Genomic DNA, 72,089 nt, shown 5'->3' with positions numbered 1-72,089 from the left:
TCAGTGCACAGACCAAGATGTTATCTCTGTGATCAGATGAGATGTGCCTCGCCTGCGGGGGGCGTGCGAACCACATGCATGCCATGTGTTGTGGGAGAGTGGGGGGGGGGGGCTGCGAAACACATCCACACGTGTTGTGGGAGTTAGCCGAGGCTCTGGCACACCACATGTGTACTTGGCAACTTCATAGTCATGGGGGCACTTAGACAAATTTCACCGCCAGCTTGAAAGTGATTGTCTGCTGACTGTTTCTGCGCGAATGGCCACACATTTTCTAAGTGCCAAATGAGCGGTGTTAGATGTTCGTGTGTGTCACCTGGAATTTGGCTGACACCTACCGCGAGAGAGATGGAATGGGCTCTTATGGTGCACATTCTGTCTTTCAGCCAATGGTGTGCGCAAATAGTTGTAGCAACAGGTGTACGAGGCATTGGAGGCAGCTCCGATTTGTAGAGACAGCTGTACGTGGGTTAAAGGCAGCTCCGATTTTACACGAATTGCATACATTTCCTGCTTCGTGGCACAGTTGTGTGAAGTTGTGTGAAGGGGCCCTAAAAGTAGTTTTGGAAATGCATTCTTAAGGGAGATAGCTGCCTTCCATTGCAAACATTATTCCATATGTGGGTGCTTAAATACAGCATATTTTTTAAACTTTCAACAAAAATGTAAATTAAAAAAACACTCTTTTCATATCTGAAAAACATGATGTAATTGGCAAAAACTAACACCAGATTCAGATTCAGTGCCCCTAAATTACCCAAATCCATTGAAAAACTGGTCAACAAGAAAAATGTTGACCAGTGTTGCCAAAGTAGATGAAGAAAGAGCCTGAAAGAGCTTTTTCTCATCATGCATCCACCCTGTGGAACAGTCTTCCTGCGACCGTGAGGCAGTCAGAGTCCGTGGACATTTTTAAGTCAAGACTGAAAACCCATTTTTATTCTCTTTCTTGTGAATAGTTTTTTATTTTTTTTATCTGTTTTATTATTTTACTTCTGCTTTTAATTATTATTTGAAATTTTTTATTCATTTTTAATTACTTATTTAAACTTTATGTTGTATTGTTTCATGTAAGGCACCTTGAGACGGCTTTTGCTGTGATTTGGCACATTATAAGCTAATTAAATAAAAAAAAAAAAAAAGAACTGACTGGTGTGTTGGCTCTGTCCTCTCAGGTGCTGGGTCCCAGTTGACATAAAAAGAATAAAATATTTATTGATGCTGAGTTCAGTTAGTTCATAACACTGAATTCCTGTGTTTTAAGCTGAAACTGAAACTTTATTTCTGATTGAAAACCCATTGTTATGGAAGAATGGAACAAACTGCTTACGTGTTCATAGAATCAAAGGAAGCTTGTCAGCTGGTGAGAAAAAAAAATGAATTACTGGTGTGACTCCACTTCCTGTTATTTAGTTTCAACTGGTGTGTGAGCGTGTGTGCATGTGTGAAGGTAGGGGGAGGACCAGGTACCGCACTCCTATATGTGTGCATTTTTTCGCTTTTGTCATGTTCCACATTTTATGTGGTTAAAGTGGGAAAAAGCATCTTCTTTCTACATTGTTTCCAATGGTTTGTACTTTTTTGAAATTTTGAGGCTTTTATGTAAATTGCTCTAAACTGCAAAATGTGAAAATTATCCAAATGAAATGATATACGAGGTCTCTTAGATAATAAACCGACCCTTTTATTATTTTTTTAACTATATGTATTTGAATGACATGCGATTACACCAATCATGCTTGAACCCTCGTGCGCATGCGTGAGTTTTTTCACGCGTGTCGGTGATGTCATTTCCCTGTGGGCAGGCCTTGAGTGAGATGTGGTCCCGCCCTCTCGGCTGAATTCCTTTGTTTCACACGCTGCTCGAGACGGCGCGCGTTGCTTTATCAAAAATTTTTCTGGACCTGTGAGGAATATCCGAGTGGACACTATTCGAGAAATTTAGCTGGTTTTCTGTGAAAAGTTTAACGGCTGATGAGAGATTATGGGGTGTTTCTGTCGGTGTAAGGACTTCCCACGGAGCGGGACGTCCTGCAGCTCTTCCAGGCGCTGTCGTCGGCCTGTTTCGAGCTTAAAACATCCTAATTTAAGGCTTAATTCACCCAGGACATCGTGAGAGAACAGAGAAGATTCAGAAGAGGCCGGCATGAGGAATTTATGCGGACATTCCACTGTTTAAGGACATTTTTTTAATGAAAGACGTACGCGCAAATTCGCCGAGTCGTTTCCGTGACGACTCGGCAAATCTGTGTGCGCCGCGACAGGAAAAACACCTCCGTGTTGAAAACCATTTGTAGAATTCAGGCGGCTTTTGATGGCTTTCAACAAGTGAGTAACTGAGAAATTGTTTAACAGCTTGGGCATGTTCCAACTTGCCCGTTAAGGTTTCCAACGGAGGTGTTTTTCCTGTCGCGACCCCCCGCGGTCGGGTCCGGCCCGACATGCAACTCTGCCCGCACGTTCTTTCATTACAAAATGACCGTTAACAATGGAATGTCCGAATAAACTCCTCATGCCGACTTCTTCTGAAAGTTCTCTGTTCTCTGACGACTTACTGCGTCAACAGAGCCTGAAATGTGGACGTTTTCAACTTGAAACGGCGAGACGCTGCCGCCTTGAAGCGCAGATCGCCGTCAGGCGCCGTGGACCGTCCTTAAAGCGACACTACCAGACCAAAATCTCTCATCAGCCGTTAAAATTTTTACCGAAAACCAGCTGAATTTATTGAATGGTGTCCACTCAGTTGTGCCTTACAGTTTTGAAAAAATTTTTATCAAACAAAGCAACAGTCTCTGAGCCATTCCTAAACAATGAAAAAAATCGACGAGCGGGTGGACGACTCCTCACTCAAAGACTGCCCACAGGCGAATGACGTAACCGACAGGCGTGAAAAAACTCTCGCATGCCCACGAGAGTTCAAGCATGTCTGATGTAATCACACGTGATTCAAATCCATATGGTTTTTGAAAAAATAATAAGGTCGGATACTTTTCTAATAGACCTCGTATTTTTGCAAGTGGTTTTCTTCTGTTTCTTTTGCTTTCCAATGGTTTGCCTTTGCTAAAGGCTCCGTCACACTACAGCATGACTGCTGTACGAATCACACGAAGAGGGGAAAAAAATTGCTGCAGTCATACGGGACAGACATTTGTACAGCCGTGTACCCAGAATGTGGTATGGAGCCAGCACGAATGATTTGCGCAATTAGTAGCATCACCTGAGCCGGTGGACCACCCAGAGTGTACAGTGAGGCAAATAAGTATTTGATCAACTGCTGATTTTGCAAGTTTTCCCATCTGCAAAGAATGTCGAGGTCTGTAATTTTTATTGTAGGTACACTTCAACTGTGAAAGACAAAATCTAAAAAAAAGTCAGAAAATCACATTGTATGATTTTTAAATACTTAATTTTAATTTTATTGCATGAAATAAGTATTTGATCCAATAGAAAAACAGACCTTAGTACGAGGTCTGTTAGAAAAGTAACGGACCTTTTTATTTTTTTCAAAAACTATATGGATTTGATTCATATGTTTTTACGTCAGCCAAGCTTGAACCTTCGTGCGCATGCGCGAGTTTTTCCACGCCTGTCGGTTGCGTCATTCGCCTGTGGGCAGGCTTTGAGTGAGCACTGCTCCACCCCTCTCGTCGTTGTTTCATTGGGCCTCATGTATCAACGTTGCGTACGGCGATATTTGAGCGTATATGGGGTGTACGCCAAAACGGCTGCGCTACTTGGCATTTATCAATGTGGTCGTTGGCGTACGCTGCACTGAAAATATACACCAGGTTGAGAGGTGGTGTAAATTATACACCAAAATTAACCAGCGCTGGAATCCACATAAAAATGAAACTGATCAACATGATAAACAGTACCATTATACAAATCAATGCATATGTTACATAAATAACACTTTCCTGATTATACTACATAATAATCAATACAAATCGCGCCTTTGCGGGATTGTTATGGAGCACGATCCGTGGCCACAGCGCTGACTGCAAAGAAAGCGCTGCTCGCCTTTTTCTCCAGACTTCGAGCCTGGAGCCAGAGCAGCGATGAGCTTAACTTCATGTGGTGTGATCGTTTTAGACAATGAAATTGATAATAACAACTGTAGTTTCGTCATTCCCTTAATTCGCCCGTGCTGCAACCAGGTTTTGTCGTCTCCATTCGGTTGTCACAATAAAATAAATACAGAAATACATTTAAAAAAATAAAGAAATCTGACAGATTAGGCGTGTCTTATTAATTGAGCGAGCAAATATCCACATGTCAAGAATTATTGACATGTGAAAAGAGAATACAGTGGTCCCTCGCTATAACGCCGTTCACCTGTCGTGGCCTCAGAGTCTCGCGGAGTATTTAGTCCAATTTTGCATGCCTTTTTTTTTTTTTTTTACAGTGTTCTGTGTTCTGCGTATCTGTTTATAAGAATCTTGTTGCCCAGAAGAGAAAAGGGCGCCAAACAACTACTCATACAACCCCTGGCAAAAATTATGGAATCACCGGCCTCGGAGGATGTTCATTCAGTTGTTTAATTTTGTAGAAAAAAAGCAGATCACAGACATGACACAAAACTAAAGTCATTTCAAATGGCAACTTTCTGGCTTTAAGAAACACTATAAGAAATCAAGAAAAAAAGATTGTGGCAGTCAGTAACGGTTACTCTTTTAGACCAAGCAGAGGAAAAAAATATGGATTCACTCAATTCTGAGGAATAAATTATGGAATCACCCTGTAAATTTTCATCCCCAAAACTAACACCTGCTCTTTTTTTCTTGATTTCTTATAGTGTTTCTTAAAGCCAGAAAGTTGCCATTTGAAATGACTTTAGTTTTGTGTCATGTCTGTGATCTGCTTTTTTTCTACAAAATTAAACAACAGAATGAACATCCTCCGAGGCCGGTGATTCCATAATTTTTGCCAGGGGTTGTAACTGTGTTTGTCACACGGAAACAAACACCTGCTGCAGCGAGATGTGAGTGGAAAAAGGCGCGGCGTCAGGACGCAGAGGCCCGATCTGTGAAATACTGGTGAGTCACTATTAATAATTTCTTATGTGTCCGACCTCATTCGTTGATCGTTAAAATTAATTTGTTAGTTCTAAATGCCATCATAATTATTTATAGGAAAATGTTCTATTTTTATTTCTCAAACAAATGTTTGGGCCTGAAACAGTTTGGTATTATTTCCCTACTAAGGTTTGAACTTTGAGAGTGTTTACACACGAGAGAAAAGTGAGAAAATGTTCATGCCTGATTGAGAAAGTGTAGAAACTGTGTAGTGAGGGGTTTTACAGCTTTGAAACGTCTATAATAATTGTAAAAAATAACACTGACTACATCGCGGTTTCGCGTATTATGGGCTATTTTTTAGAATGGAACTCCAGCGATTAATGAGGGCCCACTGTAACACTTTATTGATTATATACTACACAACAATTGATACGACAGCCGCTTTTGACGCTCTATTGGCACGCGTCGTGATTGGTGGAGTTCTTTTTCATTGCCGTCTTCCCGGCTTCCATGTCGTAAAATGAGGGTGTGTTTGAAGCGGAGTCTGAATATTTATGGGCGTGTTTATTATAATTATGATCGTTTCCACCCGCCGCATTTATCAAGATCACGTCAGGCGTACGCCAGAAATGGGCAGGTGCGCACTGCTTGATACATGTCACGCCGACTTTGGTGTATTTCAAGTTTACGCCGTAAATTTACGCCACAAGTGTGCAACATTGATACATGAGGCCCATTGTGAGGAAATGGCGGAATGATTTGGGCTTTTTTTCCATCAGAATTTTTTCAGAAACTGTTAGAGACAGGCAGCTGGAAACCATTCGAAAAATTTATCTGGCTTTCGGTGAAAATTTTATGGGCTTCACAGAGAATAAGGAGTGTTACTACAGCTTTAAGGATGGCCCACAATGGCGCACGGCGCGCCGCGCTACAAGCCGCCATCGAGAGGCAGAAACCACCACATCATTTCTAAACGGATGGCTGTGTGGAGCTGGGACCGTCGTGAGCAATTTCTCTGGTTATCACAAGAGCTGGACATCAGCCACTTTCTGGCAGATTTCACTTTTAACAAGAGATTTTGTCATGTAAAGCCGCGCGGAGGCTTCGCGCATCACGACCGATTCGCTGATGAAGCGAGACAAAGGAACACCTCCGTTTCGGAGTGTCAGAGGACAAGTTGGGACATGCCCAGCTCTCCACAATTTCTCTTATACTCACTCGACTGGTAAGCACTGAAGAGCCGAGATAGGCATGTCCTAACTTGTCCTCTGGCACTCTGAAACAGAGGTGTTCCTTTGTCTCGCTTCATCAGCGAATTGGACGTGACGCGCGAAGCCTCCGCGCGGCTTTCCATGACAAAATCTCTTGTTAAAAGTGAAATCTGCCAGAAAATGGCTGATGTCCAGCTCTTGTGATAACCAGAGAAATTGCACACGATGGTCCCAGCTCCACACAGCCATCCGTTTAGAAATGATATGGTGGTTTCTGCCTCTCGATGGTGGCTCAGAGCGTGGAGCGCCATGTGCCATTGTGGGCCGTCCTTAAAGCTGTAGTAACACTCCTTATTCTCTGCGAAGCCAGTAAAATTTTCACCGAAAGCCAGATAAATTTTTCGAATGGTTTCCAGCTGCCTGTCTCTAACAGTTACTGAAAAAATTCTGATGGAAAAAAAAAGCCCAAATCATTCCGCCATTTCCTCGCAATGAAACAACGATGAGAGGGGTGGAGCAGTGCTCACTCAAAGCCTGCCCACAGGTGAATGACGCAACCGACAGTCGTGGAAAAACTCACGCATGCGCACAAAGGTTCAAGCTTGGCTGACGTAAAAACATATGAATCAAATCCATATTTTCTAACAGACCTCGTATTTGGTACAGAAACCTTTGTTTGCAGTTACAGAGCTCAGATGTTTCCTATAGCTCTTGACCACGTTTGCACACTGCAGCAGGGATTTTGGTCCACTCCTCCATGTAGATCTTCTTCAGATCTTTCAGGTTTCGAGTTTCAGCTCCCTCCAAAGATTTTCTATTGAGTTCAGGTCTGGAGACTAGCCAGGCCACTCCAGGACCTTGAAATGCTTCTTACGGAGCCACTCCTATGTTAACCTGGCTGTGTATTTGGGGTCATTGTCATGCTGGAAGACCCAGCCATGACCCATCTTCAATGCTCTTACTGAGGGAAGGTGGGTGTTTGCCAAAATCTTGCGATATATGACCCCATCCATCCTCCCTTAAATACGGTGCAGTCGTCCTGTCCCCTTTGCAGAAAAGCACCCCCAGAAAATTATGTTTCCACCCCCATGATTCATGGTTAGGACCGTGTTCTTGGGGTTGTTCTCATCCTCCAGACACAGTGAGTGGGGTTGTTTTTGATATCTAATACATATCTGTCAAATGGGGGATTAAATATAGGTATTAAGATAATTGAGTGTTTCCCCACCTGCAGCACACCTGGACCTTCCAGTCCAGCCTTGCTGCAGGCTGGCTGGCGTGAGCCGAGCAGTTCCATCTGGTGCTGTTGCAAAGGAGATTATTTATCATGTTCATACTGTGATGGCTCCATAATACAATTCTGATGTCAGTCCTCCATATGGGTCCGATGTTGTTACAGTTGTAAGATGTGTAATCCAGCATGCTTGTTGTGGTGCTCTGAGACGCACTGACACTGATGCAGCGCCTGTGGGGTAGAACGTCCAGATTGTGCATGTAATCACACATCCGTTGACAGTCCACCTCATGTCAGAGGATTCATCTGAATTATCATGTCACCATGGCTGCTAGACCCTGTCTACACAGTCATAGTGCGCGTCAACCCATCATGGAGACTCGCTGGCTTTCTGTGACACATGGAAAAAAAGGAAAAAAGAAAATCTGTGACACAAGGTGTATTTGGTGTGATTGCACAATGACATCTAGCGCACATGATGCACCCTGACATCGGGGTGAATGTGAGGCATAATTGTAAAGCGCTTTGAGCGTCTGATGCAAATGGAAAAGCGCTATATAAATGCAGTCCATTTACCATTTACCATTTACATGATGTTTACACTTTGCACATTACAATATTTCCTTTGTGCACCAGATAGGATGTGGGGGAAAGGGTCATCATGGGCATAATTGGGACATGCCAGCGAGATCAGACTCCTCAAATGGTGGTGGGTTGCCATTTCAGATGCCACTCCATATGACATTTTGACTGCCATTCAGACTAGCAGTCACACAGCAGTACGACTGCCATACAAATATTCCCCAGTTTGAATGCAGCACAACAGTCATGTGCCTGTTCTCTACATTTGTGCTGGCCTGCCAATTTGGCATATGTCCCGAAGTGCCACATGAATGCTGTCAGAGGAAATCAAATGTAGCTTGTATGCAGGAAGAATTGCACAAATGTTGTTCGAATGTCACTTTGTACAACATTCATGAAATTTGTCCTGCAGGTTGAGTGCAGTTTGACTGCATGTTGACTTGCACGAATGACATTCAACTGTCAATCAATCAATCAATTTTATTTATATAGCGCCAAATCACAACAAACAGTTTCCCCAAGGCACTTTATATTGTAAGGCAATGCCATACAATAATTACGTAAAAACCCCAAAGGTCAAAACGACCCCCTGTGAGCAAGCACTTGGCGACAGTTGGAAGGAAAAACTCCCTTTTAACAGGAAGAAACCTCCAGCAGAACCAGGCTCAGGGAGGGGCAGTCTTCTGCTGGGACTGGTTGGGGCTGAGGGAGAGAACCAGGAAAAAGACATGCTGTGGAGGGGAGCAGAGATCAATCACTAATGATTAAATGCAGAGTGGTGCATACAGAGCAAAAAGAGAAAGAAACACAGTGCATTATGGGAACCCCCCAGCAGTCTAACTCTATAGCAGCATAACTAAGGGATGATTCAGGGTCACCTGATCCAGCCCTAACTATAAGCTTTAGCAAAAAGGAAAGTTTTAAGCCTAATCTTAAAAGTAGAGAGGGTGTCTGTCTCCCTGATCCGAATTGGGAGCTGGTTCCACAGGAGAGGAGCCTGAAAGCTGAAGGCTCTGCCTCCCATTCTACTCTTACAAACCCTAGGAACTACAAGTAAGCCTGCAGTCTGAGAGTGAAGTGCTCTATTGGGGTGATATGGTACTATGAGGTCCCTAAGATAAGAAGGGACCTGATTATTCAAAACCTTATAAGTAAGAAGAAGAATTTTAAATTCTATTCCAGAATTAACAGGAAGCCAAATGAAGAGAGGCCAATATGGGTGAGATATGCTCTCTCCTTCTAGTCCCCGTCAGTACTCTAGCTGCAGCATTTTGAATTAACTGAAGGCTTTTCAGGGAACTTTTAGGACAACCTGATAATAATGAATTACAATAGTCCAGCCTAGAGGAAATAAATGCATGAGTTAGTTTTTCAGCATCACTCTGAGACAAGACCTTTCTAATTTTAGAGATACTGCGTAAATGCAAAAAAGCAGTCTTACATATTTGTTTAATATGCGCTTTGAATGACATATGCTGATCAAAAATGACTCCAAGATTTCTCACAGTATTACTAGAGGTCAGGGTAATGCCATCCAGAGTAAGGATCTGGTTAGACACCATGTTTCTAAGATTTGTGGGGCCAAGTACAATAACTTCAGTTTTATCTGAGTTTAAAAGCAGGAAATTAGAGGTCATCCATGTCTTTATGTCTGTAAGACAATCCTGCAGTTTAGCTAATTGGTGTGTGTCCTCTGGCTTCATGGATAGATAAAGCTGGGTATCATTTGCGTAACAATGAAAATTTAAGCAATGCCGTCTAATAATACTGCCTAAGGGAAGCATGTATAAAGTAATACTGTGAGAAATCTTGGAGTCATTTTTGATCAGGATATGTCATTCAATGCGCATATTAAACAAATATGTAGGACAGCTTTTTTGCATTTACGCAATATCTCTAAAATTAGAAAGGTCTTGTCTCAGAGTGATGCTGAAAAACTAATTCATGCATTTATTTCCTCTAGGCTGGACTATTGTAATTCATTATTATCAGGTTGTCCTAAAAGTTCCCTGAAAAGCCTTCAGTTAATTCAAAATGCTACCAGCTAGAGTACTGACGGGGACTAGAAGGAGAGAGCATATCTCACCCATATTGGCCTCTCTTCATTGGCTTCCTGTTAATTCTAGAATAGAATTTAAAATTCTTCTTACTTATAAGGTTTTGAATAATCAGGTCCCATCTTATCTTAGGGACCTCATAGTACCATATCACCCCAATAGAGTGCTTCGCTCTCAGACTGCAGGCTTACTTGTAGTTCCTAGGGTTTGCAAGAGTAGAATGGGAGGCAGAGCCTTCAGCTTTCAGGCTCCTCTCCTGTGGAACCAGCTCCCAATTCAGATCAGGGAGACAGACACCCTCTCTACTTTTAAGATTAGGCTTAAAACTTTCCTTTTTGCTAAAGCTTATAGTTAGGGCTGGATCAGGTGACCCTGAACCATCCCTTAGTTATGCTGCTATAGACTTAGACTGCTGGGGGGGGTTCCCATGATGCACTGAGTGTTTCTTTCTCTTTTTGCTCTGTATGCACCACTCTGCATTTAATCATTAGTGATTGATCTCTGCTCCCCTCCACAACATGTCTTTTTCCTGGTTCTTTCCCTCAGCCCCAACCAGTCCCAGCAGAAGACTGCCCCTCCCTGAGCCTGGTTCTGCTGGAGGTTTCTTCCTGTTAAAAGGGAGTTTTTCCTTACCACTGTCGCCAAATGCTTGCTCACAGGGGGTTGTTTTGACCGTTGGGGTTTTTCCGTAATTAATGTATGGCTTTGCCTTGCAATATAAAGTGCCTTGGGGCAACTGTTTGTTGTGATTTGGCGCTATATAAATGCAATTGATTTGATTTGATTTGATGGTGTCATCACAGACGTGTAAGTTGCCCATGCCATAGGCACTAACACACCCCCCTACCATCACAGATGCTGGGTTTTGAACTTTGCGCTGGTAACAATGTGGATGGTCTTTTTCCTCTTATTCTGGAGGACATGATGTCCATGACTTCCAAAAACAATTTGAAATGTGGACTCATCAGACCACAGCACACTTTTCCACCTGTCCATTTCAAATGAGCTTGAGCTTGTGCAGAGAAGGCAATGGCATTTCTGGATGTTGTTGATGTATGGCTTTCGTTTTGCATTGTAGAGTTTTAACTTATACTTGTAGATATAGCGACAAACTGTGTTAACGGACAGTGGTTTTCTGAAGTGTTCCTGAGCCCACATGGTAAGATCCTTTACACAATGATGTCGGTTTTTAATTCAGTGCCGCCTGAGGGATCGAAGGTCACTGTCAGTGTTGGTTTTTGGCCTTGCCGCTTACATGTAGAAAGTTCTCCAGATTTTCTGAATCTTCTGATTATATTATGGACTGTAGATGATGGAATCCCCAAATTCCTTGCAACAGGATGATGAGAAACACTGTTCTTAAACTATTGGACTATTTTTTCATGCAGTTGTTCACAAAGTGGTGATCCTCGCCCCGTCTTTGCTTTAACATTTGCAGGTTACAGATCCTATAAATCTCTGCACTGCCTTGACATCCATGGGGCGGGGCATATCCTGAGCTACCCTGATCTTCTCAGGGTCAGGGTGCAGCCCCTCTGCTGACAGAATGTGTCTGTTAAATTTTACTTCCTTAACTTTAAACTGGAGTTTTTCATGCTCAGTCTTAGCTTAATCTTGTTGTGAAAGTGTTGTGACACAGACCCACAACAGGGGGCGTTAATGAACGGACAATGGATAAGCCAAAAGTAACAATTTAATGTTGTGAATCGCACAACGACGTACAGACAATAACAATATGGTGGACTGTCAATCATACACCAGGTGACGTGTGGGCAGGCTCGACGATAGAAGACGCCTGGTGAGAGAAGAGCCGGATCCCCACACAGCTTTCACCACCAACGGAGCTGAAGAACACCGGAGCCGCCAAGCCCTGCGCCCCAGGTGGCCGCTGTCTTCAGCAGTCAGACCCGGTACTGCTGGCAGAAAACAGAGACAGTCCTGATGAGTGTGAGTTCGCACACTCAGTAATCCCACAGTCACTGTTTAGTTAGGAGGGAGCACCTCCACCTCCAATCACACACTCGTGCAGCTCCTGTTTAACCACTTATCTGGTTTGGGGTGTGAGGCGAAGCCGTCGCTGATCACACCAAACACCAATCCCACAGATAAGGACACACCACAGGAAAACGGCTGCAAAGAAGTTCAGATTATTACTTTGTAAGTCAGCAGAGAAGTTACCTGAATGGTAGCTGATTTCTCGGCGAGGAGGTGGAGTTGCAGTCCGGTCTTTGTAGTGGTGATGATGGGTGACAGCTGGTGTTGATAGATGACAGCTGTCACCTCCAGCGGCTCCAACGCCCTCTCGTGCTTGGAGCCTGCACTCCAAGCAGGGCGCCATCTGGTGGTGGTGGGCCAGCAGTACCTCCTCTTCAGCGGCCCACACAACAAATCTCACCACATCTGTCCATCAGTGCTGTCAGTTTAGTGCCATGATCTGCTTCAGACTCTGCATCAGTGTCTCTGCACCCAACAATCTATATGTCATCAATTATTGGCTTGACGCCACTGAGTCCTGACAAAAGTTCATGCTGTTTCTGCTGATAGACCTCTGGGGCAACAGATAGTCCAAAAGGAAGCTTCGGCCACACCAATACCTGTCCCATGGGGTCCAAAAATTTGTCATATAGCTGCTTTCTCTGTCCAATTTGCATTGTAGAAAGGCATTATGTCATTGAGTGTGGGCATGATATAATGGGACCACCTCCGAGCTTTATTGAGGGACTTGGGATCAATACAAATCCTCAATTTCTCTGACTGACAATTATCATATTGCTGATCCACTCAGTTGGTTCAGACACTGGTGTTATGTGACCATCCTTCTCATGTTTGTCCAACTGAGCCTTGACAGCGCTTCTGACTGCTACCGAGACATTCCATGGAGATGCGTGTTCAGTTGCCACCGTATTGTCCGATTCAAAGTGACCTTTCCTTGGGAGTGAGAGAACTGGGCCATTAAATTCATCTGCATATGAGTCCATAAGCTGCTGCTTAGTGAGAGCATCATGCTACTTTGAGCTACTTTATTCCGTACATCAGGTATGGTAAAGTGCATAAGACCCAGCTGCATGCATGTTGAGCCCGATAAGAGGGGCCTTTGATTGCTCCTGTCTATCTCAAAGTCCAATGTTTGTCTTGTGCCCTGCACCTTGCATTCAGTTCTAAAGATGCCTACTGAGTGCATCATTTCCCCTGAATACAATGCGAGTTTGGCTCTGCTGGGCAAAAGTGGTACATCTGGTGCAACCTGTAATGTCATGAGCATCAAAGATAAGAGAAATCTTATCTTCAATGCTCATGACATTACAGGTTGCACCAGAGTCCAGCTGGCACCTTTGTTATCCCTCCTGCATCTTCAGTGTGGTGAACCACTTTTTACCTTGTCCATTCACTGAGCCAATCCTGTCCACCCGTGTGAACTCTTGATCTCAAACACAAAATGGAGACCATCTCAGAGCATATGGCATTGCAAAAGAATGTGATGCTGAGGACCGGAGAATATTTTTCATAAATATGGACTCTGGGCGGTCAGATTGCAGTAAATGGATTTCTGTATCTCTCCGTCTAACATCAACATGGCAGCCTTATCAGCTCCTGAAGGCCAAGTTCCCTGCCCTTCCCCCAGAAGGATCTATGGCCTTGGTGAAGGAATTCGGCTCCCCCTTCTTATCTATCTACCCATACCCCCCCCCCCCCCCCCCCCCCCCCCCCCCCCCGACCCCAGCCTGCAACGTCAGACTTTACACACACACGGACAGAAAGTGACAGAAACTTAACTCATCTGCACATGACGCATGTCTCCCTCCCTCCATCCCTATTACCCCCCCCCCCCCCCCATGTCTCTCCACTCCCCTCACCCTGGCTTCCTCCCTGCCACCTCGAAGGCAGCACGGTTTTTACTGCTGCAGCCTTCAACTCCCCAAGCTGGGCGGCGCGGGCCCCTCCTGTTGCAGCCTTCACCCACTTTACCTCAATTCGGATGACAGACTACTTCAAGTTTAGGGCACATAAACAATGTCAAATGTATATGTGTTGTCTTTAATTCTGATGTGTGCCATTATTACGGTAAACAAGTAATAATTGTGGATAAATTGCTGTATCTTGTCTGAGGTAATTGGAGTGTAAACGTAATTTCATTGTTGTTGCACTCGTGTAATGACAATGACAATAAATCTCATCTCATCACCACGTAGATGCTACCTCCCCCGTTCTCATCCTCAGTGCTCATCTTATCTGCTGCATTCATTGATCCACTTGCGCACTTTTCATGCATACTTTTGCAAAGTCATTGAGGGTCCCACAACGTCGCAGACCTTACCATATGCAGGGCATGCGTCTCGCCCGCATTTTATTGACCGCCTGTTGACTCTCGTTATCACGGGCCCTGCCTGAACGGTCAAACCTAAGCAGACCTCGCTGCTGTCGCCTGTTTGTGGCATGCACATTTTCCACTGGTCTGTCTTGAGCCATCATTCTTAGCTTACATCAGTTGCTTCTACAGCTCTGCACATATCAATAGTGGAAACCAAGATGAGTTTATTTTCTCTGAGTAAGTGGCGCCGTACACTTTCATCGTTAATACCAAGAACCAGCCTGTCCCGTATTAACTGATCTCGCAGCTCTCCGTAATCACAAGTGGCAGCCTTCTCTCTGAGTCTTGTAACAAATGAATCAATTGGTTCACCTTCTTCCTGCTTAGAATTTCCAAAGATATATCTTTCAAATATGACCTCTTCGGCTTAAAATAGCCCTCCAGCGCATCTAGTATAACTTTTACTTCTCCCTGGACTTGTCGCTCCTCTGACAAGTCCAGATTATGTTTGTAAATGTGACCACATTCACTGCCCATCACTCATCTCAGTGTTGCTGCCTGCCTGATGCACTGCCTCCACTTTCTCATTCAACCCAGATGCCAGCAAGTAATCTTCAAATTCACTTCTAAAATTGTCCCAATTACTTGCCACATCTCCGGTCAGTTTAATTTCTTCAGCAGGCGGAATGGTTGCTGCCATGTTGTCACCTCTTAGCCGGTGTCAGCACTGGCTTAAACTTGAAAAAAGTCTTGTCTTATCTTGGTCTGCTCTTGGCAACAGAAACGTCCTTGTAGCAATAAAAATGCTGCTCAGGTGTTGTTTGCAGTTAAAACTTGTCACCATGCTTGCATTTGCATAAAGAAGATGTTGAGAACAGAGCTGTTCACAAGAGCGTATTGATTACAAGCTCTCTGGCATACAGACCGCACACAGGTATGTCCGCTCATGCGCTCTTCTACTCTTGGAACGTACCATTAATAAAACATAGAGGGGTGTCCCGTAACATCATTTTCCGTTACTAAAATCTCAGTATTGGAGACGACTAGAACGATTACGGTATGTCACTTGTGGACACAACATCAGCACCAGTCGTTATGACTTCGTCCATTCGCTGCCCTCGCAACTCCCGATTCTCGGCATGGAAGTCGGACTCTCTAACCAGAAGGCTAAAACACAGGGCTCTGGCCTTGTGACCACAGAATCCTTTTGAGTGAGGTTTACTAACTACATATGTACAGCGACAACAAAGTAATTTTCTCATCCGCAAAATGCACACCTTGTCAGCTGATGTCCACCAGTCCGCCTGAAAATTTTGGTGTGCTCAAAACTTTAAGTGGATATCAGGTGGAGAACTTTGCCACTGCTTGTGCTTTTTTGCCATTTGATTGGCAAAAGTCCAGCAAGCAGAGAAAAGACTGACACAATATCTTTCTCTCTATCCCGCTCTGTCTCTCTCTCTCTCTCTCTCTCTGTCTCTCGCTCTGTCTATCACTGTCTTTCTTTGTAAGTGAGGAGACACAGCAGAGCTGATCGAGTGAGGGAACATAACTTCATGCTTCCAGATCTCCAAACTCTGCTCAAACGCAGCATATTTTGTCTGTAAACTGGGAAAATCCTTCTGCTCAGTGCAGCACCCCAACTCGACACACTGACGTATTTGCCAACAGACAAAATATGTCAATATGTAAATGATCCTTTTCTCTGTCCATCATTGGTGTGACTGTGGCTTAAATAAGCACATTAACAATCTGTCACAGTGCTCATGAAGTCATAACCCACAGACAGGAAGCACACGCAGACTTGATATCAACAAACTTTACTGCTGAACTGTTACACAAATATGCTGTTCATAGAACCCAAAGATACCTGAGCCATCCTTGACATTATGTATTTATAACATTGCAGCACTCCGTCTCTGTATGTACATTATTTCATAACATCACAAGAGTTGAACAAAAAAATAAATAAAACAGACGTCTGAGCCTGACATTCTGTGTGTAGACATGTTATGCTTGAAACAAGAAACTATAAAACAACATTAAAATAAAATTACATCAAGGAAATGTGACCATTTTCTGACTACTGCAATGAGTCAATAAAATACACACAAGTATGTTTTTACAGTACACGAGTTGTAATGCACCTCAGAAGAACTGCTTTTATTATGTAAAAAACAAATTCATGTCAAAGCTATTTAAAATTTACAGAAAATTCTGAAGAAATAAACAAATAGACATTAAGCTTCTTCTTCTATTTTTTTTTTTTTTTTTTTTTTTTTTTTTTACAAATGAACCACCATTATATCAGACCATTGGCTCGAAAGATGACTGATGATGTCAAACTAGAAGATGCACTTTAGGAGTCCACACTTCCACCAACATAGGAGAGAATTTTGACTATTTCCTTATTTCCAACATTCTTCTTCCACCCAAGGACCATCAATGCACAAATTTTCACTCTAATCAATCAATCAATTCAATTTTTTTTATATAGCGCCAAATCACAACAAACAGTTGCCCCAAGGCGCTTTATATTGTAAGGCAAGGCCATACAATAATTATGTAAAACCCCAACGGTCAAAACGACCCCCTGTGAGCAAGCACTTGGCTACAGTGGGAAGGAAAAACTCCCTTTTAACAGGAAGAAACCTCCAGCAGAACCAGGCTCAGGGAGGGGCAGTCTTCTGCTGGGACTGGTTGGGGCTGAGGGAGAGAACCAGGAAAAAGACATGCTGTGGAGGGGAGTAGAGATCGATCACTAATGATTAAATGCAGAGTGGTGCATACAGAGCAAAAAGAGAAAGAAACAGTGCATCATGGGAACCCCCCAGCAGTCTACGTCTATAGCAGCATAACTAAGGGATGGTTCAGGGTCACCTGATCCAGCCCTAACTATAAGCTTTAGCAAAAAGGAAAGTTTTAAGCCTAATCTTAAAAGTAGAGAGGGTGTCTGTCTCCCTGATCTGAATTGGGAGCTGGTTCCACAGGAGAGGAGCCTGAAAGCTGAAGGCTCTGCCTCCCATTCTACTCTTACAAACCCTAGGAACTACAAGTAAGCCTGCAGTCTGAGAGCGAAGCGCTCTATTGGGGTGATATGGTACTATGAGGTCCCTAAGATAAGATGGGACCTGATTATTCAAAACCTTATAAGTAAGAAGAAGAATTTTAAATTCTATTCTAGAATTAACAGGAAGCCAATGAAGAGAGGCCAATATGGGTGAGATATGCTCTCTCCTTCTAGTCCCCATTAGTACTCTAGCTGCAGCATTTTGAATTAACTGAAGGCTTTTTAGGGAACTTTTAGGACAACCTGATAATAATGAATTACAATAGTCCAGCCTAGAGGAAATAAATGCATGAATTAGTTTTTCAGCATCACTCTGAGACAAGACCTTTCTGATTTTAGAGATATTGCGTAAATGCAAAAAAGCAGTCCTACATATTTGTTTAATATGCGCTTTGAATGACATATCCTGATCAAAAATGACTCCAAGATTTCTCACAGTATTACTAGAGGTCAGGGTAATGCCATCCAGAGTAAGGATCTGGTTAGACACCATGTTTCTAAGATTTGTGGGGCCAAGTACAATAACTTCAGTTTTATCTGAGTTTAAAAGCAGGAAATTAGAGGTCATCCATGTCTTTATGTCTGTAAGACAATCCTGCAGTTTAGCTAATTGGTGTGTGTCCTCTGGCTTCATGGATAGATAAAGCTGGGTATCATTTGCGTAACAATGAAAATTTAAGCAATACTGTCTAATAATACTGCCTAAGGGAAGCATGTATAAAGTGAATAAAATTGGTCCTAGCACAGAACCTTGTGGAACTCCATAATTAACTTTAGTCTGTGAAGAAGATTTACATGAACAAATTGTAATCTATTAGACAAATATGATTCAAACCACCGCAGCGCAGTGCCTTTAATACCTATGGCATGCTCTAATCTCTGTAATAAAATTTTATGGTCAACAGTATCAAAAGCAGCACTGAGGCTAATCTGTAAACTACTTTTAGTTTTAGCTTCTGCTAACAGATAGATGTGTGAATATTGTTCTTCCTTCTCAGGTTGCTCCAGTAGGAGGCAGCGAACACTGAAGTCATGGGAAATGTGAAGAAAGTGTTAGGAATTCTTTTAAAGGAACAGATGCAGTCATGTTAATTCATGCTACAAGTGGAAAATAACCAGCATTATTATCACTTTACCGGGGTGTTGCTGGGCTGGTGTGGTAGATTTACGTTGACGGTATCTGGCTATACCCGCCCGCTGTGCGTAAACAAATGACGTCATAGTGCGCAGCCCAAAAACTGTCCGCAGAGGGGAAAAAAAACAAACTGCCCGCAGAGGAAAAGATGAAAAGGCGAGAAGTGTGTTTTGGTCCCAATGTGGATATTCTGGATGATTTTCTCATGGATAGTACGACAATGAACAGCAGCTAAAGCAGCCAGCTTGATGAGGGCGCACTGCTGAATTTGAACAGCAGCGCGCTCCAGGCGACAAGGCAGAAGTTAAGTGAGCCAACTTTTTATGTACGCATTACGTGTTGTGTATCTCAGTAAAAAGTGATAATAATGCAAATAACATGCTGTTGTCGTGCGGTATGCATTTTTCTGAGTCCCTCCATTCATCCCGTCGCCTAAAATGACAGATATTCACCTGAGTTAGACGAGGGCGAATATCTGTCATTTTGGGCGACTGGACATGGACGTCGGGGCTCTTGAAAATGCATACTGCCCTCCAAAAGCATGTTATTGTATTATTATTATATGGCTGTTATGCTACGCACGCTCTAATTGGCTGATTACTAGTCTGATATTTTCCCATATCAGACCATTACCATGACAACCATGACAACACATATTTTCTTTCGGTCCGAATGCGTATCTTCTTTACAAACCAGGAAGCTAAAAACGTGTTTAGAAAAACCAATTGGGACATGAACGTACTCCATAAATATCTAAATAGCATCTGACTCTGCTCCGGTGTTCTGTCGGGACACCGGCTGTCAACTCGGAGGTGAGCCGAGGTGAGCTCTGAAGTAAGCAGCGGAAATAAAGCCGTTCTTTTTTTTTTTTTTGGAGGTGAACTTGGCTGCTCACCTCAGAGCTGATGGCTCGGATGTGAAGCAAATGGCTTTGCTTCCTCTCTGTCTACGAGCCATCAGCAGCTTTCATGTTCGGGCATTCACGTGTTTATATATATATGAAATAGCCATATAATAAACAAATTATTAATCTTGCTTGCTTGGTCTGTATGGGGATATCAGACCTCTGTGTTTTTCGTACTTTGCTTCACTCGGTCTGTACTGACAACACGTCGGTCTGATATTTCCCCGTTCAGACCTCGCGCTTGGTTAATAATCCTTTAATCCATTCACAGCATGGGGTGGAGCTTAATTGAGCTCCAGATGCAACAGTATATGGGTGCGACCTTCCACCCAGCACAAACAGGCTCACCATGAGTGTCATTGCTGGTTTCTAACAGACACATATGTAACTGTCATGCCTGCATCCTTCACACAGCAAGTGAACATGTGGTCAGGCGCAGTGCTTGTGGATTACTGTCGTGAAGCAGATGGGAGTAAATGCATTATAGACCAACAACAATCACTTCAAACACGTTAGGGTCCTGTCACACCTGACGATTTAGCTAGCGTATGCCGACATATGAAAAATGCGCCGAATACACTGGATACATCAAATATGTTATGCAGCTGTCACACCTTGACTATATAGCCTATATGCTGACAGCCCCGTTTCCACCAAGCAGTCCAGGTCGGTACTACACTGTATGGTGCGGGTCGGAACGGATAAGTCTGCCTTGGTTTGCATTTCCACTGCCGACCAGAATACTTTTGTCTGACAGGCAGAATATGAAAATATTGACGAGCATGTCAACGAGCACATGTACGCTGTGGCATGGCCTCTCTTCTCCTCATGGAGGCCAAACAGAGTAATTTAACATATTTTAAAATTTGATTTGATTTTTGTCTTGGTGGATCATAGGATTTATTTTCATCACGTGCAGAATGCTGAAGAACTGACTGATGTCTGTGATAAACGGTGACATGAATGAATGAGGCACTGTGACTCTTTCACCTTCTAAAATAGGTTAATTCTCTTGTTGTGGCACAAAGCGCCAGAGTCCTGGTTTAGGCCGAGAGACAAACTACAGAGGGACTTCTTTTAAAATGCTACATTTCCAGCCATGACAACGAATTTCAGATGTTGTTTTCCAAAATCAAGTTGTTTATGTTTTCATCAGGTTGTGATGGTGACTCCAACTGAAATGAACAGGTAAGATTAACACTTCATATTTACTCCGTGTGTGAATGGGTTTAATATTTGAAACAGTCTGAACTGTTCACAAGACTGCAGCTTTCAGCCAGTCAATGGACATTTAGACTTACGAGTATCTTACAAGAAAAGTTTGTCACCAATCTCATAACTTACCTACAACTTTTGGCCCGTGTATGGAGGATGTATGAGTCATACGCTGGCATACATCAAAAATATTGTGCATGCCCAAAATTCTTTGATGTACTTGCCGTATTTTGATGCATGCTAGCGTGCTTCAATGTGCTCTTAACATATACAAAACTTACCATAACTTATTAGACACAAGCAAGTGTATGCCAGCATTTTTAACATGCTTGCCATATGCTGGCTAAATCGTCAAGGTGTGACAGTGGTGTAAAACAGAGCTGTTTCTGTTATGTATGCAGCACAGAATGCAGATACATGTTACATAGATGGGTTCATGACTTGTACATTCTGTGCACACGTGCAATGAAAATGGACTGAAAACAACCACTGAAGAAAAGAAAAGAAAAAAAAAACAATAAAAAAAACTTCATCTTTACTGCATTACCTCAGAGAGGATTGATGGCTACTTGCATGCTTTGCTACATGGTCCACAGCTCCATTACCGTACAGGCATGGACACCCATTGGTGCCGGTGCTTATCCCAGGAAACTACAGCATGAAGCGGATGAGACTCGACAACTCCCCCTAGAACTGATGCCAGTTCACTTCCGAAAACAAAGGTGGTACCTATCCAGTTATAACTGGGCAGATCAGGAATCAAAACCATGTCTACATATTGGTAGCCCACCTCCTATCCCACTGATCTACCCAGTCTGCACACACATGCCATTAACAGAAATCTTCTCACTTGAGTCTGCCTTCTGAATAACAAGGTGTGTAACAGAATGGCCATTTTACAGCAACAAGAGGCAAGTGGACACTATTCCACATGCTAGATGAAGCCAAAATAGATGTCTGTTTCATGTAAATTTTCAGCAATGTGACAATGAGACTGCCTATCTGAGACAGCTGTATTCTATAAATCTGCTTGGTATTTTATATTCCTCGTATATTTTGTAGAAGATAGAAGTAAGCATGCCTAAAAAGGTTTTGTAACCAGATAATACCTCTGAAGTGATTTACAAGACATAAAACAGATGTTAGCATGCTAACTAGCAATACAGGAGAGTCATTGTCAAAGATGTTTTACTGAAACAATTCAAGCAACATTTAGTTCTGTTAAACAGTCAAGCATGGAGGAGAATCTCATAGTGACAGTGGTGGGTTTCCTCTTCCTTTATCAATCAACATTGTGCACAATAATAGAATAGGATAGAACAAAGAATAAAGCATATTTGTCATTTGTGCAAGTGCATTTAAGTACAAGCACATTGGAATTCTTGTGCATTTCACCGAGTTGCAAAGATTCTTAAAAATAACAAGGCAAAATATATAAAATAACTGCAAGCTCTGGGAACACCACTGCTTGTCAATGTCATTTGTAGCTAATCTGACGTTTGGGTAAATCCGACATCTTTGCCTTACTTTGCACTCAGATTATGCACCGTGCAAATAGCAAACTGGAGTTCTGCGATTCACAGACTTGTGTTAAGCATTTTGGACAGCGTGCATCAGGTCATCAAGAAAAGATTCATGCTTGAGTCTCAGCACAAACTAACAGAGGAGGGCAGAACATATGCCCTCTGATGACACCTGTGTCTCTTCAGAGACACAAACCCTCAAAAATTGGTTGAATGATTACAGCAAGGCTTTGTGCAGATATGATCCCTAAGTAAATTTCAGTGGTGATCTCAGCTTCAATATTTTTCATTCTTATGAATTTCTTTAGTTTCTTTAACAATGTGAAATTTCCCTTTGTCTAATATGACATATGAGATCTAATAACAGAATAATGAGTTAACCCTCAGAATGCAGCTTCTAGATCAGGGGTGGCAATCGTGCCATGAAGGGCCAAGACACTGTAGGTTTACCTTTCTACAGATCACAAAAGCAGATGATTTCATTGATGTTCAGATATTTATGTTCAGGGGAGAAGCTCATCAGCAAACCCACCTGCTAAAGTGATTGATTGCAAGGAAAACCTGCACTGTTTTGGCCCTCGTTGCCCACCCCTTTTCTAGATGGACTTGGTTGGTTCAACCTTCCACACTGACGCATCACAAACTGTGCCACTGTGGATGTGACGACCTGTCACACATTTGCATTTTTTTTCAAACTGTTTTCCCACATGACAGCCTCACTGCATCCACTTTGTGCCACATGTCAGGAGTTACTGTGACAGAGGATCTGCTGCGGTGTCCACACTGTCAGAGAGAAACACAGAATAATGACAAGACCGATTAAATATGGTCATCATCCCAATTCATCACATATTTGGGGGGTGGGGGTTAATAAAAATCATGCTCATATCATCTTCAACAATAATGCTTTTTTGTTTGTGTGTTTCAGTCTGTTCCAATGTCTGTTTTTCACAAACATACCACATTTTCTTGAGTACAAGTCACACCCGGAGTATACGGTGCACCTTTTATTTTTATTATCAGCTCCTTTAATTTGACATTTTTGTGTACTGCACTATATGTTTGATTATTGTCATTTATTATTTTATTATTAGAGTTTATTTTGTTTAATGCAATGAATCCTAGGAAAGCCCAATATAAATACTTGTTAGTATTATTATTACTATTATTAATAATAATAATAATGAACATGATTTTTACACACACAATGGAGTATAAGTCACAGGATTCCCAAATGAGTTTAAAAAAGAACAGGAAAAAACGTATTCTCCAAAACATACTTTTGAGTCTTTTGAGATCCCTCCAGTTAAAAAAGTGCAAAAGATTGGTGATCATACAGTCTTGATAGTGTTTTAACCACAGTGTTGTCAAACAGTCTTGATCGTGTCATCACACTAGTCTTCAGAGTGTTTTGGTCATCGGATCATCATACAGTCTTCATTGTGTTTTGACTATCGGATCATCCTACAGTCTTAATGGTGTTTTGACCAATGGATCATCATACAGTAGTCATAATGTCATAAAGTATCTGAAATTTACTGTACTTAAATAATAAAAAAGTAAATTTCTCATATAAAATGTACTTTAAGTAAAAGTACTGAGTAAAAGTAAAATCCAAAACGAGTGAGAGTGAAACTGCGACACAAAAAAAGAAAGTCAATTTGGTGTCTGGAGAAACCCGGGAGGGGGGGTCTCAGCCCCTATAAAATGCTGGATCCGCCTCTGGCGGAGCAGATGGTGTTGGTGACGGGATGAGTGAGCAAAGTATTTAGCTGTAAATAAAGTTGCCGTTCTTTTTCTGTAAACCCACACACACTTTTCTTTTAAACACAACAGCCAGGCTCTTGTGAAACAGAACAGTCATTTATAGCTACACAGTTGTGCCAAATTTAAGGAAAAAAAAAATGCAAGCATCATCACCAACAACCACTGCAAAGCAACCAAACATGGCGCTCTTTGCGCTCTCGAATCCAAAACGTGACGCTGCTTTTACGCACCGCATCTCTGTGGAAATTTCTAATAAAATAAATGAAATGAAACAGCCATGTTGGCCAGTTTTGTCGATACTTGTATATTAAGAATGTGTTTTAATTCCAGCGGGAGCCGATCCGTGTATGTGTGCGCGCATCGGCATGTGTGAGTCTAAACTGCAGATGGCCCCCTTTTCACCCTCCAGACACCTCTTTCTCAGTGGGGGGTGCAGATTCAACTTTTTTTTCCCTGTCTTTTAAACTTGGTTTATGTCAAATACGGCACTTGCTGTAGGGGTTGTAGCCGCAGTGGAGGGGCTGTAGAGGACTGCATCACTTCCCGGTACGGTGGACCGCTGCTTCACCTCTGCAAACAGGCATTGCCCAATCAAATTTCTTCAGCTTTTATATTGTAGTAACGAGTAACGAAGATGTTTAAAGGAAATGTATCAGGCTAAAAGTAATACATTTTATATACTTTCACATTTTAAGTGAAAGTCGCCAGAAATGTAAATAATGAAGTAAAGTACAGATACGTCAAAATTCTACTTAAGTACAGTAACGAAGTATTTCTACTTTGTTATATTACAACACTGGTTTTGACCATCATGTTGTCACACAGTCTTCATCGTGTTTTGACCATTGGATCATCATACAGTTGTCATAGTGTTTTGACCATTGGATCATCATACAGTTGTCATAGTGTTTTGACCATTGGATCATCATACAGTTGTCATAGTGTTTTGATTATTGGATCATCATACAGTCATCATAGTGTTTTGATTATTGTGTCGTCATACTGTCTTTATCGTGTTTTGACCATCGGATCATCATAGTCTTCATAGTGTTTTGACTGTTGGATCATCATACAGTCTTCATTGTGTTTTGACCTTCGTGTCATCATACTGTCTTCGTAGTGTTTTGACCATCGGCTCATCCTACAATCTTCATGGTGTTTTGACCATCGGATCATCATACAGTCTTCATTCTGTTTTTTTACCATTGGATCATCATACAGTCTTCATTCTGTTTTTTTACCATTGGATCATCATACCAGTCTTCATCGTGTTTTGAACATCGGATCATCATACCAGTCATCATAGTGTTTTGACCATTGCGTCATCATACAGTCTTCATGATGTCTTGAGCTTCGTGTCATCATAGTGTCTTCATAGTGTTTTGACCATCGGATCATCATGCAATCTTCATAGTGTTTTGAACATCATACCAGTCATCATCGTGTTTTGACCATCGTCTCATCATACAGTCTTGATAGTGTTTTGACCATTGGCTCATCATACAGTCGTCATAGTGTTTTGAGCTTCGTGTCATCATACTGTGTTCGTAGTGTTTTCAACCACTGGATCATCATACAGTCTTCATCATGTTTTGACCATTGGATCATCATACAGTCTTCATAGTGTTTTGACCATCATGTCTTCATACAGTCTTCATAGTGTTTTGACCGTGTCATCATACTGTCTTCATAGTGTTTTGACCATTGGATCATCATACAATCTTCTTGGTGTTTTGACCATCAGATCATCATACAGTCTTCATCGTGTTTTAACCATTGCGTCATCATACAGTCTTCATGGTGTTTTGACCTTCATGTCATCATACTGTCTTCATAGTGTTTTGACCATCGGATCATCATGCAATCTTCATAGTGTTTTGACCATTGGATCATCATACCAGTCTTCATCGTGTTTTGACCATCATGTCATCATACAATCTTCAGAGTGTTTTCAATCAATCAATCAATCAATCAATTTTTTTATATAGCGCCAAATCACAACAAACAGTTGCCCCAAGGCGCTTTATATTGCAAGGCAAGGCCATACAATAATTATGTAAAACCCCAACGGTCAAAACGACCCCCTGTGAGCAAGCACTTGGCTACAGTGGGAAGGAAAAATTCCCTTTTAACAGGAAGAAACCTCCAGCAGAACCAGGCTCAGGGAGGGGCAGTCTTCTGCTGGGACTGGTTGGGGCTGAGGGAGAGAACCAGGAAAAAGACATGCTGTGGAGGGGAGCAGAGATCGATCACTAATGATTAAATGCAGAGTGGTGCATACAGAGCAAAAAGAGAAAGAAACAGTGCATCATGGGAACCCCCCAGCAGTCTACGTCTATAGCAGCATAACTAAGGGATGGTTCAGGGTCACCTGATCCAGCCCTAACTATAAGCTTTAGCAAAAAGGAAAGTTTTAAGCCTAATCTTAAAAGTAGAGAGGGTGTCTGTCTCCCTGATCTGAATTGGGAGCTGGTTCTACAGGAGAGGAGCCTGAAAGCTGAAGGCTCTGCCTCCCATTCTACTCTTACAAACCCTAGGAACTACAAGTAAGCCTGCAGTCTGAGAGCGAAGCGCTCTATTGGGGTGATATGGTACTACGAGGTCCCTAAGATAAGATGGGACCTGATTATTCAAAACCTTATAAGTAAGAAGAAGAATTTTAAATTCTATTCTAGTTTTGACCATTGGATCATCTTACCAGTCTTCATCATGTTTTGACCATCGTGTTGTCATACAATCTTCATAGTGTTTTGACCATCGCATCATCTTACAATCTTCATCGTGTCTTGAGCATCGGATCATCATACAGTCATCATAGTGTTTTGACGATTGTGTTGTCATACAGTCTTAATAGTGATTTATAATGAGCAGTACTGTGCAGAAACAGACCCCATGTTTCCCATGATGCACCCAGTGTTTCTTTTTATTCACCTCTTTTTGCTCTGTATGTACCACTCTGCTTTTAATCATTGGTGATTGATCTCTGCTCTTTTCCACAGTATGTCTTTTTCTTGATTCTCATCCCCTCAGCCCCAACCAGTCCCAGCAGAAGACTGCCCCTCCCTGAGCCTGGTTCTGCTGGAGGTGTCTTCCTGTTAAAAGGGAGTTTTCCTTCCCACTGTCATCAAGTGCTTGCTCATAGGGGGTCGTTTTGACCGTTGGGGTTTTTCTGTAATTATTGTATGGCTTTTGCCTTACAATATAAAGCGCCTTGGGGCAATTGATTTGATTTGATTTGATACTGTCTTCATTGTGTTTTGACCATCGTGTCGTCATACAATCGTCATCGTGTTTTGACCATCGTGTCGTCATACAATCGTCATAGTGTTTTGACCATCGTGTCGTCATACTGTCTTCATAGTGTTTTGACTGTTGGCTCATCATACCAGTTTTCATCATGTTTTGACCATTGGATCATCATACCAGTCTTCATTGTGTTTTGACCATCATGTCGTCAAACAATCTTCATAGTGTTTCACCATTGGATCATAATACAGTCATCATAGTGTTTGACCACTGGATCATCTTACCTGTCTTCATCGTGTTTTGATCATCGTGTCATCATACAATCTTCATAATGTTTTGACCATCAGATCATCACACAGTCGTCATAGTGTTTTGACCATTGTGTTGTCATACAGTCTTAATAGTGATTTATAATGAGCAGTACTGTGCAGAAACAGACCCTTGCAGGTATCGCGCAAGGAGGCCATTGCAGCGATACAGCACTGCTTTGACATCACGGAGTGGTAGTTTTTCTCTGAGGGATCTGATCTGGAGGCAGTACTACCCACTAAAACCATTAGGGTGTTTCCATATCAGAAGCCCTGGTTTAATGGAAATATGCGGTCACTGCTCAAAGCCAGAGATGGCGACTCAGATGGGACTCGCTTGAATACAAAGCTGCCCAGAAAAACCTAGAGGAGGGCATCAATGAAGCCAAGGGTAGGTACAGGCAGCAACGAGAGGGCCACTTTGAGAATCATGACCCCCACAGCATGTGGAGAGGAATTAAAACCCTGACTGACTTCAGTCAGGACAGAGATCTCCCCAACACCTTAAACCTCCTCTTTGCTCACTTCGATAAGCAGCAGGGAAAAGCACAGCCTGCTGAAAGAATCCAGCCTGAGGGGGAGCCGACGCTCGTCCTCCAGCAGCACCAGGTGAGATCCACCGAGAAATGGATCGACACCACCAAAGCAGCTGGATCAGATGGGGTGTCAGGCCGCCTACTGGAGACCTGTACTGACCAGCTGGCTCGGGTGTTCATGGACATCTTTAACCTCTCCTTACAACATGCTGCTGTCCTCACCTGCCTCAAATGGACAACTGTTGTACCTGTGCCCTCACCCCGGTCATTATGAAGTGGTTTGAGAGGATGGTGTTAGCACACATCAAAAACAGCATCCCTGCAGACTTGGACAGTCATCAGTTTGCATTCTGGGCGAACTGATCTACAGAGGATGCTGTCTCCATTGCACTTCACACAGCTCTGGCCTACCTGGAGCAGTCAAATACATATGTCAGGCTGCTCTTTGCAGATTTTAGCAGTGCATTTAATACTGTAATCCTTCAAACTGGTCCATAAATTTACCAACCTCAGACTCCGTCTGACTCTGTTCATGGGGTATGGATTTCCTGACCAACAGACCACAGAATGTCAGGATGGGGAACTTGACATCTAGTACCATAGTCATGAACACAGGCACACTGCAGAGGTGTGTGCTCTGTCTTGCACTGTTCACTCAGGACTGTGTCCCCACTCACGTCTCCAACACAAATAAATAAAGTTTCCAATAAAGTTTGCCAATGACACTACAGTGGAAGGCTTTATCAGGGACAACAACGAGACCTTGTACAGGGAGGAGGTCAAACACCTGACAGAGTGGTATGCAGACAGTGACTTAGTCCTCAATACCACCAAAACCAAGGAGGTCATCATAGACTTCAGTAGAACCAGGAGAGTCTCATAGCCCCTACTACACATCAACGGAGAAGTGGTGGAGAGGGTGGACTCAATCAGGTTCCTTGGCATCCACATCACCAAGGATCTGACTTGGACATTACATACCCACAACCTGGTGAAAAAAGCACAGCAGAGGATGTTCTTCCTGAGAAAGCTCAAGCAGGCTGCTCTGGGACCACAGCTGCTCAGGAATTTCTACAGAAGCACCATCGAGACCATTCTCTGCCAGGGCTGCACAGTCTGGTACAGCAGCTGCATGGCAGAGGACAGAAAAGATCTTTCACGGGTGGTGAAGACAGCACAGAGGATTGTAGGAGCTTGGCTCCTGGACTTAGACTCTGTATATGTTGTGTGCTTGCAGAGGAAAGCACAGGCCATCTGCAAGGATAACAGCCACCCAGGACTTTCCCTGTTTGCTCTTCTGCCGTCGGGGAAGAGGTACCTCACTATAAGGACACAGACCAATAGGCTAAGGCTCATTAAAAGCCTGCTAACGAGTCTTTCATTGGATTCAGGTGTGTTGGAACAGGGAGATAACTAAGAGTGTCAGGAAGGTAGATCTCGAGGACCGAACTTGGGCACCCCTGCTTTATAGTATTTTCCCCATCGTGTCATCATACAGTCTTTATAGTATTTTCACCATCGTGTCGTCATACAGTCTTTGTTGTATTTTCACCATTCTCTCGTCATGCAGAATTTGTAGTGGTTTTGCCAGCCTGTAAAGGGAATTTTGACAAGTGAGAAGTTCAAACTCTGACCTGGATGTAAAGAATGACAGCTAGGGCAAATATCACCAGTACAACCAGAATGACCACAGGAACACTGGATGGTTCCACTATCACATCATTATCATCCCCATCATCAGCTTCATCACTCTGGTGTATGTGAAGTGTCTGAGGTTCTGGCTCAGGACAGTCTAATTAAAAAAAAAAGAGAGACATCTGTAAGGTCAGAGTATGAGTTATGACAGATTACCTTGAGTTGTGAGTGGTGTCTTACCCAACACATGAATTACTGTGCCGTTGCCTGTAATGTGCAGGTATGGAGGTGGGTAGTACACCTCAAGCTTACAGCGGTATATATCTGTGTCTGTAGACCTTAGTCCATGCACTACCACCTCCACAGTTCCCCCTTTCCCTTGAGCATAGCACTGCACCTGAAACACAGGTTTGGACAGAAGCACTAAAACACTCTGTTTGGCCTGTTTGGATCGCTCCAGAATGTGGCCCTGACAGTTGTGATGGCTTAAAATATCACAAGTAATGGTAGCACTGTTGCGCTGCCTTGGATCTGCTATTTGTCCTGCTCCCCCTCCCTTCCTGTTTCTCCAGGCTCCCTGTCACAGAATTGATGTTGCACACCTGTCACTAATCATCTCTCAGCTGTATTTAAACCCTGGTTCTTCCACTTCACTGGTTCTTCCACTTCACTGACGTCAGTTCTACCTGCGTGGTATCCTGGCTTCAGGGTCCTTGTTTTTCATCCCTTGTGTACTCTCTAATGTGTTTTTTCCTGTATTCCAGTTATGCCTCCACTCAGCTCCATCTCGGCCGCCTGGTCCTTGCTCCAGACACTATCTGGCGTGGGAACTCTGCAGTGCTTTTTGGACCAGTCGGTGTCTCTCCCTTCCAGCTTTACACTCCATGGATTTGTACAATTACTGTTTACTTATTGTTGCACAATAAATTGTTATTTGCTTATCTCTCATTTCTTGCGCCCTGCATTTTGGGTCCTAAACTGTGTTTTCCAGTTTGCACCACAACAAGTTCCCTCCAACCCACCCCCCAACCATAATACCCACTGTTTGGCCCATCAGAAATGATGTTAACAACATAAATACATAAAACATCTGCCATTAAGTTTATATATATATATATATATATATATATATATATATATATATATATATATATATATATATATAGTGCATCCAGAAAGTATTCACAGCGCTTCACTTTTTTCCACCTTTGTTTTGGGGTGTGTTACAGCCTTATTCCAAAATGGATGAAATTCAATTTTTCCTCAACATTCTACACACTAGGAGGTGGGTACCAGAGCCCAAGCTGTGCGTGGAGGTGAGCCCGACTCTCTCTCTCTCTCTCTCTCTCTCTCTCTCTCTCTCGCTCTCTTTCTCTCTCTCTCTCTCTCTCTATATATATATATATACACAAGGTCTGTTAGAAAAGTATCGTACCTAGAAGATGACTTACTCCGCTGGCATAACTTACCACTTACCATAATTGGCAGAATAGCAGTTGTAAAAATGAATATATTACCTAAATTAAACTATTTATTTTCAATGATTCCAATCCATCCCAAACCCACCTGGTTCAAAAAATTAGATTAAATCATTTCCCATTTCTATTGGAAAAACAAACCACCAAGAATAAAACTAACTACTCTGCAAAAAATAAATTTCAAGGAGGTCTAGAAGTACCAAACTTTCAATTATACTCCCTGGCAAACCAGCTACAATACATATATAAATGGACACACCCTACCCAATCTGATATCATCTGGCTAGACTTGGAACAAACTCTGTGCAAAGACATAAACATATCAGACATTCCTTTTATTACAAAGTCCATTAAACACCATACATGTTTCAACGCAGTCACAGTAGCCTCCACCCTGACAGCCTGGTGGAAATTCCACCAAATCACTAATTCCACTCTTGCCCCATCTAACTTCACTCCACTGTGGAATAACCCGGACTTTGTAAATAATACAAAATCACTTAACTTTAACACGTGGGCTGAAAAGGGTATCACTCACATTAACCATATCTTCAATTCCAATGAACTTTTACAATTTGCACTCCTGATCCAGAGGTTTGGTATTGGGAGCAATCAGTTCCTGAAATACCTGCAATTAAAATCAATTCTACAAACAAAAATACATTTCAGATCATCAAATCTACAACTATCACCTGTAATATCACAATTAATTAATCTATCTTCATCCAAAAAATTACTCTCCAAAATATACAAAATTATTTTAAAACCTCTTCAAGAAATATCTCTGCCGACATGCAAATGGGAAAATGACTTGTCAATTTCTCCCGATGCCAACTTTTGGAATCAAATCTGTAAAAATATTTATTTTATGACTAATAACGCAAATTTACAATTGATACAATACAAAACACTGTATAGAACACATTACACGGGGGAAAGGTTATCAAAAATGGGACTCACATCAGAAATTTGCATGCACTGCACAGAGAACTGCACAGACACATACATTCATGCGACATGGCACTGCACCCCCATCAGACACTTCTGGGAACAGGTTACACAGGCACTTTCATCCTTGCTGGACTGCCACATCCCATTATCTCCCGCACTCTGCTTGCTAGGGGACACTTCAGTGATTACCAAAAAACTATAGATTTCAAACTGGTTCTCATAGCTCTAACCATCGCCAAGAAAACTATCCTCATGAACTGGAAAACACGAAACCGTATAAACATCAATTATTGGAGAAATCTTCTCACAGATTTCATCACAATGCAATATTCTTCACCTCCCTACAATGACTCAGCAGAATCGCAACCCTTCCACTCAACATTAACTGACCTGGTATTGTTGTAGTTTCCTTTCGGAGAGGAGGGAAGAAGAAAGAAAAGGAAGGAGGGAGAAGAAGAAAGGAAAGGGAGAAGAAGGAGGAAAGGGAAGGAAATGAGAGGGGAAGGGAAAGGAAAAGAAAAAGGAAAAAAAAGGGAGGGAAAGGAAGAGAGAGAGAGAGGGGAAAAAAAATCAAAACATGTCACTCTTGACAGCACACTCGCTTCTACCCCCCTCACAGAGCCCACTGGCATCTGGTCAATATTAATAACTTTTCTCTCATAACCTCACACCAGTTGTATGTGTGTGTGTGTATGTGTGTGTGTATATGTATCGATGTGTGTGTATGTATATACATATGTATATAATTTTTTTTATTTTAGGCTATTTATATATTCATTATTGATAATAATATAATAATTATTGATATTATTATAATAATTATTTTTATATGATATATGACATGATATATGTGTGTATGTGTATATGTATATATGTTTGGGTGTATGTGTATGTATGTGTATGTGTATATATATATATATATATATATATATATATATATATATATATATATATATATATATATATATATATATATATATATATATATATATATATATATATATATATATATATATATGTGTGTGTGTGTGTATGTATGTGTGTGTGTGTGTGTGTGTGTGGGTATGTATGTATGCATATGTACCTCCTTGTGTATCATGTCTGTATTGTTTTATGTTATATGGTTATTATCCTCATGCATTTATTTCTTTATATTACCGTTGTTGCCAGTGCTCGTTAATGCCTGTTTTGTTTTATGTTGTCATGTTGTCTTTGTCTTCTAATAAAGAAGAAAAAAAAAGAAAAAGAAAAGTATTGTACCTTTTTATTTTTTTCAAAAACTATATGGATTTGATTCATGTTTTTACGTCAGCCAAGCTTGAACCTTCGTGCGCATGCGTGAGTTTTTCCACGCCTGTCAGTTGCGTCATTCGCCTGTGGGCAGGCTTTGAGTGAGCACTGGTCCACCCCTCTCGTCGTTGTTTCATTGCGAGGAAATGGCAGAATGATTTAGGCTTTTTTTCCATCAGAATTGTTTTCAGAAACTGTTAGAGACAGGCAGCTGGAAACCATTCGAAAAATTTATCTGGCTTTCGGTGAAAATTTTACGGGCTTCACACAGAATAAGGAGTTTTACTACAGCTTTAAAGACGGCCCACAATGGCTCACGGTGCGCTGCGCTCCGAGCCGCCATCAAGAGGCAGAAACCACCACATCATTTCTAAACGGATCGCTGTGTGGAGCCGGGACAGTCGTGTGCAATTTCTCTGGTTATCACAAGAGCTGGACATCAGCCATTTTCCGGCCGATTTCACTTTTAACAAGAGATTTTATATCTATATATCTATCTATCTATATATATATATATCTATATATATATATATATATATAGATATAGATATATATATATAGATATATATGCTGTTCCTGTTAGGGGTCACCACAGCAGATCAATCGTTTCCATCTCACCCTGTCCTCTATATCTTCCTCTGTCACACCTGCATGCCCTCCTTCAGCACATCTATAAACCTCCTCTTTGGTCTCCCTCTTCTCCTCCTGCCTGGTGGCTCCATCCTCAGCATCCTCTTCCCTATATAACCTGGGTCCCTCCTCTGCACATGTCCAGACCATCTCAATCTCGCCTCTCTGACTTTGTCTCCAAACCGTCCCACCTGAGCTGTCTCTCTGATATGTTCATTCCTTATCTTGTCCATTCTCGTCACTCCCAAAGAGAATCTCAACATCTTCAGCTCTGCCAGCTCCAGCTCTGCCTCCTGTCTTTTTGTTAGTGCCACCGTCTCTAAGCCGTACAACATAGCTGGTCTCACAACTGTCTTGTAAACTTCCCCTTCACTTTTGCTGATATTCTTTGGTCAGAAATCAGTTCTGCCACCTTTCTCCACCCACTCCACCCTGCCTGCACTCTCTTCTTCACCTCTCTACCACACTCTCCATTACTTTGAACAGTTGACCCCAAATATTTAAACTCATCTACTTTCACCACTTCTACTCCTTGTAACTGCACTATTCCACTGGGCTCCCTCCCATTCACACACATGTACTCAGTCTTGCTTCTACTGACTTTCATTCCCCTTATCTCCAAAGCATATCTCCACTTCTCCAGACTAGTCTCAACTTGCTCTCTACTCTCACTACGGATCACGTCATCTGCAAACATCATAGTCCATGGAGGCTCCTGTCTGATCTCATCCATCAACCTGTCCATCACCACTGCAAACAAGAAAGGACTCAGATCTGATCCTTGGTGTAATCCCACCTCCACCTTGAATGAGTCTGTCATTCCGACTGCACATCTCACCGCAGTCACACTATTCATGTACATGTCCTGCACTACCCTAACATACTTCTCTGCCACTCCAAACTTCCTCATGCAATACCACAGCTCTTCTCTTGGCACCCTATCATAAGCTTTTTCTAAGTCCACAAACACACAATGTAACTCTTTCTGGCCTTCTCTGTACTTCTCCAACAGTATTCTCAGAGCAAACATTGCATCTGTAGTCCTCTTTCTCGGCATGAAACCACATTGCTGCTCTTCACCTTCAGATCATCTTCAGATCTTCACCTGTTTTCTAAGCCTAGCTTCTACTACTCTTTCTCATAACTTCATGCTGTGGCTGATCAACTTTATGCCTCTGTAGTTACTGCAGCTCTGCACATCACCCTTGTTCTTGAAAATAGGAACCAGCACACTTCGTCTCCACTCCTCAGGCATCCTCTCACTTTCCAAGATTTTATTAAACAATCTGGTTAGAAACTCTACTGCCATCGCTCCTAGACATTTCCATGCCTCCACTGTCATCTGTGAACATGTCATCTGGACCAACTGCCTTTCCACTCTTCATACTCTTCCTTTAAAATGACCCCAACACCATTTCTCTTCCTGTCCTCACCATGGTACAACAACTTGTTCCCACTGAAGATGCTCCTGCTCTTACTTCCCTTCCACTTGGTCTCTTGCACACACAATATGTCTACCTTTCTCCTCTCCATCATATCAGCCAGCTCTCCCTTTACCAGTCATACTACCAACATTCAAAGTCCCCAATCTCATTTCCACCCTTAAAGTTTTCTTCTTTTCCCACTGTTTGTGGAAACGTTCTCCTCCTCTTCTTCATCATCTTTGCCCAGCAGTAGCCCAATTTCCACCGGCACCCTGTTGGGCAACAGCACCGGTGGCGGATGTTGTTAACCCGGGCCTCGACCAATCCAGCATGGAAATTCGATTCTTAGTCTGCATAGTTGGGTTGGCTTGTTTTATGCCGGATGCCCTTCCTGAGGCAACCCTCCTCATTTATCCTGGCTATATATATATATATATATATATATATATATATATATATATATATATATATATATATATATATATATATATATATATACACACACACACGCACGCACACACACACACACACACACACACACACACACACACACACACACACACACACACACACAGTAGTGGGTACAGCTAACCAAAAAGTTAGCTTCAATAACTAGTAATCAGCTAACTGAAAAGTTATCTTTTTTAACACTAAACCAATAAACTGTCTAAAAACTCAGATAACTGATAACTTTCAATTTTTGTCTCCCATACACTCTCAGCTACTAAGAAGCCAATTTTGAATTTAAACACAGTTTCTAATAGAAACAACGGCAATCATAAACCCAAACAAACAATGAGCCAGCGCTTCTGTCTTTGTGCGCTCTGCTCTCTGCTGTAGGAAAGCATCATCTACCCTGACAAGATACAGTGGTCCAGCGATGAGGCAGAGGTCTTGAAATGGAAAGCAGGTTTGAATTATGGTTTTGCTTTATAAGTAAAATTATTCCGGATAGAATAACTACATTAATGTAAACTCTTAAAATGTACAAAGTGATATATAACACATATCTGTTAATTTTAAAATAATGCACTAATTCTGAAGATTTGAACATTAACACACCAAAGGGATTATGGGTAAACTAAGCCTCTGCTCATACTGATTGGTTGATTCATTCATTTAATGTAAAAAACAACACAAGTGAATCAATGTAACGTGTTGGTGTTTACAAATAAATGTGTTTTTGTAAAATATGTCATTTTTCTCATTTGTATAAAAAAGAAATTTATAAAAAAGAAGATCCCTCTAGACAGTGTCTGTCGTGCATACAGGATGACATCACAACTCTATCCGGTTTGGGAGACAAGGTTTCTTTCAATAACAAGAACTCAAAAACAAGAACTCAAAAAACTTTTTTGTGTGTGGTTGCTGGAGTTGTGTGGCGATAGGAATCGTCGTTTGAATGCTTGAATAACGATGTCAGTCGCACAAAGAAATCAAATAATAGTGAAAACATGTTTGGTGCAGTGTCATAACGCATCAATCAGTCACTCAGTGAGGTGTCATAACATCCGATCGGTTAGCAGCTTGGTGCGGTGTTATAACAGATCAATCAGTTGCTCCGTGAGGCATCATAACATCAAGCCTGGTTCACATGGCAAGATAATTAGGCCGATATCGGACCCGATCTTCCTCTTCCAACAATCTTAAGGGCACCCCGACAATCGTGATGACGCTAAATATAATCTTATCAGATATTCCTGCCATGTATGGTTTGTAAGAGCGAGCTGATCTGCTCAGAAGGACGTGAGGAGCGAAATGTGACATGCAGCCAATCAGAAAGCGAGCTGTCTGACCTGGGAATGTGTGTTGTTTTTACCGTGTTGCTGACACTTTGAAAGAATACATGTGGATTACATGTATGTATGTACTTACATTTGGATTACTTGTAATCTGATTAGTTTTGGGTTACATTTCAAAGTAATCCTACCCAACCTTGTATATATATATATATATATATATATATATATATATATATATATATATATATATATATATATATATACATATATACATATATATACATCATTCTCCAAATAGTTTCACAGTTCTAAAGGTGCTCTCACTCAGAAGGCGTGTGTGTGGTGTGTTAATGGAAACCAGTGGTGTGCTGAACTCACTGCAATTACGATTGTATGCACCATGTGACTGCTGTGTGTGTGTGGCATTCAGTGGTGTTAACTGTTGAGCATCATATGTTGCTTCCTGGCCAGTGTTTTATCATTTCATTTCTGTTTTCTTCCATTTGATCACAAATTTGGAGTTTCTGAGCAACCTTTTGCTTTCCAGCTGACTTCTGATCTGATTTCATTGCATTTATTTCTGAAGACATTGTGATCTTTGCACATGAAGTTCATGAGTACCAATACTTTGATTTAGACTGTCAGCTTTAATCAAGTTGGCTAAGTTGTCCCAAGTTGGCTAATTCAGTTTTTAATATCAGTTCCAAGTGGAATAAATACACAGTGGTTTCATTGTGTATTTATTGTCTGTGCTGGCTGTTTGAAATTTTGAAGTATCTTATCAAGACACTGAACTCTAGATGTGTCCCAGTCTACGGACCAGCATTGTGCAGTAAGTGAGTGAGAGTTCAGACTCACCTCTTCACTTTCAACAAGTCTGTCTCTCCCCTTTGTGGAGTTGTGTGCACAGGAACAGAGCTCCTCTGTGCCTTGGAGTCCTCTCAGCAGGGTGACACGGAACACCTCAGGGCCGGAAATGAAGCTGGGACTCTGGTAGTCAAAGGAATACGGTTGGATGAAGCACTGGATCTCTGCTGTGCCATTGATGCTCAGCACCTTACGGGGCTGGATCACCTTTATAGCTGTCAGAGGGGCCGACGGGAAGAGAGAAGCAGTTTTTTAAAGTTATCAGAATCTCAAGTGTGAAACAAAGTTCAGTGCAAGTGACACACTGGATTGAGGTAGGACACAAATGCAGGATTCAGAAGTCAGCGTTGCAGAGTTTAATGGCAGTCCAGGCAGGGTTCGGTACACAAAAAGGCAGGCCAATGTAAACAACAGGATCCCAAAGCAGGCAGACAGCTCGAAAAGCAAAACTGGACAGGATACTCTGAGGACAAACACTTGAAAGTGGCACAAGGCACAACAATCTCACAACAGGATGAGGGAAACGGTGCGACTAATATAGGAGGAATGATAATGAGGAAATGCAGGAGAGGTGGGTGAGGAAACATCTGGAAGGGAGCATAGCAATCAGGACAGGAACACAGGCGGGAAATGCCCAGCACCAAACACCAGACACCTAGTCCAGAAAAATCCCTCCAACAAAACCCAAGCACCAAAAATAACCACAGAGAGAACAAATACAATATAATACAAAACTACCCCAGAGTCCCAATCGTGACAGCAGGTTCAGTTTCTATTTTCACATTGTTAAAGGAGGGTTGATATAAAATTCAAGGATTCACTTTCAGGTCACATGTAGTGTAGAAATGGCCTGACTTTGAATGAGGACTGATCTTCACAAAATATACTGGGTATATCTAAATGACCACTTTTCATTTTCTTAAATGTTACTTCAGAACTTTGTACCTGCAATAAACATAACAAATGTTTGACTTTTCTTTTAGCAGGTAGAAATATTTCAAATCATACGATAGTATGCAATTTGTTTGTTAGTTTTATCCCCCAAAGCCAGTTTCCTACAAACTTGGTATGTGATTGATGGGTAACCCTGGAATAACCCTTAAATAGCAGTTTTGGCAAAGGTCAAGGTCACTAAAAGTTAGATTTGCACTAAGCAATTAAATGTTGTTTACAACAAGGAAGGAAGGATTCTACAACATTATTGAAGCTATAATTATTCTGTCTATCTGCCACAACATCTTCATATTCACGGGTACCTCCTGATAATGAGTTTATGAACAATGTCTTACTTGGACAACACTGGAAGCCCTGCACGATGCATTGTTTGTTGGTGTAAACAAAGTGGTATTCTTATATATAAGTCAGATGTACGTGGTTCCACCTAGAATGTAATATGTAGAGTAATATGCAATGCTAGCACAATCTGCATGGATAAATCCACTCAAATGTAGCCAAAATTCCTCAAAACAAGATGTATATTTTCATAAATTTATTAGAAAGAATATATATATATATATATATATATATATATATATATATATATATATATATATATATATATATATATATATATATATATACTCAACAAAAATATAAATGCAACACTTTTGGTTTTGCTCCCATTGTGTATGAGATGAACTCAAAGATCTAAAACTTTTTCCACATACACAAAATCACCATTTCCCTCAAATATTGTTCACAAACCAGTCTAAATCTGTGATAGTGAGCACTTCTCATTTGCTGAGATAATCCATCCCACCTCACAGGTGTGCCATATCAAGATGCTGATTAGACACCATGATTAGTGTACAGGTGTGCCTTAGACTGTCCACAATAAAAGGCCACTCTGAAAGGTGCAGTTTTATCACACAGCACAATGCCACAGATGTCGCAAGATTTGAGGGAGCGTGCAATTGGCATGCTGACAGCAGGAATGTCAACCAGAGCTGTTGCTCGTGTATTGAATGTTCATTTCTCTACCATAAGCCGTCTCCAAAGGCGTATCAGAGAATTTGGCAGTACATCCAACCAGCCTCACAACTGCAGACCACGTGTAACCACACCAGCCCAAGACCTCCACATCCAGCATGTTCACCTCCAAGAGCATCCGAGACCAGCCACTCGGACAGCTGCTGAAACAATCGGTTTGCATAACCAAAGAATTTCTGCACAAACTGTCAGAAACCGTCTCAGGGAAGCTCATCTGCATGCTCGTCGTCCTCATCGGGGTCTCAACCTGACTCCAGTTCGTCGTCGTAACCGACTTGAGTGGGCAAATGCTCACATTCGCTGGCGTTTGGCACGTTGGAGAGGTGTTCTCTTCACGGATGAATCCCGGTTCACACTGTCCAGGGCAGATGGCAGACAGCGTGTGTGGCGTCGTGTGGGTGAGCAGTTTTCTGATGTCAATGTTATGGATCGAGTGACCCATGGTGGCGGTGGGGTTATGGTATGGGCAGGCGTCTGTTATGGACGAAGAACACAGGTGCATTTTATTGATGGCATTTTGAATGCATAGAGATACCGTGACAAGATCCTGAGGCCCATTGTTGTGCCATACATCCAAGAACATCACCTCATGTTGCAGCAGGATAATGCACGGCCCCATGTTGCAAGGATCTGTACACAATTCTTGGAAGCTGAAAATGTCCCAGTTCTTGCATGGCCGGCATACTCACCGGACATGTCACCCATTGAGCATGTTTGGGATGCTCTGGACCGGCGTATACGACAGCGTGTACCAGTTCCTGCCAATATCCAGCAACTTCGCACAGCCATTGAAGAGGAGTGGACCAACATTCCACAGGCCACAATTGACAACCTGATCAACTCTATGCGAAGGAGATCTGTTGCACTGCATGAGGCAAATGGTGGTCACACCAGATACTGACTGGTATCCCCCCCCCCCCCCCCCCCCCCCCAATAAAACAAAACTGCACCTTTCAGAGTGGCCTTTTATTGTGGACAGTCTAAGGCACACCTGTGCACTAATCATGGTGTCTAATCAGCATCTTGATATGGCACACCTGTGAGGTGGGATGGATTATCTCAGCAAAGAAGTGCTCACTATCACAGATTTAGACTGGTTTGTGAACAATATTTGAGGGAAATGGTGATATTGTGTATGTGGAAAAAGTTTTAGATCTTTGAGTTCATCTCATTCAAAATGGGAGCAAAACCAAAAGTGTTGCGTTTATATTTTTGTTGAGTGTATATATATATATATATATATATATATATCGACCTCTGGCCTACCCTGAGCTGGAGGTCGATTATCGACTTTGTAGTCGTATCATCTGACCTTCGGCCACATGTCTCGGACAGTCGGGTGAAGAGAGAGGCAGAGCTGTTGACCGATCACCACCTGGTGGTGAGTTGGATCCGCTGGGAGGGGAGGAAGCCGGTCAGACCTGGCAGGCCCAAACATATCATGAGGGTCTGCTGGGAACGACTGGCGGAACCCTCTGTCAGCGAGGTCTTCAACTCTCACCTCCGGGAGAGCTTCTCAAAAGAACCCGGGGCAGGTTGGAGACATGGAGTCGGAGTGGACCATGTTCTTCACCTCCATTGTCGATGCGGCCGCTCGTAGCTGTGGTCACAAGGTCTCTGGTGCCTATCGCGGCGGCAATCCCCAAACCCAGTGGTGGACACCGGAAGTAAGGGATGCCGTCAAGCTGAAGAAGGAGTCCTACTTATCTTTGTTGGTATGTGGGACCCCTGAGGCAGCTGACAGGTACCGGCAGGCCAAGCGTGCCGCAGCCCATGCGGTCGCAGAGGCAAAAACTCGGGTCTGGGAGGAGTTTGGGGAGGCTATGGAAGAGGACTATCGGTTGGCCTCGAAGAGATTCTGGCAAACCGTCCGACACCTCAGGGGGCAGAAGCAGCTCTCCACCAGCACTGTTTACGGTGCGGGTGGGGAGCTGTTGACCCTGACTGGGGATGTTGTCGGGCGGTGGAAGGAGTACTTTGAGGATCTCCTCAATCCCATCATCACGTCTTCCGAAGAGGAAGCAGAGACTGGGGACTCAGAGGCGGACTCATCCATTATCCAGGCCAAAGTCACCGAGGTGGTTAGAAAGCTCCTCGGTGGCAAGGCTCCTGGGATGGATGAAGTCCGTCCTGAGTACCTTAAGTCTCTGGATGTTGTGGGACTGTCTTGGCTGACACGCCTGTGCAACATCCCGTGGCGATCGGGGACAGTGCCTCTGGATTGGCAGACCGGGGTGGTGGTCCCTCTGTTTAAGAAGGGGGACCGGAGGGTGTGTTTCAACTATAGGGGGATCACACTCCTCAGCCTCCCCGGTAAGGTCTATTCCAGAGTACTGGAGAGGAGAATTCGACCAATGGTCAAACCTCGGATTCAGGAGGAGCAGTATGGTTTTCGTCCTGGTCGCGGCACACTGGACCAGCTCTACACCCTCCATCGGGTGTTCGAGGGTTCATAGGAGTTTGCCCAACCAGTCCACATGTGTTTTGTGGATCTGGAGAAGGCGTTCGACTGTGTCCCTCAAGGCACCCTGTGGGGAGTGCTCCGGGAGTACGGGTTGCGGGGTCCTTTGCTAAGGGCTATCCGGTCCCTGTACGACCACAGCAGGAACTTGGTTCGCATTGCCGGTAGTAAGTCAAACCTGTTTCCAGTGCACGTTGGCCTCCGCCAGGGCTGCCCTTTGTCACCGGTTCTGTTCATTATTTTTATGGACAGAATTTCTAGGCGCAGCCAGGGTGTAGAGGGGGTCTCATTTGGGAACCACAGAATCTCGTCTCTGCTGTTTGCGGACGATGTTGTTCTGTTGGCTTCGTCAAATCAGGATCTTCAGCGTGCACTGGGGCGGTTTGCAGCTGAGTGTGAAGCGTCCGGGATGAGAATCAGCTCCTTCAAATCCAAGGCCATGGTTCTCGACCTAAAAAAGGTGCTTTGCCCTCTTCAGGTCGGTGGAGTGTCCTTGTGTCAAGTGGAGGAGTTTAAGTATCTCGGGGTCTTGTTCACGAGTGAGGGACGGATGGACCGTGAGATCGATAGACGGATCGGTGCAGCATCTGCAGTGATGCGGTTGCTGTATCGGACCGTCGTGGTGAAGAGAGAGCTGAGTAGGGGGGCAAAGCTCTCGATTTACTGATCGATCTACGTTCCGATCCTCACCTATGGTCATGAGATTTGGCTCATGACCGAAAGAACAAGATCACGAGTACAAGTGGCCGAGATGAGTTTCCTCCGCAGGGTGGCTGGGCACTCCCTTAGAGATAGGGTGAGGAGCTCGGTCACTCGGGAGGAGCTCAGAGTCGAGCCGCTGCTCCTCCACGTCGAAAGGAGTCAGTTGAGGTGGCTCAGGCATCTTTTCCGGATGCCCCCTTTATGCCTCGCTGGAGAGGTGTTCCGGGCACGTCCCATTGGGAGGAGGCCCCGGGGAAGACCCAGGACACGCTGGAGGGACTACATCTCTCGGCTGGCTTGGGAACGCCTTGGGGTTCCCCCGGAGGAGCTGGGGGAGGTGTGTGTGGATCGGGAGGTCTGGGCGGCTTTGCTTGAGCTGCCGACCCCGCGACCCAACTCCGGATGAAGCGGAAGAAAATGGATGGATGGATGTCTGTGGGTATTTACAGTATATGACATAAAAGTAAAAATTTCTGAAGCATAAGTGCTGCAGGTTTCCTTTCCAATCAGTCACTGATGAATTCCAGAGCCCAGCCGAGGGTCAGAGTCCATCAGCAGTGAAGTCATGCATGCTGCCAAGGAGGTGTTTGTCCTACCTTCATATTTATTTATGATGAATTGCATAGAGGTTGCAGGGACGAGTCAGCAGCTGATTGAGCTACATACTGTGTCACTCATTGCAGTATGAAAAACCAAACCTGCAGCATATCCTCTGCAGTTCTGCATCACACCATCACTCAGCTGTACCCTTCATTCAGATGAAGTTTTGTACTTGTAATTAAGAATAACTGTTTTGTTGGTGAAAACTAAAGCCAGTGATGCAATGAGTGTTAAACTTTAACAGCAGATCAATCACAGCCAGGGCTACAGCAGAATCATACATGGCGTTGCCTGGACAGCAGCCAAGGGCCCCAAAGAGCTCCTGCTCATTTTCTGGCTAAAATAGTGTGGCCAGAGATCTTCAGTTCAATTCACTTTCCACTCTTCAGCAAGTAACTCCTGCTGTGCAGGTTTGCTCTGTGTGTATGTGTGTGTGTGTGTGTGCCTGCATGTTTAATGGATCGAGGTATCATTATGAAAAGCTGTTGAGAAATTCTGTCCCTTCACAGTGTTTGGGCCCTGCACTGACTGAAGTGTTTCATTAAAATAGATATTTTCACATATTTACAAAAAATAAAATAAAGTGCTTAAACTATTGTCTTTCTGTAAATTTGATCACATTTTAAGGGCCCACAGACAGGTGTAGCCCCAGGGCCCATGGTGTCTTTATTCTGCCCGTGCACTGAACTACAGATTATTAGACTTTCTGAAATGTATATTAACCACAGTTGCAGCAGTGGACTCACATATAGTACGTCTTCATATCAGGTCCTCTGCACTTAGTGCAGTTCAAGAGCATGTGGTGAAAAAGTGTATCATGTCTTCATTTGCCTTTGTTCAGCAATTTGCTCAAAAAGCAGTAAAACTGTTGCAAATTTCAGTTATAGTAAAGAGAAAGAACCAGACCATGGCCGGAGTATTACAGTGCAAAGTATTACACTAGACTACTATAGTACAGCACTACCATGCAGTACTACACTACAGTACGGTACAGTTATTCTGACAAACTTTGAAATCTGTCAGATGTATGAAATCAAATCGTCAGGTGTGTGTATGTGTGTGTGTGTGTGTGTGTGTGTGCACGCGCACATGCACACTCACCTCCGTGCAGTGGCACGCTCAGCACTGCTAACAGCCTCCACGCCATCATGCACCAAGCTGCAGTCATCCTGCTCACACTCAATATTTTCAGGTCAAATAGAGAAAAACAGTGAAGCGCACATTTTATGTGTGCGCCGTTTCTCCATGCTGTCATGGAAACTGTGAGGCTTACACAGGAAGTGATGATGGCACTGTGCCGGTAAACCTGCTGTGCTGATGTAGACAAGAAAATAATGCCACTGCATTGTTAAACTGAATATCTGACAAAAAGCCTGTGCGTGAAAAGGAAAACCTCTTCTTTGTCACTGTGGAAACAGAAAGATCAGCACTCTGAGACAAATATGAGTCTGAGCAGCCTGTTCTCTGACATGACGTTCTTTCTCTGACATCACATCTGTAAAATATAATACCCTGTCACACGAGAGGCTGAATGAGCCCAAATGTCATCTGAATGAAAATTCAACGTACATTCCGGAACAGTCGAGGTGCAAAACCTCTACAGCAGGGGTGGGCAATCATGTGCCATGAAGGGCCGAGATACTGCAGGTTTTCTTTGCTACCATTCACCTCAGCAGGTGATTTCAATGACTATCAGGTGTTTATGTTCAGGGGAGAAGCTCATCAGCAACCCACCTGCTAAGGTGACTGGTTGCAAGGAAAACCTGCAGTGTCTCGGCCTTCGGCAAAGTCCTATGGCCGGCCTGAATATTTAGCTCATGTTCAAAACATTCGAGGTGAAGTTGAGGTGGACTCTAAGTGCATTCTGGCTGCGTTCTAAATATTCTCATGGCATCATAACAGCATTCGAAACACTCTGATTGCAATTGAGGGAAATTCACCATGGTCAGGCATGTCAGCTCCTGCTGGACACCACAGAGGTGCTTGTTCAACAGTTTAACAGTTCAACAGTCAACAGTTTAAATAAACTGTTGAGTGAGTGAATGAGTTTTTGTCACATCCCTTAAGTTTTTCCCTGTCTGCATATTTGGGTTTAACATTCTACAAACCATAACACACCTCGTAGATCTCTGTTCCACTAAAATAGAGTTTCTTCAATCTCTTGTTCTTGTTGTGGGCTGGGGTGTTTGGCTAGTTTGGTTTTTGTTTTCTGTTTCTCCCACCAGGTGGTATGCATTCAGGACTGAGTGGCTGAGCATCAGGACCTCACCCTGAACACCTGAGGCTTGTTATCACGTGCAGGTCATCAGGACTCACAGCTGTGGTGTATTTTGTCATAATCAGAGATTGCTGCATTTAAACCTTGAATGCACAGTGTGTGATTGCCAGAGACTCGACCTTGTGAGCAGATGTGTGAGATCGACGTCAGGAGAACAATCTCACCATCACGGACGCAGAGACCGCTCCAGGTTTGACGCCACAGTCTGTGAAGGAGGATTGGGTGAGGTCTCACGCTCTTCAGCACACTTCCTGAGGTAATTTGGTTTTGGTGACTTTTATGAAGTAATGACAGTGGATTAGGTGTCCCTCACACCTTGTGTTAGTGAGCTGTCACGTTATGCTAATTGTCTAATCAGCTTCTGCTGCAGTGGAGATTTGAACTGAGTTGTTCTGTGCCTGCAGGGTAAGAAGCTGATGTATAGATTTAAGACAGGAAGTGTTTGCTGATTGCGTGCACCTTTGAGTTGTGTCTGTCTGTGTGGAGTTGGACTCACCTCATGTTTTCTTTCTTCACAGACTCGGTTTGTCGCGGCCACCTGGGGGGTGTCAGCGGGGTCCCTGGGTCCGAACTGCTGTGGCTCCGGACCGTTTGCGCTGCTGAGAGCGCGCCGTGTTTTCACCTCACCAGACCACGGACTGTTTAGTTGTTTAATATCACTCACTGTTATGTTTATTAAATTCTGTTATCCTTTGAACCGTGCTCTGCTTATTTTATGCTGGCTCCTTCAAACACTGGGTCGGTTCTCCGCCCGCGTCTGAAACATAACAGTTCTGTTATTCCAGTGAAGAACACAAGCAACTATATGTGGTTAATTTGGGGAATTTCTGAATGCAAATGACTGTGAATGTGCACGAGCATGTGTAAGGGCTCTTTCACACATAACATGACATTTGGCAAAAGACACAGAAACCCGAAGAAAATCAGCAAAGGAAAAACAAAATGGGGAACCGCAAAACATTCTACCTGCTGTTGGGAGGGACACACGGTTGGACAGGCGTGCATGATACCGAGGCGACGGTTGCCAGGGTTGGGTAGGATTACTTTGAAATGTAATCCAAAAGTAATCAGATTACAAGTAATCCAAATGTATGTACATACATACATGTAATCCACATGTTTTCTTTCAAAGTAATCCTACCCAACCTTGATGGTTTCATACACACTCGTGTGTGTGCACAAACACATCGTACCGCTGCTGTTGGGGAAAAATAAAAAACACACACCACAAAACACCGCAATTTATTGAATCCCTCTTATCAAGCGGACAATACAAGTATGATCCTTCCGTTCCTCTGTAGATGACCCATGGTCACAGACGTACAGTCATGAAATGACATGAATGAAGCAGTGCGCGCTTATCATGTCCACACCAGCTGGCCCCGCATGTGTGTCCTGCGAGCAGCACACCGAAGGAGAGACACCGCATCATGTGGACCATAGGTCAAGTGGGTGATGTGACATTCAGATCGCAAGGTGAGTGTTTACATTATCAGACGGTCCTTTTCACAATGAGTAGCTGCCAATGTGCATGCTGAGAGGCCTCTCCAGCCTGTGGAAAAGGCGATATATGTTTTTATGTATTTCCACGAGGACAGCAGGCACATACACACGCCTCATGGCGTAGATTTATAAGGTCATGTCCTTCAAAACACGGTACGTGTTCTCCAGCTATAGCTGTGGTCCAGAGAACTCAACAGCTTCTGCTGTCTGCGGCCACGCCTACCTGTTCGTTTAGCTCACAGAACAAAGTGTCACGCTCTGTTTCTGTATTCTGATTTGTTATGTAATTGTGTATGCAGTTATTGTAGTATTTATGTATATACTTGTCCTGGCTGTGGTCTCTGTGTTTTTAATGTAACACGTCATGTGCACCGAGCCGTCATTCCCAGCTGTCAGTGCCTGGCTGGTGATCAGCTGAGAGGCGCTTTGCTGTGCGCTCAGAAGCGGCTGGCTGGTCCCCATGTGATCTTGTCTGTACATAAATATCAGCATGTCATACAAGTGTGCCAGTGTGCTCCCACTGGACTCTGTCTGCCCAGTGCTCCTAGTGGTTCTAACTGTAATTGGGATGGTTAAATGCAGAGGACAAATTTTGTTGTATGCATGTATATATGTGCAATGACAATAGAGATTCTATTCTATTCGATAACTACAGAAATGGTGAATGCCATTTGTAGAGAGCTTGTGCTTTGCTCAAGGAAGAGTTGAGCAACTTTTGTGGTGATCTAAATCTGATCGTTTCCTTATAGCATGTTCAATTTTTTTAACAATTGAAATACTATAGTGCACATTCTTTGACCCTCTATGACATCACAAAGATCTGATGTGGAAAAAAAAACATAATTCCAGCAGTGATCTGTCAGTTATTTCTGACCCTGGTTGAGTTATTCACTTCCAGTGGCGGCTGTTCTGAATCTTGATTCTCCTGGACCCCAAACCTTCACATTTTCGCTCTTGACCTGCTCAATCTGCAGCTGATTGGCACAGCTAAGGAGAGAAAAAATGTGCATGTTAAGGTTTCCCAAGGACTAGGATTGAAAGTGCTCTCATTCCTACACTTTTCACTGCTTTTCTGGGTGTTGGGTAGGGTTGTGGAAAACAAGGTGCTTAGGTGTTTTAGTTGGGTGACTGACTTTGACTTTGTGGGTGATGCTGTAAGCTTTGTGGAATTAATGCATGCCCTGGTTGCAGCACTTGAGAAGCTAAATGAGAAATCGAAGTTTGCGATTGTCCTAAATTAACACCAGACTTTTAATGACTTTCTGACCTCAGCCAGGTTACGTGAATTGGAAACTTTAAATTGGCTGTAGGAATGCGTGTGGGCTGTGAATGTGTTTGTTTGTGTACATGTGGCCCGACAACAGACTGTTGTCCTGTCCAGGCTGTATCTGGCTTCATGCTCTGTGAGGCTGGAGCCTATCTCAGCAGCCTATCCCTTTGCCAGTGTTTCGTTACCTCTGCTGTCCTTTTGGTCTCCTCCGTGTCCCTTATTATTCATTACATTTTCCTTTGTTTATTTTTGCACTCCTCTGTCCTCTTATGTCCATGGACCTAATCTTCCTGTTCTGTCTCTATGCTTTCCTGGTGCCTCCACTGTGAATTCTCCCTACTGAAACTAGGTACTTACATACTGCCATAGGGGGCGCACTATTTCTTTTTGCCTGAATTTTCTGAAGTTTGCTGACCAATGTATTTCTGGCTCTGGCTCCTTTTTAACTTGCGGTGTATTAACAAAAAACTAAAAACAAACCAACAAAAAAACATCAAATACATCTCAAATAAGAACGGATAAGTACAAACAAAACAGTAAAAAATAAATACCCTAAAACACACCCAAATCCCACTGATTTTACACACAAACCAAAGAAGGGGTCAATAAACAAGTTACATGAATGGCTGGTAGCTGTTTCAAGTCCCATGTCCACATCACAGCTCTCCATTGAGATTGGGAACACAACCATTCATCGTTGTCACCTGTACTCAAAAAAATTACTCATTGGATGAACTCAATTCAAGTATGAGCAGGACTTCCATCTAATAAATATACACTAATAAATATACACAGCTGAACTTAAAGATCTAAAACATTTTCTACATACACAAAATACAAATCTGTTTAAATCTGTGTTAGTGAGCACTTCTCCTTTGCTGAGATAATCCATCCCACCTCACAGGTGTGGCATTTCAAGATGCTGATTAGACAGCATGATTATTGCAAAGGTGTGCCTTAGGCTGGCTACAATAAAAGGTCACTCTGAAATGTGCAGTTTTGCTTTAGTCAGGAGAATCAGAAAACCAGTCAGTATCTGTGTGACCACTATTTGCTGCACACAGTCCAACACATCTCCTTGGCATAGAGTTGATCAGCAGCCAGACGCCATTGAATGTGAGTATTTGCCCACTCAAGTCGGTTATGATGACGAACTGCGATGCGCACGTCATCCAGCACATGCTTGGCATCTCACAGCTTCTCCACTTCACACACAGAACTGACTACACAGAACTGATTACTGGTAATTTTAACTTTTCTTTTTTCTTTGTGCATCATGAAATAATGTCATCGTGCAGCCAGGATCGCCTGGTGTCTCTGGTAAATGAGACGTTAAAGCGCTGTGACATTTTCAACTTGTCGTGCAGAGAGGTGGTGGGGAAGGGGGTGAGGAGGCTCTAACAGGACGCGCAAGTGCAGCGCAAAGTGCCAGAGGGACTTTTCTTGATCCATGACAAGGATTTATTTGTTTTCAGACGTTGTTTTCTGCAGGATGTGTTGATGAATCCACTACAACTAACAGGTAAGACTTTTTATTTATTGTGTGTGTGACTTTATAGTGTATGAAGACCGCAGCTTTCAGCCAATTAATGGACAGCATCAACTGACGTATTTCGACTTCTGAGAAAGCCTGTAAAAATCATTGTTTAAGCCGCAGTGTTCAAAGTGTGTGAAAAAAGTCCGTAAATTACAGTATTTACATCAGTGTGTGTTCACTATGTGTAGCTTTTCTGTGCCCATGCTATGTCACAGCATTCCGCAAGCGATCTGGGGAGTTTCTTCTGATTGGTTAAAATTGTGTCAATGGCGGCATTTATGAAATCATTGATGATGAGTGACTTCTGATTTTCTGAAGCGGATATTTCAGTTGTAAGGGTTCCTGTTTTCATTTAAATGCTTCAATTGTTAGTTTATAGCACAGTCTATCTTCCCAGCTGTATTTCATCAGTGAGTTTCCGTTTCCTTTAAAAATTTCAAAGTACACATACATTGTTTTGCATTTTGTGACAGTCAATAAAAGGTTATTTTCCAGTGACATTTCTATAATTTAGGTTTTCTTAAAAAATGGTAAAACTATTGTGTCATCTTGTTCTCTTGAACCCAGTATCATGTACTATCTCCTGAGCTGAGAGTATAACCATACCCTGAGTTTAAGGAGAATGTCATCAACCTGTCGGTTAAATCTCAAATGCATCTACTTTATACAGCAAGACTGATCCAAAGCTTTGAAGCAACCCCACATTTGAATAGCTCACAGCAAACATGCTTTGGAGTGGTCTCCTCCATGACTACAATTCTGTGAATGGACCACTAGAAGTCCCACCATTTGGCTGTTCTACCTATAAAACCCACAGGGCAGCCGATCGGCTGTATGGCTTTTAGTTAATCTGCTAAATCACCTGTGAGCACTCATTTTGTTATGTAAACAAGGCAATCATTTGTGCACCACAGGAGGGGACATGATGACAAGGGTGTGATTGACCCATTTGATAGCCACCATTTCACCCCTCCATCTGTGTGGCTAGGCCAGGAGGTCCATCTCGAGTTGCCTTCAGAGTTTCTTGTGTCTCATCACTCTGGACATGCTTTGTCTCATTTGAGACTGGACTGTTCGTCTCATTTGAGACTGGACTGTTCAACATGCACAGCAAACAGAGCATGAGGATTGGTTCATGGCCCTCCCTGAACTAATGGCATTTATTGGTGTTGTCATCTTGCGGGGGCTGACCAAGGTTCCATCACTGCGTGACTGCTGGTCAGCAAACCTGGGAAACCCACAGATCATTGGAACTATGTCCCGAAAAAGCTTCCAAGACATCATGCGTCACCTACACTTTGATGACAGGGACACCCGCAGTGAGCGAGCAAAGACTGATAAGTTTGCTGCAATTTCAGGTGTGCACTGTAAAAAAAAAAATAGTTGAGAATACTTCAAATTTGGAGGCAACAGTCTGCACTAAGATTTTTATGTTGTGCCAATGATGAACTAAAGTCTTAGCGCATACTGTTGCCTCCAAATTTGAAGTATTCTCAACTATTTTTTTTTTTTTTTTTGTACAGTGTGGGGATCATTTGTCACCAACTGCATCACATCCTTCAACTCTGGTCGACACATCACCACTTTTCCCGTCAAAGACTCCTTGCTGTTTCCTTCAGTACATTGCAACAAAACCTGACAAGTTTGGGATCAAGTTTTGGGTGGCTTGTGACTTGAAATCTAAGTACATCTGCAGTGCCCTCCCATATCTTGGCAAGGACCCCAGTCGTCCCATTGGGGAGAGATTGTCTGAGAATGTAGTAATGAGGCTGATGGAACCATTCCTGGACAAGGGCAGAAATGTTACCACAGACAAATTCTTCACATCGCTGTCACTTGCATGATGACTACTTAGCCAGAAAACCACCATCGGCACAGTCAACAAGATTCGCTGAGAAATTCCACAATCAACTCGACAGAGGGATCACAATGAATTCACCACTCAGGTGTTTTCAACCACATGGCGCCATACTGATGGTGTATGCGCCCAAATGGAAGAAGGCTGTCTGAGAGATACCACCAAAAGGAAGCCAAACACCGTCACCCTTTACAACACTACAAAGTGCAGCGTGGATGTGATGGACCAGATGGTGCAGGAGTACACTGTGTGCACAGGAACATGATTGATATGGCAGCACTGAATGCACATGTGTTGTATCAAGCAGGGAGGCAGGAGAAACGGGTGGACTGGTGGAGCTTGAAAAGAGAGCCCTGGGAAAAGAGCCATGTGTCAGGTTCTAAATCAATGTAAGAACAATTATGCCACTGTGCGATGTGTTGACTGCTACAGATACACATGTGGCAAATCAAATCAAATCAAATCAGTTTTATTTATATAGCGCCAAATCACAACAAACAGTTGCCCCAAGGCGCTTTATATTGTAAGGCAAAAGCCATACAATAATTACAAAAAAAAAAAAAAAACAACGGTCAAAACGACCCCCTATGAGCAAGAACTTGGCGACAGTGGGAAGGAAAAACTCCCTTTTAACAGGAAGAAACCTCCAGCAGAACCAGGCTCAGGGAGGGGCAGTCTTCTGCTGGGACTGGTTGGGGCTGAGGGGAGAGAATCAGGAAAAAGACATGCTGTGGAAGAGAGCAGATATCAATCACCAATGATAAAAAGCAGAGTGGTGCATACAGAGCAAAAAGAGGTGAATAAAAAGAAACACTCAGTGCATCATGGGAACCCCCCAGCAGTCTAAGTCTATAGCAGCATAACTAAGGGATGGTTCAGGGTCACCTGATCCAGCCCTAACTATAAGCTTTAGCAAAAAGGAAAGTTTTAAGCCTAATCTTAAAAGTAGAGAGGGTGTCTGTCTCCCTGATCCGATTTGGGAGCTGGTTCCACAGGAGAGGAGCCTGAAAGCTGAAGGCTCTGCCTCCCATTCTACTCTTACAAACCCTAGGAACTACAAGTAAGCCTGTAGTCTGAGAGCGAAGCACTCTATTGGGGTGATATGGTACTATGAGGTCCCTAAGATAAGGGAACGTTTAGGACAACCTGATAATAATGAATTACAATAGTCCAGCCTAGAAGAAATAAATGCATGAATTAGCTTTTGATATTGCGTAAATGCAAAAAAGCAGTCCTACATATTTGCTTAATATGCGCATTGAAGGACATATCCTGATCAAAAATGACTCCAAGATTTCTCACAGTATTATTGGAGGTCAGAGTAATGCCATCCAGAGTAAGGATCTGGTTAGACACCATGTTTCTAAGATTTGTGGGACCAAGTACAATAACTTCAGTTTTATCTGAAATTAAAGCAGGAAATTAGAGGTCATCCATGTCTTTATATCTGAAAGACATTCCTCGCAGTTTAACTAATTGGTGTGTCCCCTCTGGCTTCATGGATAGATAAAGCTGGGTATCATCTGCGTAACAATGAAAATTTAAGCAATGCTTTCTAATAGCACTGCCTAAGGGAAGCATGTATAAAGTGAATAAAATTGGTCCTAGCACAGAACCTTGTGGAACTCCATAATTAACCTTAGTCTGTGAACAAGACTCCCCATTTACATGAACAAATTGTAATCTATTAGATGAATATGATTCAAACCACTGCAGTGCAGTGCCTTTAATAACTATGTCGTGCTCTAATCTCTGTAATAAAATTTTATGGTCAACAGTATCAAAAGCTGCACTGAGGTCTAACAGGACAAGCACAGAGATGAGTCCACTGTCTGAGGCCATAAGAAGATCATTTGTAACCTTCACTAATGCTCTTTCTGTACTATGATGAATTCTGAAAACTGACTGAAACTCTTCAAATAGACCATTCCTCGGCAGATGATCAGTTAGCTGTTTTACAACTACCCTTTCAAGAATTTTTGAGAGAAAAGGAAGGTTGGAGATTGGCCTATAATTAGCTAAGATAGCTGGGTCAAGTGATGGCTTTTTAAGTAATGGTTTAATTACTGCCACCTTAAAAGCCTGTGGTACATAGCCAACTAATAAAGATAGATTGATCATATTTAAGATCGAAGCATTAACTAATGGTAGGGCTTCCTTGAGCAGCCTGGTAGGAATGGGGTCTAATAGACATGTTGATGGTTTGGAGGAAGTAACTAATGAAAATAACTCAGACAGAACAAACGGAGAGAAAGAGTCTTGCCAAATGCCTGCATTACTGAAGGCAGCCGAACATAAAGATATGTCTTTTGGATGGTTATGAATCATTTTTTCTCTAATAGTTAAAATTTTATTAGCAAAGAAAGTCATGAAGTCATTACTAGTTAAAATTAAAGGAATACTCGGCTCAAAAGAGCTCTGACTCTATGTCAGCCTGGCTACAGTGCTGAAAAGAAACCTGGGGTTGTTCTTATTTTCTTCAATTAGTGATGAATAGTAAGATGTCCTAGCTTTACGGAGGGCTTTTTTTTATAGAGCAACAGACTCTTTTTCCAGGCTAAATGAAGATCATCTAAATTAGTGAGATGCCATTTTCTCTCCAGCTTACGGGTTATCTGCTTTAAGCTGCGCGTTTGTGGGTTATACCATGGAGTCAAGCATTTCTGATTTAAGGCTCTCTTTTTCAGAGGAGCTACAGCATCCAAAGTTGTGGTCAATGAGGATGTGAAGCTATTGACGAGATAATCTATCTCACTCACAGAGTTTAGGTAGCTACTCTGCACTGTGTTGGTATATGGCATTGAAGAACATAACAAAGAAGGAATCATATCCTTAAACCTAGCTACAGCGCTTTCAGAAAGACTTCTACTGTAATGAAACTTATTCCCCACTGCTGGGTAGTCCATTAAAGTAAATGTAAATGATCAGACAACAGGGGGTTTTCAGGGAATACTGTTAAGTCTTCAATTTCTATGCCATATGTCAGAACAAGATCTAAAGTGCGGTTAAAATGGTGGGTGGGCTCATTTACATTTTGAACGAAGCCAACTGAATCTAATAATAGATTAAATGCAGTGTTGAGGCTGTCATTCTCAGCATATATGTGGATGTTAAAATCACCCACTATAATTATCTTATCTGAGCTAAGCACTAAGTCAGACAAATGGTCTGAAAATTCACAGAGAAACTCACAGTAACAACCAGGTGGACAATAGATAATAACAAATAAAACTGGTTTTTGAGACTTCCAATTTGGATGGACAAGACTAAGAGTCAAGCTTTCAAATGGATTAAAGCGCTGTCTGTGTCTTTGATTAAATAATAAGCTGGAGTGGAAGATTGCTGCTAATCCTCCTCCTCGACCCGTGCTTCGAGCATTCTGACAGTTAGTGTGACTCGGGGGTGTTGACTCATTTAAACTAACATAATCATCCTGCTGTAACCAGGTTTCTGTAAGGCAGAATAAATCAATATGTTGATCAATTATTATATCATTTACTAACAGGGACTTAGAAGAGTGAGACCTAATGTTTAATAGACCACATTTAACTGTTTTAGTCTGTGGTGCAGTTGAAGGTGCTATATTATTTTTTCTTTTTGAATTTTTATGCTTAAATAGATTTTTACTGGTTATTGGTGGTCTAGGAGCAGGCACCGTCTCTACGGGGATGGGGTATTGAGGGGATGGTAGGGGGAGAAGCTGCAGAGAGGTGTGTAAGACTACAACTCTGCTTCCTGGTCCCAACCCTGGATAGTCACGTTTTGGAGGGTTTAATAAAATTGGCCAGATTTCTAGAGATGAGAGCTGCTCCATCCAAAGTGGGATGGATGCCGTCTCTCCTAACAAGACCAGGTTTTCCCCAGAAACTTTGCCAATTATTTATGAAGCCCACCTCATTTTTTGGACACCACTCAGACAGACAGCAATTCAAGGAGAACATGCGGCTAAACATGTCACTCCCGGTCTGATTGGGGAGGGGCCCAGAGAAAACTATAGAGTCCAACATTGTTTTTGCAAAGTTACACACCGATTCAATATTAATTTTAGTGACCTCCGATTGGCGTAACTGGGTGTCATTACTGCCGACGTGAATTACAATCTTACCAAATTTACACTTAGCCTTAGCCAGCAGTTTCAAATTTCCTTCAATGTCACCTGCTCTGGCCCCTGGAAGATATTTGACTATGGTTGCTGGTGTTGCTGACTTTACATTTCTCAAAACAGAGTCGTCAATAACCAGAGTTTGTTCCTCGGCGGGTGTGTCGCCGAGTGGGGAAAAATGGTTAGAAATGTGAACGAGGGGGCTTCTGTTTAGACCTATGCTTCTTCCTCACAGTCACCCAGCCGGCCTGCTTTCCCGGCTGCTCGGGATCTGCTGGGGGACAGCTAACGGTGGCTAAGCTACCTTGGTCCGCACCAACTACAGGGGCCTGGCTAGCTGTAGGATTTTCCAAGGTGCGGAGCTGAGTCTCCAATTCGCCCAGCCTGGCCTCCAAAGCTACGAACAAGCTACACTTATTACAAGTACCGTTACTGCTAAAGGAGGCAGAGGAATAACTAAACATTTCACACCCAGCGCAGAAAAGTGCGGGAGAGACAGGAGAAGCCGCCATGCTAAACCGGCTAAGAGCTAATAGCTGTGCTAAGCTAGCGGATTCCTAAAAATACACAAAGTGAATAATGTGAAAATAATTTAGAGGTGATTCAGCAGAGAGAGTGCTTTAGTTAAGGCACGTTAAGATTACACTGAAATAAATCGTTATCTAGATCAATTTAACTATGCAGATTAAACAGCTAACAGATACAGCAAAACACCGCTGTGCTCCAGAATAGGAAGTGATACAATACCGCAGTGAGCCAACCACCAGTAGAGGCATTCCTCCTGCAAATGCAGAAGGGAGATGCCATGGCAGTGCCGGGATTGTGAGTGATTGCTGAAATGTACTCAGTCACTCACTGCCACTCTCGAACACTGTATCCTGATAATGCATAGTTTTTTATTATTTGTAAATATGTGTAAATATGTTTTTTTTTATTTTGTACTATTTTGCACTATTTTTATCAATAAATCTCAGCAACAAATTCACAAAGTGACTGAATCATTGAAAACATCATCAGAGCAAAAACAAAACAGCCAAAGTGAAACTGTGTGAGGTAAATGAATATTCTGAAGACACAACAACTGTGTTGAAAGTACAAACAGTCACGTCAGCCACCAGGCATTCCACCAGGCACTTGTCGTGGAGACTTCGGACAGAGTCCTTGATCACCAGATGAGTCTGTTTTAGTTGTGCTCAGTTGTTCAAAAAGATCTCCTTAAAGGTTTCCAGAAAATTCAGAAAAAAGTCAAAGTCTCAAAGCAACAGTTTTTATTTTGCCGGCAAAGGAAGAAGCACACCGGAACAGCTTTGATTTACATTGGTTTGTGTTCATCTTAAATACTGCGAAGAGGGCAACATCTCCATCCCAAAGGGTGGTCTTTTCTAAATACGAGGTCTATTAGGTAATAAACCAACCCTTTTATTTTTTTTTAAACTATATGGATTTGAATGACGTGAGATTACACCAATCATGCTTGAACCCTCATGCGCATGCGTGAGTTTTTTCACGCGTGTTGGTGATGTCATTTCCCTGTGGGCAGGCCTTGAGTGAGATGTGGTCCCGCCCTCTCGGCTGAATTCCTTTGTTTCACACGCTGCTCGAGACGGCGCGTTGCTTTATCAAAATTTTTTCTGGATCTGTGAGGAGTATCCGAGTGGACACTATTCGAGAAATTAAGCTGGTTTTCAGTGAAACGTTTAACGGCTGATGAGAGATTATGGGGTGTTTCTGTCGGTGTAAGGACTTCCCACGGAGCGGGACGTCGTGCAGCACTTCCAGGCGCCGTCGTCGGCCTGTTTTGACCTGAAAACATTCTAATTTAAGGCTTAATTCACCCAGGACGTCGTGAGAGAACAGAGAAGATTCAGAAGAGGCCGGCATGAGGACTTTATGCAGACATTCCACTGTTTAAGGACATTTTTTAATGAAAGACGTGCGCGCAAATTCACCGAGTCGTTTCCGTGAAGACTCGGCGAATCTGTGTGCGCCGCGACAGGAAAAACACCTCCGTGTTGAAAACCATTTGTAAACTTCAGGCGGCTTTTGATGGCTTTCAACAAGTGAGTAACTGAGAAATTGTTTAACAGCTTGGGCATGTTCCAACTTGCCCGTTAAGGTTTCCAACGGAGGTGTTTTTCCTGTCGCGACCCCCCGCGGTCAGGTCCGGCCTGACATGCGACTCTGCCCGCACGTTCTTTCATTACAAAATGTCCGTTAACAATGGAATGTCCGAATAAACTCCTCATGCCGACTTCTTCTGAAAGTTCTCTGTTCTCTGACGACTTACTGGGTCAACAGAGCCTGAAATGTGGACGTTTTCAACTTGAAACGGCGAGACGCTGCCGCCTCGAAGCGCAGATCGCCGTCAGGCGCCGTGGGCCGTCCTTACGGCGACACTACCAGACCAAAATCTCTCATCAGCCGTTAAAATTTTTACAGAAAACCAGTTGAATTTATTGAATGGTGTCCACTCAGTTGTGCCATACAGTTTTGAAAAAATTTTGATCAAACAAAGCAGCAGTCTCTGAGTCATTCCTAAACAATGAAAAAAACAACGAGAGGGTGGGCCACTCCTCACTCAAAGACTGCCCACAGGCGAATGACGTAACCGACAGGCGTGAAAAAACTCTTGCCTGCCCACGAGGGTTCAAGCATGTCTGATGTAATCACACGTGATTCAAATCCATATGGTTTTTGAAAAAAATAATAAGGTCGGATACTTTTCTAATAGACCTCGTATAGCAAGTCTTAGACCAATAAAAACATCTGTCAATGACATCATTTTTTTGGGAAGTATCCGGGTTTGGTGAGATCTTTATTAAAAAATCCAAATCATCATAATGTTTTCACTGGTAAGTTTCCTTTTAAAAATTAATTTCTTTACTTAAATTTTCACCCTTATTTTCAATTTCTTGTCTCATGGCATTTTTAAAAGACAACATACTTTTTTTTTTTTTACACAGAATATGTTTTTGGATACAACATTTGAATATATCAGGTGTATTTTTCTAAATGCTATTAAAGTTTTTGCAGATTGCTTACACATATTTTGCAAAATTTGGCTCACTGTTTCAAAACTCTTCACACAAGCAAGATAAGACAACACTTGTGAAACCCCTTACAGCTCTGTCAAAATGAAACACTACAGTCAAACCTAACAATCTCTTCTAAAAATGCCATTCTAGCAACAAAATAATACACCCACGCACCATTTTGAAACACTTTCATATCAACAGCAACACACTGATGTGTTCTAAACAAAACACCGAAGTCAATATATTTTTATTTACAATTTCTCAAACAAGAACTGAAAGTGACAGTAGTTAGCTGTTCTGTGGAATGATCTCCCTGCATCAATAAAACAGTCAGATTCTGTAGAAACTTTCAAGTCCACACTTAAGACATACTTATTTTCCCTTTCGTATGGTTAACATACTGGCATAGTATGTTACTATGCTTTCTACCCTTTTACATTCATTTTATTAGGAAACTGAGTGGGCCACGGCCTCAACTTTATCTAAATTCTAGGTCTTTTAGTGAAGGGTTGGTCACCTTAGTATTTGTTTGTTCTTCTTGTTGCTTAATGCTGACAAATGATACTGTATTTGTTGTCTTTCTGACACCTGATTCTGTTTATTTTATCTCCCTGTTGAAGTTGCGGCTCCATCCAGAGATGGGTGTGGTGTCTGTTTTCTGTTTCTGTACCATCCTGTTTTGCACACCAGCAACATTTCCTGCATTTTCGTTTTATGAATTTTTCTGTAAATTGTGTCGGTTGCATGGCCCAAGTAGAGCGTCACCCCTTTGAGTTTGTGATACAACTAATGATTAGACAATGGAAAAAACAAATGCTGGACAGAAAGGATGGAACTAGACACATGGCCAAAGTATGATAAACAGAAAACAAAATTAGTGTGGCACGGTGGCTTAGTGGTTAGTGGTTGCCTCACAGCAAGAAGGTTGTGAGATCGATTTCTGTGTGGAGTTTGCATGTTCTCCCCATGTCTGTGTGGATTTCCTCCCACAATCAAAACATGCGTATTTAGGGTCTACTCCTTCCTTTGCCCCTGACCAAGGCAGCGTCTACATCTGGAGTTGGTCCCCAGGTGCCGGACTATGGCTGCCCACTGCTCCTTGTGGTTGGATTGTGTCTAAATGGAATTAGGATGGTTAAATGCAGAGGACAAGTTTCGTTGTATGTATGTATATATGTGCAATGACAATAAATTTTCTATTCTATTCTAGTGACGAAAAGGAATACAAACAGATTCTCAAATGCTGAAGATCAGAGAGGGAGGCATGGATATTGACATGAGACAAAAACTATAACAGGAGCCCAGAGCGGGCAGGATCATGACACAAAGTTTATTTATACAGCCCTTTTCACAGCCCAGAGGTTGACCAAAGTGCTTCACAGTCAGATAGAAAACAAGAGAATAACTTAAGACAATGAGACAATAAATTAAAACAAATAAAAATAGACACATCAATAACAATATACATCCAAAATGTTTGCAGATAAGAATAGAAATAAAATGTCAGAGCACTGCTGGTTGTGCAAAAGCCATTCTAAAAAGGAACGTTTTTAATTTAGATTTAAAATGACACAGGTCAGAGAGAAAACTGACCCACCTTTCGTCAAAAAAGTGACAGCTGCCAATCAAAATCGGCCACGTCACTAAGCCCCGCCCCCTCTATGACGTCATAGCCAATCAGAATTGATGATGTCACTATGTCCCGCCCCTAAGCCCCTCCCCTAGTCCCGCCTCCAAGCCCCGCCCCTTATGACATCACAGCCAATCATACTCGATGACGTCATTATGCCCCGCCCCTAAGCCCCGCCCCTAGTCCCGCCTCCGAGCCCCCGCCCCTTATGACGTCACATCCAATCAGAGTCGATGACGTCAGTATGTCCCGCCCCTAAGCCCCCGCCCCCGGCTCCTCCCCTAGTTCCGCCCCTGGCTCCTCCCCTAGCCCCACCCCCAAGCTCCTCCCCTAACCCCGGCCAAGCACCGCCTCCAAGCCATACCTCCCCTCCCACCCAGGGTCTAATATTTTAATGTCATTTTATTTCATGAATTAAAGAATGATTAAAAATACCTAGATCTTTTTAATGTATTAAAGAATTAACTAATTCTGAAATAATTAAACATAAATCACTGTCTATTATTTAATGCCCCTTTAATATCTTTAATTCTTAAATTATTACGTTTCCTTTTCTGTTTTTTAATTCGTAAATTAAAGAAGGGGAACAAATACCCGTCTCTCTCGGCTGTAAGTCTTTGCAGCAAGACGGTCAAATACCCACGCATAGAGCCGCTCGCGGAAACATGACCCCACGGCTGTAAAACCTGTTGCAGACGCTGTGTCTGTGTGAGTGCGTGTGTGTGTGCGTGTGTGTGTGTGTGTGTGTGTGGGTGTGTGTGTGTGTGTGTGTGTGTGTGTGTGGCGGGACACCCGCTGAGCGGAGATGCTGCCCCGAGGTGATGAACCCGAAGAACAATAAACAATGCTCCTTATCACTCACGCCAGATGATGTTTTCTTTTAAGATATTAGCCGATCGATCATGGGGCGCGGGACACCCGCTGAGCGGAGATGCTGCCCCGAGCCCGAACAATAAACAATGCTCCTTATCACTTACGCCAAACGGTGTTTTTAGAGCAAAAGGTAAGGAATTACGCCCCGCGGACGAAGAAGGGTTTAAAAATCCCCTTTCGACGATAGAGTGACATACAGCATTCACCATGGCGAGACGAACTCCGATCCTCCGCTACATCTGCGAGACCCCGGTTAACATCACCATGACAACAGAAGGCTCGCTTGCCCCAAAAAAAGCGAGAATGTACGTCAGCCGTCTGAGCCAGCCGATACCGGAGGAAGATCCTGGAGGGGCACGAACGTTTAACTTACACGTTCGACCCGTATTATGCCCAAGTAAGTTTCTTCACTCTGGCCGAGGGTGAGACTGCCACTCGAGGAACCCCACGGGTGGCGCTTACTTCCGCCGATTGGGGTGTCTTCTCCGCGGCGGCGGGCTCGATGATTCGCGACACGGTCAACCCTGAACCTCCAGGAGATCGGACGCCGGAAAAGAAGAAAACACGCTTCCAACTCACCTGGCTCAGCGCCCAGGGGCCTCGCTATAGGGTGATATTCCAGCGTGGACCTCCTGACACTGTCTCTGAGGGTGAAATTAAGTTGGAGCGGGTTAGTGCCAGCGGCCACGTCAGAAGCGTCACAGCTGCGGCTGAGAGCTGGCATGAGATGTTCAACACCTGCAACGACAGGATTACGGGCCTCTTTACAAGGTGCCTGGCCTGGAGGGACGTTATCGAAGTCCGAAAAAACTTGGCCCCTCTTTTTACTTAAAAAAAATAAATAAAAAAATAAAATAAAAAAATAAAAAAAACTCTGACGTAGCTCCTCCCCGCATGCACGGGGATTTCTATAAAAACCAGGGGACCACATCTCATTCAAGCATCGGACGACGAACCAGCATGAGCTCCTCAACCTCTCCCATTGCAGCGGCCGACGACATCGCTTGTGACTGCGCGCTCGACTGTGGAAGAGACCAGCCCTCTCTGAGCCAGGCTTCACGGACCCGCGGTGGGTACGAGAGCCCGTGGGGAGTTCAGCTCGAGGCGGTCTGGGGCGAGATCCATCCTTCTCACGCGCTTTCCAGCCCGGGAGGCGTGGGGTCTCTTCCCGCTGTCACGGAGGCCGCGAGTCCGCGGGAGGTACAAGACCTCGAGCCGGCTGAGAAATACGCCACATCTTTCGCATCTGACCGGCCTGACGGGTTCCTGTCAGAGGAATTCCTGAAAACGGTGAAAGTCGGCGTGGCACACTTACTTTTGGCTGTGATCAAAAGTTACAGACAAAAACTCTGTTACGGGTGTGAGATCGATCACCCCAGCCAGCGCCAGCACGAGTGCCTGGACCCGTTAAATGAATATTTCTTTACCGGACATTTTGAGAGATTAATGGTGAGACTCTGGAGACCGACCTTCATCCCGGCTGTGGTAAAGCTCCTAGCCCAGCGCTTCCTCAACCCATCGGCTGCGAGGGTTCAGGGGGTGGTAGAAAACATCCTCACTGAGCTGAAATACACTGATAATTTTGAAGCAAAGATCAACGAACTGTACACATGTTTCGGTGAAGACGCAGATCTCGACCTGGAGGGGATGGTAGCCGTCTATAACCCAGACGACTGAAGAAAAACCTGCTTTTTTTTGTTTGTTTTTTTTAAATATCATTATATTGTTTTACAGTCATGGGTAATTGTGTGATGATTCTCTTTCAAAGCTTGCGGGAAGTTTATATTATACGTGGACTCTCGTATAAGCTGGAGCGGGTAGTCATTCGCAGGCTGGAGATCCCAGACGCCCCGCCTTTATGCGCTATGGAGAGGGTCTTCGACGTTATCAGACGTCGCCCCGGGCCCGGAGTCTGGACAGATCATATCTACAGCGCGGCTCTCCATTCATCTGAAAAATCTCTGTACAACGTATTACTGAAAATCTCTGTTTTGACCACTGACAATTTTACACGGTGTAATACGATGCATCTGCTTACATTATACACTCTGTTTGTGGATGTGATAGCGTGCCGGGTGAAACAGATGGGGGTGTCCAGAGGGGAGATTGTTCCTACACTTTTACAGCTGAATACTGAAATAAACCGTAAATGCGGGGGAGATGTATTACTGAGAGTTTTCCAGTTTTGTACGTGAACGTATGCTTTTTTCCTTCACGTATGCTGTGTTTAATAAACATGAACAATTGCTTTTTTCTCTGTGTGTGACTTTAATGAATGTAATAAAGCACATATTCTAAACCTTATACAGCCTGTGTTCTTTCCTATAATATTGTTGAAAAAGGGTGAAATGTTTTTCATATTGCAAGACAGAGTCATACAAACGAGGTTTTGGTGGAAAAAAGGTGCTCGTATGAATTAATGAGGGGTTTTAACACGGTCTCATTAAAAGGTCGAGGCTGCTCTGTGAGCGCTCTCCGCGGTGCTGAATCAGAGTTCAATTTAACGTTTCCAAGAGCTCCTATTTAAAACGTATACTTTTTTCCTTCACGCATGTTGTGTTTAATAAACATGAACAATTGCTTTTTTCTCTGTGCGTGACTTTAATGAATGTAATAAAGCATATATTCTAAACCTTATACGGCCTGTGTTCTTTCCTATAATATTGTTGAAAAAGGGTGAAATGTTTTACAAATCAAATTTATATAGTGCCAAAACCACAACAAAACAGTTGCCTCAAGGCGCTTCATATTGCAAGACAGAGTCATACAAACGAGGTTTTGGTGGAAAAAAGGTGCTCGTATGAATTAATGAGGGGTTTTAACACGGTCTTATTAAAAGCTCGAGGCTGCTCTGTGAGCGCTCTCCGCGGTGCTGAATCAGAGTTCAATTTAAAACAAAAGACTAATATTTATGGTCGCTAAAACATATAAAAATGCAAAAGGACTATCCGGTTCATCATTCTGAAGAGATCCGTCTTAAAAGATGGGTGATGAGGGTTTAATGAAGGATGTATATTATAGTCCGGTAAATCCGGGGAGTTTTGGAGGGCCGGAGCGTTTACGCAGGGCTCTGCATGATCAACACAGCTCTAAAATTCGTATGAAGCATATCAGAGATTTCCTGTCGGGGGAAGATGCATACACATTACACAAACCTGCCAGGACGCATTTTCCAAGAAATAGAGTATTTGTCACAAACCCGCTTAACCAATTTCAGGCGGATTTATGCGACATGCAGGGGTTATCAGATTTTAACGACGGGTACAAGTACCTGCTGACCGTTATCGATATCTTCTCAAAAAAAGCGTATGCCAGACCTCTGAAGTCAAAGCAAGGGCGCGAAGTCTCACAGGCCTTTGCCTCACTCTTAAAGCAGAGCGGGGTGCCTCTGAAGATGCAGACTGATGCCGGGAAAGAGTTTTTTAACAAACCGTTCAAGGATTTAATGAAAAAACACCGGATTCTACATTTTGCCACCGCAAGTGATCTGAAAGCCTCGGTTGTCGAGAGGTTTAATCGCACGCTAAAGACGAGAATGTGGAGATATTTTACTGCTAAAAACACGAGAAGATACATCGACGTCCTACCGTCTTTACTCACGGCTTATAACGAGAGTTATCATAAAAGCATTAAGATGAGGCCGAATGAGGTTAATGATCGAAATGTCGATCAAGTGTTTCAAAATTTGTATGGGGCATCCACCCTACGCAGGAGGCCTGTGAAGTGTAAATATAAGGTCGGAGATATAGTCAGGGTCTCCAAGCTCAGGGGAGTTTTTGATAAAAAATATGAACAAAGTTTTACGGATGAAATGTTCACGGTGTCAGAATGTATACAACGTACGCCGCCCGTTTATAAATTGAAAGATTATGACGGTGAGATCATTGAAGGCTCATTCTATGAACCGGAATTGCAGAAGGTTAAAATAGCAAAAGACAGACCGTATCAGGTTCAAGAAATTATTCGTGAACGTTTTACCAAGGGAAAGAAATTTGTATTTGTCAGATGGAAAAATTGGCCCGAGAAATTTAACTCCTGGGTTCCCGCGGACCAGCTGATGGCCGTATAAATATGAGAACTTCCATCTTCAACCGACATATGAGAAATGGATCGGGATCTGAAACACGGATTTTATATGACTCTGCCTTCAAACGCCAGCCTAAAAGTATTCCCGGACAACACAATTTCATGCTACCAGGTGGACTTGGCTCGACACCTGGATCTAGAGGGTGACTGGGATGTGGCGCTGACGGAAATTTGTTATCCGCACACCTGGTTAAATATCCCGGAAAAGCCTTCCTGTACGTTCCAGGTGATGAAAATTACGGGCAAGAACAAACTCGCCGTTCACTCGCGATATTTTGACACGGGATATTATGATAACTTTGAGGTTATTGCAGGGCTGATAAACCCTCGTTTGAAGACTATAGATCCGAATCTGACTTTAAAATATGACGATATCCAGAAAAAGTTTCTGTGGGAAGGAGACGGTACCAGCCAGGTATATTTTGAAGCCCCGACGGCGTACATGCTGGGGATGCACCCTAATCAATGGCTGAGATGCGGACCCGGGGTCACGAGCTGTCCCCGCTACCCCGATATAAAAGCAGGGATGTATCACCTGTTCTGTTATACAGACGTTGTACAGCCTCAGGCGGTGGGTGACGCTTTTGCTCCTCTCCTCCGAGCGTTCGAAATTGGAGGTCATTTCGGGGAAATAATTACAAAGAAATTCAACCCCGCTTATTACATCCCGGTCTCCAAAAGACATATTGAGACAATACGCATCGAAATCAAAAGCGATCAAGATCAAACGGTGGATTTCAGATACGGTAAAGTGGTTGTGACATTACATTTTAAACCGGCGGGATAAAAAAAAATGGCTGGGGCAGCGCACAAAGCCGACATTTATAGATTTGTGCCTTACTATGAAAATCAAGTCGGGAACGGCCTTCACGGCTTCCACGGCGCTCCTGTTATGTACGGGCGCGGGCTCGGGAACATATTTTCGAAACTGTTCAAATTTGTGTCGCCGCTGATTAAACAAGGATACACGATCGCCAAACCTCACCTGAAAAACGCAGCCCGAAGCATCGCTTCCGACGTAGTGAGCCGCGTTGTTGAGAGGGCCGGACGGAGTCAGGAGCCCGAGCAGCAGCGGGGGTCCGGGATCATGGTGCTCTCAAGAAGGCCCCGGAAACGCCCCCCGGGGAAACGGGTCAAAACGGTTAAAAAGCGAAAGACCCCCGGAAAAAGCAGAACAGTTCGAAGGAAGCATAAGAAGAGGAGGTTGTCCGGGGATATTTTCTCTTAAACAATGTCTCTTTTGCGAAATAATTCCCCCGAATGCACCATGAGCGAATTGGATTTATTCGCCGTCCCCGGGACCCAGCTGTCCATCGAGCAAAGCCAATACGTTGAAGTCAGCCCGTTATCAGCCCTGACGGACATGGGCCCTATCGAGTTTTTTATCCCCGGAGACGGTGAGAGGTATTTAGACCTCAATAATACGCTGCTTTATCTGCGAATGAAAATTACAAACGCCGACGGGACTGACCTGGCTAATGACGCCCGCGTGGGCGTCATAAATTATCCTCTCAATACGATTTTCTCACAAGTCGACGTGACTCTGGGTGACCGGCTGATTTCCCAGTCCAGCGCGACGCACCCGTACAGGGCAATGATTGAGACGCTGCTGAACTTTTCCCCCGCTTCATTGAAATCGCAGTTCACGGGCGGTTTGTTTTACAAGGACACCCCGGGTCAGCACAATTCGACCGCTGTGGATGACGCGGGCCCAAATAAAGGCCTCGTGAGCAGAGCGCGCTTTAGCGCCGAATCGCGTGAATTTCAAGTTCAGGGTCCGCTGCACGCGGACATATTTTTCAGCGAGAGGCTTCTTCTGAATAACATTGATCTAAGAGTTAAATTAATTCGAGCCAGCGATGCTTTCTGCCTGATGGGGCTGGCGGCCTCCACTTTCAAGCTGAAAATTCTGGGCGCGTCCCTATTCGTTAAGAAAGTCACCGTATCCCCTGCAGTGAGATTGGGCCACTCCACGGCTCTCATGAAAGGGAACGCCGTGTACCCGTTATCACGAATCAACGTTAAGACTTACGTGATCCCCAGCCATTCCAGGATATGCAACCAGGAGAACCTGTTTTTAGGAACCATGCCCAAATATGTGGTTCTGGGTATGGTGAATCACAATGCATTCAGTGGGAGAAGAGATCTGTCCCCGTTTGAATTTGCACACTATGACCTGGAGTACCTCGCACTCAGTCAAAACGGGAGACAGCTGCCGGCTAAAGCTTTCCAGCCTGAATTTAACAACGAACTCTCTGTCAGGGAGTTTTACAATCTCTACACCGCGACCGGACGACACCTCAAAGACCAGCCTCTCTGTATAGACCGGGAGGATTTTGCGCGCGGCTACGCGCTGTACGTCTTCAATTTAAACCCGGAGGAGGACAGCGGCGCTCTGAGCCCCGTCTCCACAGGCACCCTGCGACTTGAAATGAGATTCAGAGTCGCGACTCCGCATACCACCACGCTGATAGTGTACGCGTGTTATGATTCTCTCCTGGAGATTAATTCCAAGCGACAGGTCCTTGTGGATTTTTACTGATGAACACCCTGGAATTGGACGCTGTTATGAGGGGCTTAATAGGAGACCTGTTTGCCGGTGTTTTTGCGTCTGACGAGTTATTCCGGATCAAGCCGGGCCCTCCCGTATATTTCATTGTAAACACCCACCCTAGACATTTACCGGGAGAACACTGGTTAGCGCTCACCGTTGAAAAAAAGCCACATTTTTTGACTCGTTCGGCCTCAGCCCTGACTTTGATTACTACCCTAAAAGCATCCTGCAATATCTGGAGAATCTCCCAGATGTTAAAAACATTCTGTATCACAACAAGCAGCTTCAGCACGAGTTATCCGACGTATGCGGACAACACTGCGTGTATTATCTGTATAACAGAGCCAGTGGGAAGTCGTACCGGGACGTGGTGTCTTTATACTCCGAAAATACTATCGCGAACGATGATTTGGTTTCTGATTTTGTGAAAAGATATCGTTATTGCCTTAAGAAAAGCTGCAATACCTCCTGTAACCAGCTAGCAGGGCCTCTGCATGAGTTTAAATATTGTCACGGCTTGTGTTAACCGGCGTTCCTATTTTTTTATGTTTTTCCGTGTGAAAATGTAACCCCCGTCTTAGAACGCTCTCCCGATCATACCTTTAAAGTTTTATTGCGTTTGGAAAATTTAAACCCCCGTTTTTTAAACGTAGAAAGAAGCCTTGACCTTTGACCTTTGATTTTTGTATGTGTTTTTTTCGCCTGAAAACGGGGTGGATGTGTGAGAGCAGCCTTCCGATCATACCTTTAAAGTTTTAACGCGTTTGCATAATGTAAACCCCCGTTTTTAAACGTAGAAAGAAGCTTTGACCTTTGACCTTTGATTTTTTTTATGTGTTTTTTTTCGCCTGAAAACGGGGTGGATGTGTGAGAGCGGCCTTCCGATCATACCTTTAAAGTTTTAACGCGTTTGCATAATGTAAACCTCCGTTTTTAAACGTAGAAAGAAGCTTTGACCTTTGACCTTTGATTTTTTGTATGTGTTTTTTTCGCCTGAAAACGGGGTGGATGTGTGAGAGCGGCCTTCCGATCATACCTTTAAAGTTTTAACGCGTTTGCATAATGTAAGCCTCCGTTTTTAAACGTAGAAAGAAGCTTTGACCTTTGACCTTTGATTTTTTGTATGTGTTTTTTTTCACCTGAAAACGGGGTGGATGTGTGAGAGCGGCCTTCCGAACATACCTTTAAAGTTTTAACGCGTTTGCATAATGTAAACCCCCGTTTTTAAACGTAGAAAGAAGCTTTGACCTTTGACCTTTGATTTTTTTATGTGTTTTTTTTCGCCTGAAAACGGGGTGGATGTGTGAGAGCGGCCTTCCGAACATACCTTTAAAGTTTTATCGCGTTTGCACGCTTTAAAACATTGTTATTAAGTACAGAAAGAAGTGTTAATCTTTGATCCTAAATTTTTTTATGTGTTTTTTTCGCCTGAAAACGGGGTGGATGTGTGAGAGCGGCCTTCCGATCATACCTTTAAAGTTTTATCGCGTTTGCATAATGTAAACCCCCGTTTTTAAACGTAGAAAGAAGCTTTGACCTTTGACCTTTGATTTTTTTTTATGTGTTTTTTGTGAAAAATGTTCCGAATGTGTAGAAAATGCACCCCCGATCATACCTTTAATGTTTTTGCATCGTTGTTATTAAGTAGAGAAGTGTTGAAAGTTGTTTTTTAAACCGTATACCGAATAAAAGTGATGAAGGCCGGAGATGAGTTTCAGTCTGTGTTTTATTAGTAACAATATACAAAAACGTGACTGACTGCGATGTATTTTAAAGAATCTTGATCATAATATCCAGTCAGTTTTTAATTCGATACCCTCCTTTTATGGTGAGAAACCTTCCCAGCGTTGGAAGTCTTTTTTTTTCTTAAGTTTCTTCCTGGCCGGCGAATCGGTTAAAAGAAGGGATTCATCCGGCGAGCTGCTCCGGCCTTTTTTAAGCTTCTGAAGCTGCTCGCGGGCTTGCGGGTTTGATACGCACGCCACCGGGATGTTCCGCTCCTGTAAAATATTGAGGAACTTCACCCAGCCTGTAGGAGGGCTCAATTTCTTGAACGAGGATCCGAGATGTTTCATAAGATCTATGGCGTGAGACCCCCTCACGACTTTCCCCTTGTAAATAAATTCCCCCGACGGACTCCAGCGCGTATCACCCTTCGATAATTTCCTCATAATATATTCAGCGTTTCTACGCTCTCTGGAGGGGATATTCTTCAGGACCTCTGTGACAGTCTCATCCTCCTCCTCCTCCTCCTCCACCCCCTCCTCCTCAGGTTGCTTAGCGACGCGAGTCTCTTGCGGGGGTGAAACGCGTGATTCGAGTTCCCCCTGCTTGATCAGGGTTAAATAGCGCTGCAGCAGAGCCTCATACTTTTTAATTTTTTCATAAGGAGAGTGAGTACGTTCTTCCAGTATACCTCGCATTCGCGAGTCTAAATCATTTTCCGCCGTTTGTCTGATGTTATTTCCGCTCGGCGGAACGGAATGACTGAGTTGAAGCATCTGCTGTGGAGTGAGTAAAAACATCTTTTGCGCCGCTTTGAACGCCATTATCCTCTGGGTACTATTAGACTCGTTATAACGGGCAGGGCCGCGGCGAGCAGAGGCAGGAGAAAGCCGCCCGTCTGAATCAGCGCTCCCCGCTTCTTTTTATAACTGGTTTTTCTGTCGGCCAGAAGACGTAAAACTCTTTTTCGTTTTTTCAAGGCCCGGAATTGAGAGTCGCTCAAGGCGATATTCCCCTTTAATATATTCAAAGCGATCTCGGATAAAGTTTTCAGAAGCTCCGCCCTGCAGGTCTTCAGGCTGTGGTGACGCTCCCTCGCCCCGGCTCTGATTAGCGCTTTAAGAGCGGGGGCGTTCCTTTTTAAAAGAGAGCTCATATCCGTTTATCTTTCTGTAAATAAACTGTGGGCCACTCGTGCGGGAGTAATCCCGATCTCAGTCTGAACTGATCTGGACACTCCTGCGTGCAATCCAGTAATAAATACCCGTAAGGTACGCTCGTAGCATCATCAAGTGCCTCCAAAAAAAATTGTTTTCTGCCGGGAAACATTTGCTGAGCCAGAATGTTCATCTGTAACTTGTCTCTGGGATTTTTAAACAGCACCATATAATTACAATTCAAACTGATGGTTCGACTGTATTTCCCTTTATGAAACACGTTCTGTGTGATCATGATGACGCTCATATTCCGGTGATGTCTGTACTGGGTGAAAATTCTTACAACTTCAGGATGATCCGTTGCTTGAAAGATGAGATCGTCCAAAATAACCAGATGGCTCTGACCTTCAGGGAAAAGGCTGTCGTCCAGAAATGAGTCAGGGAGTCCTCTTACAAATTTAATATTTTTATTCTTCAGTTCAGAATACAGAGGTTGTTCAGACGTATACAGCCATACAATGTTGTCAGGCACATATCTCATAGCGTGGCTACAATTTTCCAGCAATGTTTTCACAAACACAGTCTTTCCCGAACCACTCG

General features: G+C 43.3%; 1 protein-coding gene across 1 annotated transcript; it reads right to left on the bottom strand.

Moving 5' to 3' along the window:
• Positions 1-22,909: 22,909 nt before the first annotated feature.
• On the bottom strand, positions 22,910-45,179 carry cd28 (CD28 molecule). The gene is made up of 5 exons (XM_034186453.1): positions 44,983-45,179; positions 38,121-38,344; positions 29,988-30,144; positions 29,747-29,904; positions 22,910-23,038 (listed from the first exon to the last, which is right to left on the bottom strand). Exons 1-5 carry the CDS (start codon positions 45,134-45,136, stop codon positions 22,946-22,948), a joined length of 786 nt encoding a protein of 261 aa, XP_034042344.1. The 5' UTR covers positions 45,137-45,179; the 3' UTR covers positions 22,910-22,945.
• Between the last annotated feature and the right edge of the window lie 26,910 nt (positions 45,180-72,089).

The sequence above is a fragment of the Thalassophryne amazonica genome, chromosome 14 (assembly GCF_902500255.1).
Source record: "Thalassophryne amazonica chromosome 14, fThaAma1.1, whole genome shotgun sequence".
Taxonomy (NCBI): Eukaryota; Metazoa; Chordata; class Actinopteri; order Batrachoidiformes; family Batrachoididae; genus Thalassophryne; species Thalassophryne amazonica.
This window is presented reverse-complemented; position numbering and strand designations above follow the sequence as displayed.

Bases quoted from the DNA above. Each gene is read 5' to 3' on its own strand.
- cd28 (XM_034186453.1), bottom strand. From the start codon at position 45,136: ATGACAGCATGGAGAAACGGCGCACACATAAAATGTGCGCTTCACTGT. The intron at 30,145-38,120 runs GTGAGTCTGAAC...CCTGTGTTTCAG, and splicing joins GACTTGTTGAAAGTGAAGAG to GTGCAGTGCTATGCTCAAGG. The intron at 29,905-29,987 runs GTAAGACACCAC...TTTTTTAATTAG, and splicing joins CACAGTAATTCATGTGTTGG to ACTGTCCTGAGCCAGAACCT.